Source organism: Prosopis cineraria, unplaced genomic scaffold (assembly GCF_029017545.1).
Source record: "Prosopis cineraria cultivar Desert tree isolate PC_DT_omini unplaced genomic scaffold, ASM2901754v1 PC2, whole genome shotgun sequence".
Lineage (NCBI taxonomy): Eukaryota > Viridiplantae > Streptophyta > Magnoliopsida > Fabales > Fabaceae > Prosopis > Prosopis cineraria.
In genome coordinates, this window is record NW_026555333.1 from 9,442,539 (window position 1) to 9,514,627 (window position 72,089).

The 72,089-nt window shown below is 32.0% G+C and overlaps 3 protein-coding genes and 1 pseudogene across 3 annotated transcripts; 1 reads left to right on the plus strand and 3 right to left on the minus strand.

Annotated features, from left to right (window-relative positions):
* Positions 1-425: 425 nt before the first annotated feature.
* Positions 426-3,178, minus strand: LOC129304210 (squalene monooxygenase SE1-like; annotated as a pseudogene).
* Positions 3,179-10,652: 7,474 nt separating this feature from the next.
* On the minus strand, positions 10,653-14,901 carry LOC129300227 (squalene monooxygenase SE1-like). Its single transcript, XM_054938776.1, has 8 exons — positions 14,526-14,901; positions 13,063-13,174; positions 12,736-12,910; positions 12,290-12,458; positions 11,873-12,091; positions 11,462-11,737; positions 11,034-11,312; positions 10,653-10,954 (listed from the first exon to the last, which is right to left on the minus strand). The coding sequence occupies exons 1-8, from the start codon at positions 14,769-14,771 to the stop codon at positions 10,844-10,846; spliced, it is 1,587 nt and encodes a 528-aa protein (XP_054794751.1). The 5' UTR covers positions 14,772-14,901; the 3' UTR covers positions 10,653-10,843.
* A 24,830-nt stretch (positions 14,902-39,731) lies between these two features.
* On the plus strand, positions 39,732-43,356 carry LOC129303507 (probable xyloglucan glycosyltransferase 12). The gene is made up of 5 exons (XM_054942868.1): positions 39,732-41,132; positions 41,215-41,523; positions 41,640-41,930; positions 42,023-42,136; positions 42,227-43,356. Exons 1-5 carry the CDS (start codon positions 40,359-40,361, stop codon positions 42,848-42,850), a joined length of 2,112 nt encoding a protein of 703 aa, XP_054798843.1. The 5' UTR covers positions 39,732-40,358; the 3' UTR covers positions 42,851-43,356.
* A 3,301-nt stretch (positions 43,357-46,657) lies between these two features.
* On the minus strand, positions 46,658-50,373 carry LOC129303881 (transcription factor bHLH74-like). The gene is made up of 8 exons (XM_054943438.1): positions 48,668-50,373; positions 48,320-48,556; positions 48,161-48,226; positions 48,002-48,070; positions 47,577-47,648; positions 47,351-47,485; positions 47,180-47,261; positions 46,658-47,088 (listed from the first exon to the last, which is right to left on the minus strand). The coding sequence occupies exons 1-8, from the start codon at positions 49,253-49,255 to the stop codon at positions 47,066-47,068; spliced, it is 1,272 nt and encodes a 423-aa protein (XP_054799413.1). The 5' UTR covers positions 49,256-50,373; the 3' UTR covers positions 46,658-47,065.
* Between the last annotated feature and the right edge of the window lie 21,716 nt (positions 50,374-72,089).

A 72,089-nucleotide genomic window follows, 5' to 3' on the forward strand; every position in this document is an offset into this window, starting at 1 on the left:
CGAGTGAACTAGATCGGAATGGAGCAGAAAGAAGGTGTGGAGCTCGGAGTTGAGGGAGAAGCAATCACACACCATCGCATTTGGGTCGAAGGGTCGAAGTAAGGGGGAGAAGCTTGAAGGGCAAAGATGGCACATGAAGAAGGAAGTGAGGGAGAAACCCAGTTCCATGGGTATACGGAAGGAACTGAGTTCCATCATTTTTTTTTTTTTTTAAGTGGCTTCCTAGACGCCGTAAAGCACCCGGTGGTTCATTCATAAAAAATGACAAGTCGTGAGCAAATAATCACCATAAAGATACTGTGAAATGGAGGGATGGACAAAATCCAGGAGTTAAATTTGTCGGAAAGGAGCGATGAGATGCGCATCAAATAGTGAAAAGTTGCATCTTGAGAGGATCTTGGCATGCAGATAAATTTCGCCTGTGTTCACTCCTGTTTAGACGGAGGTGTTCTGTAATAAGCTGGGACCATCGTAGGGAAGAACATCTGGCGAACTCCTTCCGCCTTGATTATGGGGAACATTATTCCTGAAGCACTCTGCAAGACTAAAAAAAATCAAATCCACAAAAAGCAATCGCTTTTCATTCATTCATTCAATTGAAATGATGTTCATAGGCTTACGAATATCAATCGTGCTCCGATCCAAACCCGATTGGACGAGGGAAATGGAATCAACAAACGGCCAACACCGAATATTGCAACAGCAAAGAAATGGAGAACCAAGCTCAAGGGACGGGGATTTTATCCAGAAAGTAACCAAAATTGGTCCTTCCGAGAATACACCTCCAAGACTTAAATAATCAAAGCATGCTTGGCGCATTTCACTCTTCGACTCATCAGGAGGTGCACTAAACTCCTTGAATACGGCTCCCGCCAGTGGATTTATAGTGGATGCCAAATGCTGCCATTTTAAATCATGAGGATACTTTAATCGCCTTTGCGACTTGTACTAGAATGCTTACAAAAGAGAAGGGGGTGAAATTTACCTACCACAAGGTATAAAAAGACTCGAGATATTTGCGAAGTGTGGATGCATCGTATAGGTCATGCAAAGACTTGAGAAGATTCCGAAGCAGAACTACATCAAACAATGCCACGGTCATTCCTCCCCCAGTTAGAGGATGGCGCACGTTGAATACATCTCCTATCAGAAGGGCTCCAGGAGTAGGACAAGGGCCTGCAGGCCGGCATGCTTCTGTTTGGCATTGTCCTCACATTGCCTTTCTCCACCGCAGCTATAAAGGCATCACGAAGCTTAAAGGGTATCTGCAAAAGTTTGCCACCCGATAAACGATATGCCGATGTCTGAATTTGAAGAAAAATTCTATTTTCATAACGGCATAAAGGAAACTGCATTGGCAAGGTCAAAAAACAAACTGAAAAACTACTAACATACTTCCTCTAGTCTTATTTATAAATTATTTTTATCAATCTCATCAATATCAATATAATAAAAATACAAAAAATAAAATTTAATAAAATTACAAACATAACTTTTAAAAAGTAAATAAAGTATATAATATTATTTTTTTTTATTTTTCTATCATTTTTTAAGGATAGTTTAGATATTTTATTTGAAACAAAATATACTATCAATTCAATGACTTATAAAGTGAATCACTTCATCCTTTTAGAAGGTGAGCAATAAAATGAACCAAAAATAGTATACCTAAAGAGCAACTATTGACATTGTTTTCAGATAGTTAGTCATTACACTGTTTGAAATTGAAGGAACCTTCTGACTAGGTACGTCAATCAAGTAGTAAATCTCTGTTGTACTTATAAGATAAAACAAAATTGGCAAAGGATTTGCTAGGATAACATGGCCATGGTTTGCATATGGAAGTTCACAGTTTTCCAAAATCAAACCAACAAAATAGGAGGGAACGCCTATCTAGATAAAAAGTACGATATAAACTTTAGTGATTTTATAATTATTAAAATAAAATTATTAAACATGGTAGCTGTCAAAAGAATACTGAAAGAAAGATAGCAACGGCTTAACTTAAAATTTAGATGTCATCGGAGAAAGATGTTGAACAATGTAGCTAGGTAAACTTGATCATGCATTTGAGCTGAAAGAGCATTCTAACCTTGGGATTACAAGGAGAACGGCGCAAGGTTGAAAAACATCCATCACAGACAATGGTAAGAGGAGCACAAGCTGAAAATTCTTAGCCATCTCTAGTCTTGTAATGCAAACCATTAATTGTCACATTCTCTTCAAGTAGGAAGTAACTGTTCCTTCCGCCAAATTGTACACTATGGATCAGAAGAAATATCACATATATTAATAACAAAAGTGAAACCTATTGGTTCAAAAGAACAAAATGATATTAGAAGATTTCAAATATCATATCAAAAATTGTATTGTAAGGCCCTACAGGCTGTTTGTATATATATACACTATAAGACATCAAAGAAATCAGTTTGAAACAAGTATATTTTTGAATCAAACTACCATGTCTGCCCAAATCGACATATACTTGGAGTTGGCTACAGCAAACAAGAATTGAAGTCATATATTGGTATTATCAGCAAGAAACTAAAATACATACTTGGGAAGGGAGGCAGCCTTCTCCCACATCCTCTGAATAAAACGCCCATTGTGAAAGCTTCTTCCAGAAACATCTGAGTGAAACTTCTCCAATGGATAAGGGAGTCGAGTATTTTTTTTTTTTTTCCATCCTTGTAAAGAGGATAATCAAACACTTGCTGAGCATTGATCAATTTCCTGCACACAACCTGAGCAAAGCACAAGGCATGATCAATTTGGTAAGGGAGCTTCTCTCTAACTAAGAAATGGCGCCGTTTTTCTTGTGTTTATTTCTAATACTTAGAATCAAGCACAATGGTGAATTCAAATTAATATTTTTTTACAAAATTAAGTGCTTGATACCTACAAGCCCTAGCTATATTGGTAAATAAATAAATACATTGCCAAGGGTGTGCGCCAGAGCAGAGCCAGCAACACCAGCTCCGACGATAATGACGTCAACCCAACTGCTGCTGTTAATGGCTCTGCATTCTCTGACAGTGGTGGTTACGCTATTCGTGCATTGAGGTGAGGCTGCAGAGGAAGCATTACGGCTTTTCCTGGCAAAAACCACATTGTAGAGAGCAACTAAGGCAAGTAAACCAAAGCAAAAGATCCAACGAAGAGTGTAGTGATCTGCCATGTTGGAATGCGGATCCGAGACACCTCCTGGAGACGATGAAGGAGGAGAACAGGAATGGCGGGACGTAAACCTTGGCTCTTGACAATAGCTTGGCAGGGCGATATAACTCAAATTTTTGTAGCTCGTTGTCATTAATTTTATTTATTATCTTGATTTAAAATCTATTTCTCTCCCCCTATATCTATCAAGATGGGTTGGGATGATGTGATGCCACACGGAGCTTTACACTCAGAAGATTATGTGACAGACAAGTTTAGTGACAAAGAAAATTATATCTTTTTTTTTTGCGCCAAAAAACAAAGAAAATAATATCTGAACACCCAATTTTTTCCTAATTTTATGAAACAATTATTTTCAAAGATTTAAGTTACTATAAAATCTTATTATACTGTTTATCAATTTTTTTTTAAAAATATCATCAGATTTAAAGAAAAATGAAGTATTGTAGTTTATATAACTTTCTTAAAATTTAATAGTATTTTTTAAGAAAAATATGATAATCTCATGATTTCATGGTAATTTGATTTTGAAAATGATTACCAACTTTAAAGCTTCCTATAACTACTACTTGGGTCCTCAGATATAAATTTTCCCTCAATACCAAGGCGAAGATCGCATTCATATTGACGCAATTGCAAGAGGAAGTATTAAAATAAAAAGAAATATTTAAGTTGAACTGGTACACCTTGTCATTTGATCCAATAAAAACATAACATTTATATAATATTAAACATAAATTAATTTTGATATTAATGATAGTATAGATAGAAAATGTTAGAAATCAAATATTCATTCTATTATAAAAATAAAATTAATTTTAAAAATGTCACACAAAATTTTATTTAGATTACTTAAAAAATATTAATTGAACAAATCATGAATGACATAATATTTCTAGTGTATCTAAATATTTATCAAATAATTAATGTCGCAAATCTGTCAAACTTATTGAGTCTTCATTTATTTTATGATTATGACAATTGATAAAGAGACATGCAGGACTTGTTTAAAATTATTTTTATTTTATTGTTATGAGAAAGAATGTTTTGTAGAATATGTTTTGAGAATAAAAAATAAAAATAAAAATAAGTATTTTTCATATTCTCCCTTATTTTTAAGAATAATAATCCTAAAATGTCTAAAAGATATTTTCATTTTTGTATTCTTCAAATAATATTTGGCTTTTTTTGGTTCTACAAGACACTTTTTGAAAACACATTCTTAAATAATTTTTTTAATTTTGAATAATAAAAAACTGTTTTCAAAATAGATTGTCAAATAAGTCCTAAGCACTCAAGGACTCTTGGATTCTATTAAGGCACACAAAGTTTTGTGTAAAAGTCTTGCAATGTTATGCCAATTAAGGACATTAAAAGAACATTAATGATAACTACATATTTTAAATTGTTGAAATTCAAATAAAAGACCATAATCCTTATTTGTAATTAAAAAAATAAAAATACTCGATTGAAAAATTTACTAACTATACTTTGGACTATTTATAATATCAATTGAGAATTTATGAAAATTAGTTGAGAATTTTAATTTTTTGCTATTAATATGTACAGATAGACTACAAGAGTGCTTTAAATTAGGATTTAAATCGTCACACTAACTGTGATTAATCAATGACTAATTCAAAAGGATTATCCTATAAGAAATTAACCTAAACAAGTCATTAGCATGTATTTTCATAAACTATTTAAAACAAAAGGATCCGAAGTTTTTAAATATTTCAAAAACTCATATAATTTAATTAAACTTATACGGAAGCATAAGATTAATTAAACATTAAGAAACACATTTTAAGATAGGAGACAAACGTTCCCTTATTTCATCTCTATGCCCTACTCCATATAATATATATATTTACCAATATAACACTGGCTTACTCAAACCCATCTATAACTGGCATCGGGGGGTCAAGGTCTCAATCGTTTATTATCACCTAGTTATCGTACTATATATATCATTTAATCATCAATAGCTCATCACATACATGAATTTTTCTTTGCATACATTTATAGTTGATATCAACTACTTGCGCTTGGGCATAAAAAACATAAGAGGAGACCATAACAATATTTAAGTTCTTAAATCATGCATATAATAACTATTTTTACTTACACAAATATTTTGACATATTAATATAAACATACTCACCAAACCACATTTTCAAGAGTCCAAAATACACTTTCACCTAACACAAAACTCATAATACAAGTCAATCAAAAATATATTGTTTTAGTTTGCAATATCATAAATTGAATACATATGTTAAAATAAAAAAAGGAGGGCCTACAAAAGTGATTATCATCACTTAACCTAATGTCCCTTTTCTCTGTTCTTTTTAAATGAGCTAACTCTTGTTACATGTTAAAAGAAAGAGGTAAGTTCAACTACCCAATAATCAAGATATATATAAATTATATAAATGCGTGATAATTAATTATAAATGTAAGTAGTTAATAAATTCATCAAAATACCCACATAAATAATCATATTAAAATCATGGTAATTACATTAACATATAACCCATGTGAATAATCTTGATAATAAAGTCAAATATGAACTTGGCACAATTGTTCACAAGTATTAAATGTTCGTACAAATTGGCATAAGTGCCCGCATATATATTTTTCACATATTTACTACATATTTTCATCTTTACAATTACAATTATAGTCTTAAACATAACCATTAATCACTCAAGTGGCATAACAATAATGAAATACATGATTAATCTCTTCCTCACTTCTCCCTTATTTCCTTTAACATAAAATCCGTGAGATAACAACTGAAAAGGATCATCCATATGATGAAATTACTTAAGGCCTTAATCATATCATAAGGGGCTACCAGGTCGGGGCTACCTTGCTCACTCATGAATATGGTTTTTTTTTCAAATCACACACTATGAGGTGTTATATCCAAAACTAGTTCTACCCAAAACTCCAGGTAAGCCAATTAGGTTAAGTTCCTTCATAGGAATAATGCTATAGTACCCTATAAGGTAAGTAGTGACTATAACCCCTATAATTAATGGTTAATAGCCAAGTATTATATGAATTTTGCATAACCGCTAGTTCATTTCTAAGGCAAACTCTCACCACACAATTATGCTCATGGGAAAATATATTTCAATAACTCTCATATACATAATTTATAATTATCCCACATATTCATAAATTTTCATGCTCAAGAAGCATCTGAAATCATCATGTCTTAGTCATGTCTCATACATTAATTTTTATATTACCATGTAAATCATATTAGCATCATAAAAAAACTCAACATGCTCCTATACAATTCATCACCGTGTATAATCTATAATTTATAATCAAGAGTATCTACATCATCATCAATTCTCAATCTCATTGTTCAAATCATGTCACATTATCCCATGAAAGCATAGATTAACATTAATATTCCACGTTACAAACAAGCTTTCATTATTCATTTATTTTTCTCCACATATGGCCATCATATTCAAATTCTTTACGTGTGCCACAATTAAATTATCATAAATTATAGAATCTCAACAACATCACATATGTTAACAACAATAATTTCAAGATTTGGTGATATATATATATATATATATATTTGTTTTACAAATATAAACAAATAATTAACATGCAAATGTATAAAATAATTTTTTTTTATTACCTCAACTTTTGAGAAGTCAAAAGTTACCTCACAAATCAAAACTTCTAAAGCTTTTTAAAGTTTAAATAGTGCCAAATGACAATTAATCTACAATTAATCATATCACAATATATCATTAATATTATTAACACAATTTTCACTCATATTTCAATATTTAAGTATTTTTATTTTATTTTTTTAAGACTTAATCTTAGCCTCTTAAATTTTAAAATTTAATTTCATATATTTGAACCTATCAACTTGGTTTAATAGCCTCCTTCGTAATAGTTTCATTGAAGTTTTGACTAAAATTATCCTTCAAACCATTTTCTATATCAAAATTTTTATTTTTATTCCATAAATTCACACCTAAAAATACTCAAAAATCACAAACTTAATTTCAAGTCTATAATTATTATTTTATAGCCATAATAATCTATTTCTCATTTCAAATAATCATCTAAACATCAACAATTCAACTTATATGATTTAACCAAAAATCTAACCATAAGAGTTTAGGATTTAATTCAAAAGCTTCAAATTCAAATTCCATCACCAAAATAATATTTTAAAATATTTATTATACTACCAACAAACTTAACAATCATATTTATTCATTATAAATCTATCTCTCTTTTAAATTTTAGATTTTTCATAACTTCAAAATCAGAAAATAAAAAAAATATAACTAAAAAAATATTCAAAACACTTATATAATCTTAAAATACTTAAAATTTTCTCTAAAATATTCCATTAGGAAGCCTGATGTTCAAAAGTAGCTCCTGCCGATGGACTTGCGCACGCTCTGTTTTCTTTTGTTTTGCTCTTCCCTGTCGCGCGCGAAGACAAATGGAAAAGGGAAGGGAAATGAAAAGGAAAGTTGACGTGTGTTGTTTTTCAAAAAAAAAGTGTGGGTCCCGACCCTTTCTTCCATCATCGGAATTGCATTTGGTGCTCATAGCCCTTTATTTTTTTTAAATGATATCTGCCGTTGGTTTAAAATTATTTTTAAAATATTTTTATATTAAATTTATCAAAATAAAAATTATAAAGAATTATAATATTTAATATGAACTGTTAATAATATATCAAGATGATCGATTAATTAAAATTATCAAATATTTAATATTAAATTAAAATTTTAAAATTATATCTGTACTATCCATAATACATCTGAATAATTAATTTATAAAATTATTTAAAAATAATATTAAATTGAATCATTCAGATTAAATTTGTACTAGTCAGATTGGTGATAAACAAATTTATTAAAGACTTTTATATTTTTTAAATATTTTTTATTTTAATAAATATAAAATAAATATAAAAAGCTTAAATTTAGATGATCTAGATCTTGTCGAGGTGATGAATACAGTAATATTTATACTTTAATAATATAAAAAACAGTCCCTATTTAATATTATAATTTTTTATCATTTTTATATATTTTATTTTTATAAATATAATATTAAAATGTTTAAAAAAAATTATATCAATGGCAAGGATCATTTGAAGAAAAATAAAAGGCCCAAATCATCAATTAAGGTGATGAACGTGTGGTGCTCATCAGGAGTAATGAGCACCAATGCGTTTACCTCTCATCTTCCTTCCCATCCTCTTCCTCTCCTTTTCTTAATTTTTAATCATTATATCAAGATTTTTGATAATCTAAATTTGGTCTCCTTCAATTTACTTGTATTGTAGTTTTAAATTGTTCTCATTAAATTTTAGTAGCTTGAATTTTTTATATTTTTATAGTTTAATATTTTAATAATAATTTTATAGGAAATTGAATCTAAATCATTTAAATTTTGATCTAATGGCTATAAAGAAAAAAAAATTGAAGAGGATAGGAACAAAGAGGAGAGAATTGGCATCCCCCCACTCTCTCAATATATATTCCCTTTTTTCTTCTCTCATAATAATAATTTCAAAAAAATCTTCACTAGAATTATATTTCAAATTAAATTTTATAATCATCTCCTAAATAATTTACTTATCTCTAAATATTTTTAATATTCTTATTAACCTAAATTAGCTATTAAAATTTAAATTGAGATGTTATATAAACCTCTTAAAAATATATTAAATACATTTAGGATTATTTATAACATCAATTGAGAATTTATGAAAATTTATTGTGAATTGCAAATCAATCATTTGTTATTTTTGGCTAACACTTAGAAAATTAATAAAAAATAGTTAAAAAATTTTGTAGCATTAATTGTAAATTTACTAAAGTCTATCAATCAATAAAAGATACTCTCTCCATTTAAAGATGTAAGGTATTCTTAATCAAATCTCACCCCCAATAAAATAATTAATTACTTTTTAAATTAATCCTATCTTTTCATATTTATCCTTATTAAATATCCTACAATAAATATAAAATTATTCATCAATAAGGGTACTTTTAAAAAAAGTTAATGATTACACATCAAAATATTAAAAATGTCTTACATTTTTTAACATCCAACTCCTCAAAAAATACCTTATATTTTTTAACTGAGAAAATAATTTATTACAAACAAAAATCATGATCTATTATTAAAATTTTAATAATTTAGAATTTGCAATTGTCATTAATATTCTTATAGATTGTTATCTTCCCATATAAATTTAGTGGGGCTAAAAAAATAGATAATAACAATAATTTTGCGTGGGACAATTTTCCCCTTTAATTAAATATTATAATATATTTTTTACATTTAAAATTATAAAATATTGTTAACTAATTTATTCTATTAATAATTTAATCATCAATGATATTAAAATTAAATACTTTTATATGTATATTCTTATTAAATAGAGTGTTTCAATTTAAAAAATATTATTAATTACTTTCCAATTAAAAGATTTTTTAAATCTTATTTATTATACTTTAAAAGACTTAAAATATTTTATATTTTTTAACATGATAAAGTATTTCAGAAAAAAAATATTTTAAAACTGAACAAAGAGTAATGAAATACATAAATTACAAAAAAAGTCTTAAAATCAATTATTGGGATCATATTTATTGAAAAATAGGAAAATGGAGTCAATCCATATAAAAGTTATATGATTTAAATTTAATTTAATTTACTGTTATGATTTTTTGTTGTTGTAGCAATCCATATTGGTATGATTTTACAACTTATTTCTGAAAAAAAGTAGCACGGGTGGGTCTAAGGCACAGTGGGAGGGTTAAAACAGTGCAAATTAAATGGGAAGCACCGCCTTATGAGTGGGTAAACTTGAACATGGGAATTTTTTCCAGGCTTGAAGCTGGATTTTGGTCTTGGAGCATATATTATGGTCTGAAAGTGATTTGCAAAGGGAATCTGCACAATGGCATCTGAGACATGATCTTAATTTTATCAGTAATCCTTCCATATTAAAATTGACCATGTATTAAGCATACTATTATGTGTGCCCACTCGCTTGCTCATCATACTATTGAGCAATACCAGAGATGCAAAATTATTATGAAGTCGCTTATGAGCTCTTAAGCCTGCTGTCTCAAGATGCTTCGGGAGATCCTCATTCTCGTTTCATTTCTAGTTTAATAATGTAGTTTGGGCTTTCTCCAATTTTCGACCAAAAAGACTAGATATTGAATTTAAAATAAAAGATATTACTTGTCTAATATTTTTTTAAAAATTATCGTTTAAAATTTTCTAAATCTGGACTGTAATTAGCGTTGCCTGACTTGGAGCACTAAATTGGACTGGGGGCAAAAATAAAAGGTGGTCTTGTTTCCAAATGATTCGCAAGTTTACTTTATTTATATAGTCGCCGTCAAGCGCCCGGTGGTTCATTCTTAAAATACAAAAATGACGCGTCGTGAGCTAGTAATCAGCATAGAGATAATATGAAATGGAGGATGCCCGGATGGACAAGATCCGAAGTTAAATTTGCCGGAAAGGAGCCATAAGATGCATCAAATACAGAAGGATTACTCAAGCCTGGAAGCATCAAATAGTGAAAAGACACGTTTTGAGAGAACCTTGACTTACAGATAAGTTTCGCCCATATTCACTCCTGTTTAGACGGAGGTGTTCTGTAATAAGCTGGGACAGTTGCAGGGAAGAACATCTGGCGAACTCCTTCAGCCTTGACTATGGGGAAGATTATTCCTGAAGCACTCTGCAAGACTCAAAAAAATCAGAGCCACAGAAGGCAATCGTATTTATTCATTCTATTGAAACGAGGTTCATGGGCTTACGGATATCAATCGTGCTCCGATCCAAACCCGATTGGGCGAGGGATATGGAATCAGCAAACGGCCAACACCGTATATTGCAACAGCGAAGAAATGGAGAACCAAGCTCAAGGGGCGGGGATTCAATCCAGAAAGTAACGAAATTGGTCCTTCCGAGAATACACCTCCAAGACTTAAATAGTCAAAGCATGCTTGGCGCATTTCACTCCTCGCCTCGTCAGGAGATGCACTAAATACCTTGTACAGGGCTCCCGCCAACGTATTTATAGTGGATGCCACTGGCTGCCATTTTAAATCATGAGGATACTTTTATCGCCTTTGCTACTTAGTACTTAATTTCATTTGCAAGAAGAGCACAAGGCTTGACAATTGCATCTCTGAGCAATGTGAAGGATTAGAATGCTTATAGAAGGAGGGGAGGTGAAAATTACCTTCCGCAATGTATAAAAGGACTCGAGATATTTGCAAAGCGTGGATGCATCGTTTAGGTCACGCAAAGGCTTGAGAAGATTCCGGAGCACAACTATATCAGACAATGCCACAGTCATTCCTCCCCCAGTTAGAGGATGGCGCATGTTGAATGCATCTCCCATCAGAAGGGCTCCAGGAGTAGGATAAGGGGCTGCCGGCATGCTTCTGTTTGGCATTGTCCTCACATTGCCTTTCTCCACCGCGGCTATAAAGGCATCATGAAGCTCAGATGGGATCTGCACCACACGATTGTGAAACAAGATACCAATCGCTGAATATGAAGAAAAATTCTATTATCAATGGAATTAAAGTAAATGCATTGGCAACTGGCAAGGTGAAAACACAAAGAAACTTCTATCATATAGAGCTACCTGTGGAGCTACCATTGTCTTCAAATACCTAGTCATTTCACCGTTCGAAATTGAAGGAACCTTCTGACCAGGTACATCAACGAGACAGCGAATCTCCGTTCTACTTATAGGATAAAACAAAATTGGCGAAGGATCTGCTAGGATAACATGGCCATGGTTTGCATATGGAAGTTCACAATTTTCCAAAATTAAACCAACAAAACAGGAGGGAACTTCTACCTGGAAAAAGAGTACGATATAACTTTTAGCGATTTTATAATTATTAAAATAAAATTGTTAAACATGGTAGCTGTCCAAAAGCACTGAAAGAAAGATAGCGACAGCTTAACTTAAAATTTAGATGTCATAGGAGAAAGACGTTGAACAATGCAGCTGGTTAAACTTGATCAAACATTTGAGCTAAAAGAGCATTCTCACCTTGGGATTACAAAGAGAACGACGCAAGTTTGAAAAACACCCATCACAAACAATGGTAAGAGGAGCATAAGCTGAAAATTCTTGGCCATCTTTAGTCTTGTAATGCACACCTCTAATTGTCCCATTCTCTTCAAGTAGGGAAGTAACTGTTCCTTCCGTCAATTGTACACTACAGATTAGAAGAAATATCACATCATGTTCACAACGAAGGGAAACCTATTGGTTTGAAAGAACAAAAATGATATTAAAAGACTTTGAATATCATATCAAAATTGTATTGTTGAGCCCTATAGGCTGTCTGAATATACTAAGAGACACCAAAGAAATCAGTTTTAACAAAGTATATTTTTAAATCAAACTTGGAGCTGGCTAGCAAGGACTGTCAATACACAAAAAAGAATGAGTCATATATTGGTATTATCTGCAAGAAACTGAACTATACGCACTTGGGAAGGGAGGCAGCCTTCTCCCTCATCCTCTGAATAAAACGCCCATTGTGAAAGCTTCTTCCAGAAACATTTGAGTGAAACTTCTCCAATGGATAAGGGAGTCGAGTATTTTTTCCATCCTTGTACAGAGCATAACCAAACACTTGCTGAGCATCAATTTCCTGCACACAATCTAAGCAAAGCACAAGGCATGATCATTTGGTAAGGGGGCTTCACTCTAACTCAGAAATGGCGCTGCTTTTCTTATGTTTATTTCTAATATTTAGGACCAAGCACAATGCTTAATACAAATTAATATTTTTTACAGAATTAAGTGCGTAATACCTTCAAGCCCCAGCTCAATTAGTTTGAGATAGCCCCCAGGTTGTAGCAACTCCCCAACAATTCGGTCGGGCTCACTCAAATCTCTTTCTATGACATGTACTTGCCGTCCATCCTCCAATTCATAATACATAATCAGTATATAGGAGTTTAAAACTGTGTGTGTTAAATCGCATGGGTTAACTACACAAAGAACAATAGCTATCAGACATAAACAGGATAAAAAAGAGGAAGACGTATAATTGCACAATCCAAGGCAAAAGTCAATTCCCTTGTGTGACCAAATTTGTAGGAAGTCCAAGATCAGTTTACAAGATTTACTCCTCCCTCCAAAAAAGGGTGATCATTATTTGTAAGCAGAGTAGCGAAACAATCATACCTTAAGGGTAAGAAAAAACAATGAAGAAAGAAGAAAAAATTTCTATTGCAAAATTCAAGGCAAAGGCCAGTTCTTTTATGCGATCAAATTTGCTGAAAGTCCAAGATCTGTTCACATGACTTCAACTTCAAGAACAAAAGAAGTGTGTTGCAAAGTTCAAGGCAAAGGTCAGTCAGTTCCCTTGTGTGATCAACTTTGCAGAAAATCCAATATCAGTTCACAAGACTTAGTCCTCTCTTAAAGAAAAAGGTGATCATCTTCTTCACCTGACAACTGTTTAACTCTTCAAGTGATTGGGATGTGTGTGAAAATACAAGTTCATTTTGCTACTGAAACTAGCTCCTGCTGCGAGAAGAATACACCTATTATCTAAAATTTTTGGGGAAAACAAAATGATCTTTAACTGCTATAGGAAGAGCGGTGGATGGCTAGTTTCTCTCGGTCTTGCTTCTTTAGCATTGAAAAACAATAGTACATAGTAAGCTGGTGTTACTTGTCCACGCACAGAAACACAACTACCGGAACCCATACCAAGGGGAAATAGTAATTTTAGTTCAGTAGAAATCACATAGTTGAGTGTGTTAGCGGAGACAGGCGTAAGATCTTTCATTTGGAAAACCATATCAACATAGTTTTACTGAAAATCAGTTCATCAATTGAGTAGTTCTAGTTCCTAATTAAAAATTCTTCAAGTTCACCGAAGAAAAAGGAAAATTATTTCCTAAATCCCTTCTGAATCTGCTGTATGACCATAGAAAAATCAAGGACAAGAATAGCAATAAGAAATTATTTTTTGATGCATGGTATGGCGTAAGTAAAATGGCAGCAACTTCTTATGGACACGGAAAGTATGCTTTGCTTTCGTTTGTTGATTACCGCCCAGTTTGCTCATTATTAAACATCGTAAATGAATCTTTATAGCATTACAACTTAATCTTCTTCGTTCAAAATCCACAAATTTAAAGCATATCCAGTAACATGAATTATACAATACATCCATCGCCAGTAAAATCAGTAACTAACAAGCCATTTCCTCGTCGCAAGTAAAATGGCGAAGAAAAGGGAAAAGACGGTAAATTAAAAATACCTTGCCAAGAGTGTGCGCCAGGGCAGAGCCAGCAACCCCAGCTCCGACGATAATGACGTCAATCTTACCGCTGCTTCTGTCAATCGATCTGCATTCTCCGGCAGCAGTGGTTATGCTAGCCATGCACTGAGGTGAAGCGACGGCAGAAACAATGCGGCTTTTCCTGGCAAAGACCAAATTGTAGAGGGCAACCAAGGCGAGCAAACCAGAGCAAAAGATCCAACCAAGAGTGTACTGATCTGCCATGTCGGAATGGGGATCCGAGACACCTCCAGGAACGACGACGACGGTCGAAGTAGGACAAGAACGGCGGCGAGGCCCTTGGCTCTTGCAAATTGCTTCGATGGCCGCTTTGTGCCTTTTTTGAAGTTTCGGTTACTCAACTTAGGGGCGTTCACGGACGGGATGGGACCGAGACACTCCCGTCCCACGTCCCGTCCCGAAAAAAAAAAAAAAAATTGAGATTGAATTTTTAATTCCGTATCTCGTTCCGTTCAAAAAGTCGTTCCGTCCTGTTAAGAGTCAAGACGGGATCGGAACAAGATCAGGACGTCTCACCGTCCGATAAATAAAATAATATTGAAAAAAAATCTGAATAATAATGTTCATTAAAATTTTAAATTATATAATTTATTAAGTTTAAAATCAAAATAACACAAGTACATAAATAATAATAATTTAAAATCAATTATTGAATTATATTAATCACAACTACATATTATAATAAAAAATATAAGTGATCTTTATGCTATAAGATTAACAACAACAGGCAAGTCAAACACAACATCAAATAATTGTTCTTCTACTTTAGTAAAGATGTACTAAGCTAATTACTCTTCTAAAAATAAGCAAGAAATATGTTATAAATAAAATTTATTAAATAAATAGATATAAAAATAAATTATATTAATATAATTAATATATTATAAAAAAGATATCGCCATATTTACTCCATGCCATTAAAATTATCAATATAAAAACACTTTAGTTTTAAATAAGAATTGTAAGTATTAAAATTATAATTGATATAATTAATATAAGTATAAATTATATTAATATAATTAATATATTTAAAATAAAAAATAATATATATAACATTTGGGACGGGACAGGACGTCCCGATGGTAATCCCGTGTCCCGTCCTATCCTGAACCTTTTCCTGTCCCGTCTCATAAAGTCCCGTCTTGATTATTTTCAGACCGGGACAAGACCCGTCTCGATATATTGGAACGATATCGGCCAATCAGGACGGGTTCAGATTGAACACCCCTAAGTCTCAACTGAGCAAAACCGGAAAACAAGGACGGGTCACGGGGCTGCATTTTATTTATACATGGCCTTGGTCGCACCGCTCAATCATGCTCATTTTGCGCTCATCATTACACAGGTCTCTCGTAGCTTCGCAGAGCGTCAAGATTCCCTCAATTGGAATCAACTTTTCCGGACTATAAAATTATATATAACTCCAATATTATTTATTCTAAAAAATTTATTTTAATTTTATTTATAAGATATGATATGTTTTTTTAAGTAATATTTAAAAAATATTTTTAAAATTATTCTTAATGAATGAAAAAAAATAACATAACATCACTTTTTAAATTTTTTATATAAGGATATATTTAAAATTTTATACAATTTTTTTTGTATTGATATTAATAGGTAGAAATTAATAATAAAGAAGGCGAGTACTTGCATGTACAAAAATGAATAAATACACTGAGAATCAACATAACTGAGGTTAATCAGTGGTATCCTGCGCAGTTCTTGCCAATTAGCGAATTAGAATTACTTGTGTTTGTGTGGGTGGTTGTGTAATCGTTGCTTTTAATTAAATACTTTCCCTCCGTCTTATATTTATATAACGAATTCAAATCACAATTCGACAATGATACAAGAGATCGACATCTTCTTCAGGGAGGGGGTGACAGGATGTGTTTGAAATATTTTTCATGAGTTCTAAAAATAATTATTATGCTGTTTTATTTGTTAAAAAATATCCCAACTTTTTAGCTATATTCTTATTAATTACAGGAAGATAATGAGTACTACCTTGTTATTCATGCAAATTCCTCCTCAAGTTAAAGAGTAAATCCTAGAAGATTATTTTTTTCTTTAACAACTTATAATTAAAACTTGTTTTTATTTTTTTAAAACACCTTATAAATTGGAGGAGAGTAATACAATTTTATTAATATTGAATTTGAATTTTCTGGAGTGTGTAATTATGTTGGACTTGGTCGCTCGAGTGCACAATAATGCCGGTAAAGTTAGAGTGGTCGTGAGCATTTTGTGTATATGATTTGATAATGTAGTATTGAATAGCAAATCATGGACAGAATTTAAAATTCTATGCATATCAGATTGGTTTGTTGGTTAGCTAATCACCGTATAGAAACCTAGCTGTCTCCGGTCAAACCATGGGTGCTAAATCAAGGGGCTTGTTCTCGCGGGTTGACTTAAATCATTTATTGAAATTTTGATTTGCCCATATTATATAATGTTTTCTTTGTGGTTTAAGATTGATGCTACGAGTTAATAACGATGTCCACAACGAAAATTCATGTTAGTGTGGGAGGTGATATAACACCTCAAATTTTTCACAAAACCAAGAGATGGAATTAAAAAATTGATATCATCATATTGAAGTGAATAAGCACAGGGTCCAGAGCAGGCGTGTGATCTATTTTATTTAATTTACAACGCGTGTGGACGAAACGGACCTAAATAAAAGGCTGCAGGTAAGCATAGATAATTAGATACCTCCGTCTGTGATCAAGACAAAACGTGAGAAACTGGTTTGGATTAATCTAGTGTCGAATCACTCATTTTTACACGACATTTTTTTACATTGTTTTTTTTAATACTTATTTTTTTAAATATTTTTTCATTTAATCTTATGGTTCTACAGTTTTCTAGATCTAGAAAATTAATTACTTTATGTTAATCAAATTTTAGTAGTATATGGAATATAAGGATATTCGATTAATACGGATGGAATTATATCTTATCTTTTGTTATAATTATTATAATGGGAATCATGCGGCATGACTTTTATTTTTATTTATAAAAAAAAAAGGTTTATGCTTTCACTTGTCTCTCAGGAGAGATATTCTTTCCTCTCTATAAAGCCTAATCCTTATACTTAAGAAAAAATAATTAATTTGACCTCTTGATATGGCTTTGTGATATTTGTATGTATATATATGAATAAACATTAAATATACAATTATCAATAGTATTTTTATTGATCAGATTCTTCAATTTAACATGATTAAGAGTGTAACTTTTATATAACTCAATATTACTCTTCCAATCCGGCAATCCCATTTAGATGGTACGTAGATAGAAAATATTTATTTTAATTTTATTTATAGGACATCTTTATAATTTTTGTATCTAGATAACATATCATTTTATCCTTATTGAATGATGAAATATTTTATTTTTAAAATATGTTTATTTAATAGGAATAGAGTCGAAGACTTGTTAAATTTTTAACCATAATTAATAAAGTTTAAGTTTTTTTTTAAATTGTAGTTAAATATTATAGAAGTGATGTATAAATAGAATTGATAGAAGAAGTACCACTTCATTAAATTTTAGCTAGCAAACATGTATTGAAAAAAGGGACACTACGGTCTATTTTGCATATAATTTGTTAAAATAGACTTCTTCTCAACATGTCTTGGTACATGTTATGGACATGGATGACGAATCTTTGCATTGCATGGTTATATATGAAGCAAGCAATGGGTACAAAACAGGGAGCACTTTGTTCCCGAAGCGTTAATTAATTAAGAACTCCGCACTACTTGTTCTCTGACATTAAACTTCACTCGTGAGTCCGAGTTATCTTCCATTCTTGAGGATAGCATATCATCAATCATGAAATCGTTATTCGATTCAGTAATGCAGGAGGGGGAAGTAAACGTGATATATTTTTGAGAATGCATGAGAATTATGTGATGTTTATTACTCGCCAAAAATAGATTATTCTATGTTTGACAATTTCATTTGGACCCAAATATTTGAGAACCGGGCAAGTTGAACAAAGCAGGCCGTCTGCATTTCTTGGGGAAGCCAGCAGGTACCACGCGGCATGCCTGGCGTGCCCTGCTTGCTTCTTCGCGTGACTCTTCTCCTGTTACCCTTTTTAATTTATATTTTTGAGAACAAGTAAATAAATTATTGATATTATCTAAAAAAATTAATTTATTTCCATTAAACATATTATCTTTTAAAATATTTTATCTCTCATGTAACTTTTTAATTTTTGTCACTAAAATTATAAAAGAATCAAATTAAAAAATAGTTAATAATCCTTCCTTTTCATTTAAAGACTTATAAAAATGATTGTGAATTGATTCTTTTTATAAAGTGACTTATATTACACTGATGTTCAAATGAATGTAACTGGTTGAAATTTATAAATTATATACTATTTATTGATGGTAGGGCCATGTAAGCTACTAAAGCCAATAAGGCCATCATTTTATGCCTCAAAAAATATTCACTTATATCTTATATAATTAATCATTATTTTTTTAAGCATAAATATTAATTACATGTTTTCGTTAAAAAATTATTGCCTACTTGTACTCTATGTAACCAATTATTATCTTTCTTTTTCTTTATTCTATTATTTGATGCCCTTAGCAATTAGAAAGTATTACAACCTCTCGTCTAAACTAATTCACCTCCATGGTAGTTGAGTCATTATCTTTTTATTAAATATTAATATTAATTATATTTTTTTCATTAAGAAATTATTGCTACCACTAAAAGAAGTTTTTTAAACCAATGGGAGTTAGATATAATGAAAAAGGCTAATCATTTATGATGTAATAAATCAAAGTTTGAATTCTCGTTAGGAGAAATATTCATATTTAGTATCCGACCATACCTTAAAGAAAGGATAACTATGAGTAATAAAAAAAAGTTTTTTAAAATTAAAATTACTTAAATTTTATTATGATCAATCATGTTATAAAATAGATTAAATTGTTTGCTATATTATTTATTGAAAGTGAAATGTTAGAATTATTTGATTATAAATTTTTAATATGTAATCTTGCTGTTCAAAAAATTAGATAAATGATAATACATTAGGCCTTTTAAATAATTTTCACTTTAGGCATCAAAATTTCTTCACACGGCCTGATTAATGGTTTATATTGATAATATTGGCAACAATCGATCTTATTAAAAGTTATCAAGTATCAAATGCTTCCATATTTTCACTGATTAAAAAATAGATATTTGGAAAATAGTGCATCATAAGTAATAACATATATATATATCAGCTTCCTAAATTTGTACTCCTTCACTTCTAAACATATATAGATAATTGATTTATATAAATTTAGAAAATTGGTTGAATTAAATGTTTGTAAAAAAATGCATGTTAATTTTCTTAAAATACTCCTTATTTCGATCATTTGTATTGATAATTACTCCTTTTAAATGATAGGTTGGAAAAAATAATAAATGCATGATATGAAAGAGATTGTATTATTGTATTTAAGATTAAGACAAGTTTTTCATCTAATTTTTACATTTTGTACTAAAAGGGTTGGTTTAACGTTTTAGACAAAGCAAATAAAAAAGAGGAGAAACTGTGAAAATAAACTAGAGGGATTAAAATAAAAATGTGATTAAAGCATGGGGAACTGGAGTGGTATTTCCCCTTTTAATTAATTGAGACATGCATGTTTACCAAAACCGACATAGCTCTGCGAAAGAGGATGGAATGGATACAGCTCTTGTGGAGGAATTAATAAAAGGGATAGCCACGAAGAATAAACTCATTGTTGACCTGCCTTCCTTTTGTTATAAATTATAAACTATTTTTAAATAAAATTTTACATGATAATAAATTTTATTAAATGCACATAACAACTTTATTTTTTAAAATAAAAATAAGGGGATAAAAATTAAATAAAGAGATAAAGAGTAATATTAAAATAAACCTATTTAATATTTTTAAAGTGTTTTATATTTTGAAATGTCAAGCCTTTTCTAGAAGTATATTATATTTTTGTACACATGCACCGCTGCTTGTTTTTCTCTATGCCGAGTGCCGTGGCATGCTGTACAAAATTTTGATAGTAAAGAGCTGTCATTTGACAGCACGTAAGGGCAACTTTTGTTGTGTTCAATTTCTCTATCTAATATCTGATCAAGATAATTTAAGTGTCTATAAAAAGTTTTTTTTTTATAAATTAGCTAATGACATAGGTTTTGCTCTCAAATAATTTCACACGATGAAATTGAACACTCAAACATATTTTCTCAACATTTATACTTTTCACAATATAAGGGTTCAAAATCAACATAAAATGCAACAAAAGCTGTAACTAACACTTAAATTGTCCTCCTTGGACGTAAGGACGTAAGCAACACACACACATGCTCATAATAACAACCAAATCTTATTTACAACCCTCAACCCCTTAATGTAAAAAACAATGAAAAAGGTTTACATGTGCACTTCATCAATATTCATGCAAAATGGACAATATGAATTATTCTTATACTTATACTGGTATTTTGGTTTTACTAGAAATAATCAAATTAACATACAAAAGTTTTAGAGCCCAAAATACAACAATCAATTATGAACATCCTTATAGTGCAAGTATATTCAAAATGTATATCTATTTGGCAATCTTATAACTACACAAAATAAATTAATGAATAGGAGGCTTTATAGTAGAAATAATATAATTCACAAGCCTTTAGAGCTTTTTTTTCTTATCCGAACCCAAGGTAGAGCCTGTAAAATATTAGGAGATAAGGGTGAATATATTTTTACTCAGTAATTAAAGTATGTCTATTTATGTAGTTGCATATCAATTGATATTAAACATATTTACATATAAAATACAATCACATAATCACATGCAACTTATTTCGTTTCACATATGTACATAATTATTATACATAACCCAATCACTAAATGGTGCTCATTGCCATAATTATGTGGTAATGGTAATTTAATAATTACGACTTGTTACAATCTTAATAATCACATGACACGTCAAATCATATGCATGATCAAACCACTTTATGGTCTCCCTTACTGATCCTTAATTAACTTCTAAATCAAGGCAATCAAGGGACTAACCCAAAATGATTGCCAAATTTAGAGATTTTGCAAAATAGGATCCTAAGTTTTTAAAACAGTCTAATTCACGTTTACATATCACAAGTCAAAGTAATTTAGTTTTATGGAAGCATGAAACATAGTTTTGTAACAAGGAATTTGCATTTCAATTGAGAAAACAACTTCACTCCATACTCAATCCTGGGGCTAAAATTATAACCTATAACACCCTTTAGCTTTATGTAATTACACACCACATTAATTTACTTAATTAACCTCCTTGACTTAGTTGATTAGGGGTTAAATTGTTCTAGAATGTTATAACTACCCTTATATCCTCCTTATACCTTCCAATAAGAACTATGGGTTATAATTCAAATAGGGCTCTGTCCGTATAATTATACTACCTAAAATTACCAATTGTAAATAGTGCCTTAGCCAAAAATCACTGCACTGTCTCTTAAGCCACAGCTTCCCCCATTTATTGAATCACTAAGGTGTCATAAAACCTTTAGCTAATCTCCTCGATGAATAGATAGAGATGGCTAGGTTCAAGACTCTCAATAAACAATGGAATAGTTCATCAACAAGCAGTACAACAAGTCTAGCCTTTGTTTTATAGGTTCAAAACTTGCTCTCAAGCCAAATAGGTGCACTGGCGATTAATCTACAATTAATCACGTCTAAACTCATCATTATTACCATTTACACAATTTAAACTCTTTATTTCAACACTTGAAATATCTCAAGGTTTTCATTTCTAGTATCTAAACTTATCCACTGAGTTTTAATTACTTCCATTAACCCCAAGTAACTACATTAACTCCTTTAAAGTCATTAATGCTACCTGACAACCTCCAAAACCTACCATTAATACTCAATTTTTGAACATAGACACCAACAACCAACATTAGTATGTAAAATCTTCAATCATTGGTTTAAACAATTCAACTATCTCTTATTAACTCTATTTAAGGAATGCATTTAGACCCATAGCCTCTATGGATTGAAAATCACTTCTAACAACAAACTCTAACCTCACAACTTTTGAAAAATGAGAGAGAGAGAGAGCGAGAGGAAGAAGGAAGCTTATGGGACTTGCCTTAGTTGTTTGCAAGCTTAAAGACACTCAATCCTTTGAAAATATTAACCCTAGCATAGCTTCTTAGGTGCTTTTCATTTCCTACTCTTTCCTCTTATATTTTCAAATTGATACGAGTCTTATGATCGTAAAATTCGAGCCATGTGCCACATCGCATGTCACACATGTTGCGACATATAGTACAAAGAAGGTCATTTATGGTTTTCTGGCTAAATGTGTCATAACACATGCTGCACACACCATTACATATGGCATGGAACCCCTTCCTCTTTTAATGCCCAGGTGAGCCAATTTCACTTCTGACATAAATCTATGGCCAAAAACCACAATTAAATACACTCATTAGGCCTCTCTGATCATATACCACGCTAATTTTACTACACTATCCCTTGATTTCTCTGATTAACAGAAAGTTAATTTTCAAGATGTTGTAGAACTCAAGGTGGAGAGATGGGAAATGGGAAGGAGTTGGGAAGTTGCATACAAACCAACGTCATTGAGGAAAGGAGGGTCAAAATAATAAAATACTTTAGTCAAATTTCATTCTAATGGTTAATATCTATCATATTTAATGATAGGGTAACATTACACTATTTTAAAAAATTTTAAAATGATATTATTTTAAAAAAAATATTTAGAATATCACGCGTTTTTGGAGGAAAAGTTCAAAAGCATTTTAGCTTTAAAAAAAAAATAGAGAAGGCTAATTGTAGTCTTAGGATGGATTTCCAAATCTCGCAACTTCTAGCATTGCTGCCAATGCACACTGCATTCGTGATATCGGCGGGTCTGATTCTTCTGGCAAAAACAATGGGGCAAATTAATCCAAAACTATGAGGAAGGGAAAGAAAACACACCGACGACCAACATTAATGGGCCCTGACCATAGACACTCCAAGGCTTTGTTCAATCGCTCTTGTTATACTGACCGCCGGTCCATTCGAGTCCGGGCTCAGGCCAAGGCCCACTGATCCTCCACGTATGGGCTACTTTTATTAAAGAATCCAAACACAGAAGACCCATCTTGATCACCACCGAACAAAAAGTTTCAGGTGCCCATCATACCGTTCCAGGCTCCCTATTTCCTTTTGTCGTTTATTTCTTTCTCTCTCCTGGTTGGTATGTTTTCTTTATTTGACGACTTCGTGTTTTGGAAAAACAAAAAAATAGAAAGTCACAGAACGTGCAGGAACCCCATTCGTCAGCAGACCTTGAAGGGATTAAAAACATTCAACGTGTTAGTCCCAGACCACTTGATCGTTCAAACTTCAAACGCGTGGTCTCCGCTAAAACGCTGAACTCTTACCTTTTCAACCTTTATTATTATTATTATTATTATTTTGGGTGGAGGGAGATAATTAAAGTGACCGGAAAACGCTCTGTAGCTAATGGTCAAACTATTTCCCTTAAGTAGCTGAATAGTACAACGGACGATTTTCACATGGTGTTTCACCCGCTGAAGTCTTGTCTTTAGCAAACCTGATATTTATGAGAGTCACAGAAGTGGCAAAGACCTTTTGCCAGGGAAGTTTTAGATAGTTCAGTTAACTTCGAAATAGATGGAAATTGGCTGCTAGCAAGAAATAACGGGCATCGAGAATGGCGGGGCGTGTTAAATTTGTTGGTATATTCTAGCCAAACTCTGCATACAAAGTAATTCATATTTAAGGCGATGTTGCAAGATATGTCCTGGTCGTGAAGCCAGTGTGCATGTGAAAATGTAATCTCCTCAACAACTCCCAAATCACTGCATTTTTATGGGTTTTTATAGCTGCATACTGTTACTCGATCTTCCCACCTTACAATGATTTTAATTTAATGTGCGAGACTTGCATTACATTCTTGATTTTCTTCCCTTTTCATTTTTTAGTCACTGTACCAAGGGTGCAGTTTTGGCGCCGGTAACTGGATCATCGAGTCTTTCTCGACAACTTTCGTGCTCTAATATAAAGTGTTAGGTGGTGCGCTAGACTTTGTCCATGAAAGTTTGAAGCGAGACAAAAATGTATCATCTTTCACCTCATGCATATTTACCAGATTCACTTCATAATTACTCAGCTCAGTTTGTGAGTTCAGCAGGTCAAATTTGATTTGATTGATTTAAAGGGGTTTCTTTCTCCTGTTCTGTAACCCAGGAAAGTCAAAACAAAACCCGTCAATTTCTGGAGACTCGAGAAGTCTCATAAATCTCCACCTACTGCGATTTGGGGTGGTCCTTCGCATAAAAGAGAAGGGGAAAAAAAATCTACAGCAGGGGCTTGGAGAAAGGTGTGTTATGGGATATGGCATGTGAATTCACCTAACATTAGCTTATGTCACGACCCAAGCTTGAGGCAGCTATTTAACACCGACAAATGGCAATTGGCAAAGCCAGAGATTTCCTCACATATTGGTTTGTCTTATCCAACACCGCTCAATCATAAATAACAAAAATATAATGCTGTTTATTCTAATTTTTTATTTCGATTTCAATCATTAACCTTTTCATCTTAGACTTCGATTTTCATTTTTAATCGTGTGTATTTTAATTTGTTATACGATTCAAGTTGCATCTCACTTTTGTTTTCTGCTTCATTTTGTTTAAATTTAGTTGTTCCAAAAAAAAAGGTGAGTGCAAAAGTAGAACCATGGCTTAGATTTTTTTTCTTTTTTTTTTTTTTAATTTACTGGACCAGCTGGCGTCTCTTGCTCTTGAGTTTTGGACTTTTGGTGAGAGACTGGCCGATCACGAGTGTCGAGTGCGCAGACCTTCATGGAGTTGGAGTGGCTGGCCTCTCATGCAAATGATGTAAGTCTGAGTTCCTAAACCTCATCGGACGGACCCCTAATGGAATCTGCAGGGACTTCAGCGAAGATACAGACCTCTGTCTGAATGGCCTGTTTTGTTTTTCTTCTCAAACACGTGCTTAACGAGGTGAAATTTACTAATATTGCTAAATCATCAAAGGGATTGACGGGAAACAAAATTAGGTTAAATTTGTCTGGTCAGAATGGGAAGAAAAAACGACTAAAGAATGCGAAAAATAAAAGGTTCAAAATCCAAGGCAAATAATATTTATAAGGTAGTAACATGGGATCGAATTTCATACAATATATTGGTGAATGACCGATAGTTTGGCAAGAATCAAGTGACATGTTAACAATTATGAGACCGTCCAGTCAGACTTTATTGTTTTAAAACTATACATGACACTGTATTTTTTTCAGTCGGGAATTTTTTTTGGAGTCAGTTTAAATTTTAATCTTTTGATGTAAAAAATATTCTCTGGAAGAGTATGATTCTTTGGGAATGATTGGGAGAATGAAATAGGAAGATTAACATAATCAAGAGCGCATCACATACAAAAAAATATAAGATACTAATATCGAGACGAGACTAAAGTTTCGATTGGATTAGAGTTGGAGAAATGGAATAACGAGTAAACTTGATTTTTAAAAATCGATTTTGATCAAAGGTAAGCCTAATTGATCTTAGTTTGTTGGTTATTTCAACAGAAATAATAATGTTTGACCCTGGAGATGCATTTATACATGACACTGTATTTTTTTCAGTCTGGAATTTTTTTGGAGTCAGTTTAAATTTTAATCTTTAATGTAAAAAATATTCTCTGGAAGAGTATGATTCTTCTTTGGGAATGATTGGGAGAATGAAATAGGAAGATTAACATAATCAAGAGCGCATCACATACAAAATAAAGATAAGATACTAATATCGAGAACGAGACAAAGTTTTCGATTAGATTAGAGTTGGAGAAATGGAATAACGAGTAAACTTGATTTTTAAAAATCGATTTTGATCAAAGGTAAGCCTAATTGATCTTAGTTTTGTTGGTTATTTCAACAGAAATAATAATGTTTGACCCTGGTGATGCATTTTCACCCTGTCCTAAGGCCAGATACACGCGTGCGTACATTTTTTTGGGGGGGGGGGTCATGCATACATTTTTTTTTTTAATGTTAAGACAAAGGATAAAAAATGTATGGTAAAGAGTTAGCTAAAGTATTACGATACAATCAAGGATAAACTAAATACAGAGAAAGATACACCCTCCTGAACAACTTGAAAAAAATTTTAAAAAAATGTGATATAAGGAAAAAAAATTAAAAGATTTGTACATCTTGCATACTTATCTTGCATGAGCAAATAAAAAAATGTGGCACGAGCGGGCCAGCTAGAACAGGAACCAGTATTTTTTAAAGTACAAAAGTACTTCTTCTAATTTCATTTATAATACACATTTTAAAAAATATAGTTGGTTTCATTTATAAATTATTCCGGTTTATTTCTTCCTGATTGATTCCCTTCTCTCCCCCTGCTTTATTGGGTAACTGTACCGGTATTTTTTTCTATATATAAAACTTGTGATAAGTTCTCCTGTTTACTTTAATATTCATCTAGTGCCAATCTTCAGAATCTTTAACATATTATATGCTGATGGATGATAGATGATTAATATATATATACATGTGTGTGTGTGTGTGTGTGTGTGTGTGTGACCGCTTTTGTCATTAAATATAAAAACAGGAATCGTATTATTATCCATACTTTCTTAAATAGCGAATTATATGAAGCACCAACAAATCATGTGTAGGTTAGCAATAAAATAATAATAATGCCAGTTTATTTTTAACTGCCCGGTTAATGGTGTCGATTCTGAGTCTCTTCCCATCACACTTTAACACATCTTATTTTTTAGTCAACCTGCGTTGGCAATCTATTATACTTACATTGATGATTCTAGGAGCACCAAAAGTTTTATCAACCCATTTAATCTCAAAACAGCTATGGATCATAAACCATGCCCCAAAGGAAAAAAAAAAAAAAAAAAAACTTTTTCTCCTCTCTTTTTTTTCCCTTCTCATAAATAAATAATTTTATTCTCCTTCCTTCCTCAACAGTGTTGTCCTCTTCTATTGGCACTGGCAGGTTGTCGTGCAGAAAAAGGGGTAACCCATCCTCTTTAAGCCTTTGCCAATCTTTATGCGCAAAAATAGCATAAAATTAATCAACAGACTGAAAAATCATAGACTCCCATAAATTGTATTGGAATTATACGCGATGCATTTAAAAACAAAATAAAATTTATCACCGATCAAAGAATCTTGACCCTTCATCGCCATCCATGAATCAAGATCAATCTATTTAGTATATACACGAATCTTTGCATGTTAACCTTAACAAGAGGTTCATATGGAATATCAGTATTGTGTGTATCCTATATCTAGACTCTAGAGTGATGTGGTCTTTCTAGGCTTGTGTATTCATACAGTAAAATAATAATAAGGTGTGTAGCAAAAGTATAGGGATGGATGCGTTGACTTGGTTGGCACATCAATTTTGCTCGAGATATTATAAGAAAAATTCTAAAAATAAATGATATTTCCCTTCATACTCCTTATATTATAAAAATATAGTCAATTCATACAATTTTAAAAATTTAATTAAGTATAATAACTACTTCTTATGTTCTAAAATATAATCATTTATCCTCAATTAGCTTTAATTTAAAATATAAAAAATATAGTAAATGCAAAAAAAAATCCATTTTATCATTTGTATTTATTATTAACCTAAATTTTATCTAAGTATATCCCTTACTCAACTCAGAGTGTCTTTGTAATTGAGATTAGAGGTAAAAACAAATAACATATATCTTATGAGAATTGGTAATTGAAATTAGGGATAAAAAGAAAAATAATATGTGTGTGTGTTATGGGAATGAGAATTTTATTAGTATTTCAATTTTTTCTAAAAAATTTATATTTTGAACCAAATGAAGTATATTTGAAATTAATATTTTCTGAATAAATTATCTCTCTAATTAATGAAATAAATTTATCTAATAAAAATAAATATTAATTTTATGAGAGATATTTTAAGATGTAAATGCTACTTGAAATTTATAGTTTTGCTTGTATTAAAAGAGAGACACGTGGTAATTTATTTTATATTAAAATGGAGAGAGTATTTATCATAAATCAATTGATGGAGTATTAATTATTATTTTTTCAATACTACTCATATTTAAAATTATTAATTATAAGAGAGAGTGTAATGTAAAATTTAAAAAACATTTAAATACATGTACAGTTGAATTTCCCACGTGGCAAGATTTGTTTAAGCAACTTATTTGAGCCACATGAACAGCCGTTTGTAACTAAATCAACCTCACCAAATAACTGGTATAGCTGAAAAATTAACATCAATTCAGCGTCTCTGTTTTTTTTTTTTTGGCCACCTTATTACTTATATCAAAGTGTATAGATAATATAAATATAAATGCAGGTTATATATATAAACACAGAGATAAAATAGCTAAATCAACCTCAGTAAAAGCTGAGAAGTAGTTTTAACAGCAAATTAAAGACAACATGAAAATGCAAAGAAGGATGGAGGGAGAGTCAAGGAACTAGTTCGCCACACTCACTTGTGAGACCGCGACATCACAAGACAATCATCTAATGATCACCATGCTCCTTTCATTTACGCAAGGTAAGGGCTTTTGTGATCAAGAACTGTCCTATTGTGAATGAAACTTTTTTTTAAAACAAAGAAATAAGAAGAAAATATTAGAGAAGAAGTCAGCACCAGGGAGAAAGGGACAAATGGTAAGTGATGTGGTGCTTAATAGTTAATAAAGCATGAGCGTGTTTAGCAAGCTGGATTGACTGAGTCATGACTGTTTCTTTGCAATCTTGTCCCAAATAGCAATTGAATACGAGTGTGTGTTTGAGAATGGAGCCCTTTTGTTGGCATCCCAAAACTAGGCTCCAACTGGCTCCACCTCATCAAAAAACCGGTCAATTTGTTTCATCATTCTCACCCCCCAATCAACCTTTCTTTTTCATTATTTTATTTTTCATTCTTTTGTCGTTTTCCGGATTTAAACGCGTTATATATAATATATTTCATGCTTCAAATCCTAACGATTTTAAATCTCTCTTCATACCTTAAAATACGTGATGCGCTGAAGATCTATGAATGTTCCAGTTCGCCATTAGTTTCATTTAGAATCCAGCAACAGCTGAGAAATTGGATTACGGGAAAAAGAAAAGATATTATTAAAAAATAATTAAAAGATTTTAAAATAGGAGAAATTGCACTAAGGGTCCTAAAAAACATGTTATTACACTTTGAGTCTAAAAAAGTCTGATATCACACTATAGGCCTTAGGACTCTTGTTGCAATTTTCTTAAACTAAAAATACAATTTTTCCCTTATTGAGAAAAATAAAAATAAATGAACACAAATTGGTAGGATTGATGACAAACACGGGAAGGCTTCTCAGCTAGAGGAGTTGAAGGTTTTTCAGCTCTAATAGTGAGGAGTAACTTTTAAGATATGTAGATTTTAAAATTCCTCCATCTTAAGTAGTGCTTCAGTTAAAAATTTATCTATTGAATTTGATTAAAGGTGTTGTCCACTGTTTTACATTAAAATAAGAAAGAGTTGACAGTTGGACGAAAGGACTTACTCCCTCCTGTCCCATTTATAAGTCCAATTTTAGAAGGTGTATTTAGTCCCATTTATAAGTCACGGTGCATCTTTTTAGGTAATATTTGAGAGGTATTTCCAAAATTACTCTTCATGAGAGAGAAAAAGTAACAGGACATTACTTTTTAGATTTATTATATAGGGGCATGTTTGGAATTTTACTTACTTTTATTCCTTGTACTTGTATTGTATTGGTATTGATGAGGTTGGTAGAAATGACTTATAAATAGGACCGGAGGGAGTACTAAGCTACATAACCTTTTGGCTTGCATAAGGTAAATGTAGTTGTTATAATTTAGGTGAGCTGAGAGTTTAGTTGGTGATTTAAATGGTGTCATTGCTGCATGTCAGTTGCTAGTGAAGTGGTGACGGAGATGGTCTTGACTCATTTAATACATAGTAGTTTCATTTAATAAAAGTATTCAATGAAAGTTTTACATGAGGTAATAGGGTGCATACGGGATAGATTTTTTATTGTACAAACTACACTGTGATGTTATTGAAATTAAAATTTTAGTTGTGATCTTACTACTAATATAAGCTATAGGTTGTTGAATCATTAAGTTGACTGTGAAAATTTTAGAGTAGTTTAATTATTGTACAATAATAATAGTTGACTTGTTTATATTAGACTTTGACATGTGAATTGAATAAAATATGACCAAATATGAAGAAAATTTGTCGTCAAAAATGTTGGAGTATTTGTTGTGCAAAATTAACTTTGAGTTGTTGTTGTTAAATGTTGAGTTATACATTTTGTCAAGCGCAACCTACTGATAAACTGGAATCACATGAACTTTCAATTGAAAATATATAAACCTTGTGTTATACATAGTGTATATTGTATTGTACATTATTTACCTAAATTGAGCACTTTATTAAGCCTAGCCTACTAATAAACTGAAATTGCATGGACTTTCAATTGAGAATATATAAACCTTGTGTTGTTTATAATGGATATTGTATTGTACATTGTTTGTCTAAATTGAGCATTTTATTAAGCCTAACCTATTAATAAATTGGAATTGCATATACTTTCAGATGAGAATATAACAACTTTGTGTCATGCATAGTGGATATTGTGTTGTATTTTGTTTGACTAACTTGAGCATTTTGTTAAGCCTACCGTACTGATAAATTAGAATCTTATGGACTTTTAGTTGAAAATATATGAATTTTGTGTTGTGCACAATGAATATTGTGTTGTACATTATTTGCTTACTTGTGCATTTTGTTAAGCCTGGCGCACAGATAGCAAAATTGACAAAGAACTTATCACAAACTTTATTGCAATAGCCTTTAACTAACCATCCTATTGGGAGGCCTCGAACAAGGAGAATAGAGTTTTAATTTCAAGATAAGAAGATTTATAATTATTTAAGATGTGGGGAGACTAGACACAATCACAAGACATGCAAGAATTATAACCTAGCATGAGAAGTAATCACATTATACTTTTTTAATATTTATGGGCAACTATAATTATGTATATGGAAGTATTCCTGATTAATATATTTTCAGTAATTGGGAATCATAGATATATATTTTTTGTATATAGAGAAGAAACTATTAGATATTTTAAATATAGTTGCTAACTTTTTATGTATACCAGGCATTACATATCATGTTAAATTTTATATGGGTACTTATTTTAGTAGTTAGGCCAATATCAACATGAAATTGTTCACATTTGATGTAATTGTTCTTCTTAATATTGGAAAAGCATGAATTTTGAGTTGAGTATATGTGATCATTATCTTGTGTACAGTGAATGTTGTGTTATACATGATCTGCCTAACTTGTCTATTTTGTTGAGCTTAGACTACTGAAATACTGAAAAGATATGGATTTTGAGTCAAGCATACACAAGCATTGTTTTGTGTATAGTGAATGTTGTATTGTGTATGGTTTGCCTTATCCATTTTATTAAGCTCAGGCTACTAAAATATTAAAAAAGCATGGACTTTTAATTTAGCATACGCAAGTATTGTCTGATGCATAGTAGATGTTATGTTGTGTATAGCTTCATGCAAGTTTTCTAAACTCAAATAAAATAAAGGGCAAAAATATACTTTTGATCTCAAGATAAATTGCAATAAGAGCCCTAAGATCTATAGTGTAATATTAAATTTTTTAGGCCCAAAAGGCAATTATGTGTGTTTTTAAGGCCCTTAGTGTGATTCTCTTTTGGAAATATTATTAGGAGGAGATTGATTTAAAAATAATTTTAGATGAAAAAAAGATTATAATATCCCTAGTCTAGGAAAAAAAAACTTGTCAAGCTAGTAATTTTTTATTAAACACGAATGTATATATTTGTTAATTAATGAATGACTAATTGTTAAAATATGATTTTTATTTATTCATTCTCACAACCAAGTTATATTAAATTTTTAAACTTGTTAATCAATAAATAATTTTTTATTAAATGATGATGAATATCTGTTAATTTATAAATAATTACTTATCAATTGAAAAAAATGATATTTTAATCTTTTTTCATCTACAATTATTTTTAAATCAGTCATCTGATCATGCAATGATATTTCAAAATTTGATCGTTCTTATATTAAATATCATCATTGGTTCTTGAATTATATGTATGAGCATGTCCGTGTCTGGGGAAAAAGAGAGAGAGAGAGGGAGAGGCCGAGGGCAGCTTTTAAAAAAAAAAAAAAAAAAGCCTTTCTAATGGCAATAGAGGCGCCTTTCATGTACGATGGCCTGTGAATGAGGAAAAATATTATTCAAGGAACATGAATGAAATTTAATATCAAATGAGGATAAAAATTTTTGAAACACCACTAAATGATCGGGCATTAATTCAAAAATAACTTCAAATAAAAAAATTATAATACCCTTGCCTTTCTTTATTATTTTTTAAACTTGTCAAGTAGATAATAATTTATTATTAAATGTGAATGATACTTGTTAATTAATAAATGATTATTTATTAAAATGTTTATACTTATCTTTTCTCACAAACAAATTTTTAAAAATTTTTAAATTTGTTAATTGGTGAATGATTTCTTGTTAAATATGAGTGGATGCTTTTTAATTAACGAATGATTATTTATATTAAAACATGATCTACATCTGTTTCTTTTCACAATCAAATTCTTTTAAATAATTAAACTTGTCAATTAGCGAATAGTTTATTATTAAATATAAATATATATTTGTTAACTAACAAATTATTATTTGTTGAGACATGATCTACATCTGTCCTCTTTCACAATCAAGTTTTTTCATGTCATTGAACCTTTCAATTAATAAATAGCTTCTTGTTAAATATAAATAGGTATTTGTTAATTAATGAATAATTACTTATCATTTAAAAAGAGAAAGGCAGGTCTGTTATTGTCTTTTTCCTGTATAAAAATACTTTTAAATCAGTCTACTGGTCCTACAGTAATCTTGTAGAATTGTTTGGCTCTTGATTGTCATTAATTATTTTAATTAATTCTCGAATGATATTTTTCCCATGAATAAATTCGACCGGACACCTGTGCTTTCTCGTAACAAATCCAACAGAACTCATAGTATTTTTCTCTAGATAAATACCTGCCGCCTTACTTATTTTTAAATTTAACTCTAGTCTCTGATTTTTTTTAATCATCAATCAATTTTATCCTTAAACTTTAATTTGAAACAATCTAGTTTCTATGGTTTATTTACGGGGGACAACTCAGTTCTTCTAATTCTTCTAATTTCTTCACCCGATACAATCATTATAATCATTTAATTCAATAAACTAGAAGGAATGAACACCAAGTCAAAATTCAAAAATTAAATTAACAATTGAGAGAAAAATTATAAATTAAAAACTTTATCAACCCTTTTTTTTATTATGATGTTCACTGGTTTAAGATTGACATCATTAAAAATTATCTACTCTTATCATGTCATGCATAGTCATAGGATAAATTATAAATAAATATAAAAATCTCATTATTTTCAAATGTTTATGAATGACATTTTTTTAAAAAAACCTCATTAATTATTCTTAAAAAACACTTAAATGAGTCATATTTCCAAAATGGTATATCTTGCAAAATGCCTTGTAATTTCACAAGGAGTGAGTAAAATATTCCAATGTTAGTTGATGCCTTTAACGTAAAAAAAAAAAAAAAAGAAAGAAAGAAAGAAAAGAAAAGAAACGCAACAAAAAACGAGTGTCGGCGCGGGGTGCCACCCACCACAGTGACTTGGAAGGGCCAATGGACAAAAATCTTCTTGGCATGGAAATGCAAGTGGTTGAATCGTAAATTACTCGTGTGCGTGTGGAATCATGAATCCTCCGGTTGGGCAGACCATCGTGGCCATTTTGAAGATATTAATTATTGTGATTATAAGTTTAACAGGTGCTCCCACTGTTAAAAGAGAGGTCTTAGACCCTTTTTATTTACACCTAACCCCCTTTTTAATTATATACAATAGCAACTCCCTAATCACATGGCCCTACCCTGCCTTGTCATGTTGTCCTCCTCCTGATTTCTTTCCTTCCTTTCTGTGGATTCTGTTCACCACTTTTATTTTCCCTCTTATTCGTCTCGCTAATTACAGGATTACACGAGAGATTTGTACACTTGTGAATTCTCCCTTATGTATTATTGGGCTCGGTGAAAATGAAGCTTTTTTAGAAAATAAAAGTAATCATTGGAAAGAGCTGTCATCCACGAACATCGAAAGCATGAATAAAATATGTGCTCCATTTTTCTATGTCCTCATTCCACGTACGTGTCGTCTCACTGTTGCCAATCCAGGTTTCATTGACTACCTTTTGGCCGTGAGCTGTGTGTGTTTTTTTTTAAAAAAAAAAAACCTTTTTTTTTAACTATTTATACTTATTGTTTTCAGATCAACGCTAATGGTAATACTGGTCAGTACCACGTAACAAAAAATTTGGTGGCTCTGGGCAGAGGATCATTAACAAAGCCTTTAAGTTACACCACCGACAAAATTCATTACGTGTATCATGTGTTATATGATTTATATGTCGTTGGGCTATTCGTTGGTTGCTACGTCTTATTCAGCGATCCCCGATTGCACACAGAGATATTCCTAGCTGTGGTCATCCAATCTCACCTCTACTACTAGTTATATTTCCTACCACGAAACACAACTTCATTTTTTCTTGTACTCGGTAGTTTCATTCTTCAGTCCCGTTTCATTTATTACTACGCACCTAATCAAACCACTCATTCTCTCGATGCAAATGGATAACACCTCCATAATGCCAATAACGCCAAGCCCTGTTTCTACACACTCACGGGAGGGAAGACAGAGTTCATGAATTAATTTCAAAAAATTGATAAACTAAATAAGCAGCAGACAGCTGTGGAAGGGAGAATAAAAGGCGGCTGATGTTGAAACAAAGGGGCGAAAACTTTTTGTTTAAAAATCAAAACAGCGCAATCATAGTGTTGTGAACGGAGAGGATCATTTTCCTACTGAATTGATGTAATGACCGGGACAAACAAATAATTAGTAGTGAATCGAGGAAACTCATCCATGTTATTTAATTATTAATGATTTAATGTGAATATTTCTACTGAACAAAAAAACACAGCGATACATGGACGCGACGGGTGCGTGGTGCGGTAATCGCGCGCAACCTGGACGGCCGCAGTGGCCTACCTGTTTCTTTATGTGTGACCTAGGACCACTTCCCTCACACGTGTCATCTCACACACATCAACTGATTTACACGTGCGACTCCTTCCCAACACGCTTCGTCCTTTTCTCTTCCTTACCAAGCACGCGGTTGCGAATAACATGGAGGGGCGCTTCATCAACGCTCTGTTGTTACTCCGTATTGAGGATAGGAACAGGTTAAGCTTTTAACAAAGATATAGTCTGACCAACTTTAAGTTTAATTTAATTTATTTATTAAATAAACATAGATCAGGTTTTTTATCAGGCCTATTTAAATAACTCATGCTTATTTTTTTAAGGCATAGCCTATGTATCTAACAGGCTAATCTATTTATACACATACATATATTATGTAAAATATCTTACAAATACATTAGTTTCATCATTTAATTTTTAATCAAATTATTTTTTTATTTCTAATTATATTTTCAATCATATTAGACTTATATATTAATTTTAATGTTATTATTCTATTATTATATTGTATTGTAGCTAATAAGTCATTTCAATTACTCCATTTATCCTAAATTATAAGATACTTTTAAATAAAATTTTATATATTAATAAATCTCATTAAATATACTTAACAATCTCATCTTTTAAAATAAAAATATAAACTTTTAAAAATACCTATTATTTAATATATTAAAAATAGAAGCGATAAAAATTAATTATAAATAAAAAAATAATATTTAAATTGATGCATTTAATGAAATCTTAATTTATCTAAAGTATTTTATATTTTAAGATTTTTTTAAAATATTTTATAATTTAAAACAGAGAGAGTATTATATATTATAATTAATAAATTAAATTATATATTATATATTATAATAATTTTAAAATATAAGCTTTGATCTATTTGGTTAAAATTTAATTTGACTTAACTTATTTTTCACTCCCAGATACCCCCCGTTTCTGCGAATTTGGATCGGTGTAATCTCCAGTTTGGCCCTGTGTTTGAATTTTGAAGCAGCGCCACACTTTTCTCACGTGACTATGACCCTGATTCAGTGCCAGCGGTGATCGGTTCCCATACGACTGATCCGCATGGACTTCCGTGCTCACTGGCTCTGGTCTCCACATCATCGATCCCTTTACTGATCATCAAGGCGGCGGTTTGTATTGGGTACACTCGCGCACACCGTAACACTTGGTGATCCGCCGCCACGCTGGCCTAACCTTCTGCATTTTTATCTTCCCAAATTGGCCCTCCAGCTATTTCCTCACCTTTTCGCGGTTAAAGGCTTAAAGCTGTCGGCGACATTATTGACCCAAAAAACAAAAATAGCTGTCGGTGGCATCAACTTGACAGCGAACCTTGAGTTCTTATATACTCATACTATTAAAAAATATAAAATATTTTTTTAAAAATTAAATATTTAAAAATTTAAAATTTTTAATCTTTTACGATATAATCATTATCTATTTTTAAAAATATCTTTATTAATAATAATTTTATATTTATTTTAAAATATTTAATAAAGATAAATATAAAAAGATATGATTAGTTGAAAAATAAATAATTATTTTATTAAAATATAAAATTTAATTAAAAATATTTTAAATTTTTTAATGAAGGAAGTAACTCATCTAATTTTTGTGATAGAATATTTTTTACTGTTTCACAATTTTTTAAAAAATTAATTTTTTAATATTATAAAATAAGATATATTTTTTTATTTTTATTTTTAAATCACAATATAATTATATTAAATTCTTATATGCTAATTAATAAATCATAAAATTGCAAAAATAATATAATTCTTATAAAATGTTATATATTTATGATTAAAAATTACTTTTAAAAAATATCCATCAAAAGGAATACATGTCTAAATTGTTCGTCGCCAATATATCCCAGCTTGGTATTGCAGCAGGACGCGAATATTGGGCGCGTGCATTTGTTGATGGCAAGGGAACATTTTAAAATTTTTCCAGACAATAAAATATTATTTTTAATTTTATTTATGAGTCACTGTTAATATTTTTATTTAAATTAAAAAAATAAATTTTTTTTAATTTTTTTAAAAATTTAACAAGTTTTTGATTTTATTCCTAATAGATATATATATATATTTTAAAATAAAATACTCTAATGTTTAGTGAGGTTCTTAACATTTGATAGAAATAACATGGTAGATGTGAATATAATAATTATTAAAATACCTTATAATAAATAGGAGTAAAATAAACACAATCTCTTTACCTTATAAATAAAATTATGACTAAATTATGATTTATAAGATAATTTAAGTTTTGACCAATGATGGATAATTTGGTTAATATGAAAGTTCTATACAATCAAAATTAATTACTGTAAAATTTATTAATTGAATTGAATTATATTGCTAATTAATTGTGTTATTAATATATTTTAATTTAATTATTAATAAATTTAATAATTAATTTTTTTGTGTGAAATTTTAAAAAATTCTCCCTTCTTCTTTTCTCTTCTCGCTTTGCTATTGAAAAATAAATTTTTTGGGAGATCGGGCGTACTATGCCCAGTTTCAACCTAGATGAGTTGAATCGGAGGGTGGAGTTAGTGGCACCACTTTTACTGTGAGAAGGACCGGTGAGTAGTGGCGGCCTTGGAACGGGTTATACCTTGCTTTTACAGCCCCTTTGTTATGATCAAGACGGCCTGAGGTTCAATTTTCTGGACCTTTTTTATTCCTATGAAGAATTAATTAATTGAAACATAGATATGCTCTAATTATATTGTGTGTGTGTGTGTGTGTGTGTGTGTTTGGCCAACTATAACTTGAAAATTAAAACCAATGACCGTTTTTTGGCGCTTTGCTGTTTATAGTAATAAATTTATAGGTTGTAGATTAAGAGATAGACAATAGATTACCAGCTGTTAATTATTAATTAATAATTTTATCCATCTATATTTATAGTAGTAATGTGATAATGTCTCACAGTTCGGTAAAAAAAAAATGTCTAAAAGTTTTGACAAGTTTATTATAAATTAAATTCTTTTTATCTTATTTATAAATTATTTTTACTATATTTTACCAGAACTAAGAACAATATTAAATTTTATTAAATTTCTTATCAAATTTAATAATTTTTCATTCCTACCCAATAATAAATATAAAAATAATTACTTTTAATAATTTTTTATAGTATTTAATAAAAGTAGAAAGATGAAAATAAATTTTGAAAATAATAATTGCCTTATAAATAAAATTAAAATTAATTTTTTAATCTTTTAAGTGGGGATAACTAGAATATTAGCTTTTTTAAGGCATTATTTAAAATTTAATAATTACGCCTTATTCAATTTTTCTCATTTTCCCTTGGTTGCGCACCCCACGGGGACATACCACAGAACTGGCAAGGCAGGATTGAAGCTGTTCTCCTTCGGTTTCCACCTTTCAGCGCGCGGAAAATCTTTATAATTACGATTTCTTACCATATACAACCCTCCTTTGCAGCATATTACATATTTTTAAGTATATTTTTTAAAATTATTGCATAAATAATATGTAAAAACACTTATACTGTGTAACAACCCCCCCCCCCAAAAAAACCAATATAATGAAACCAAGAAAGTAGAGCAGAAAAGTGGTTAATGATTTTAAAATTTAAAAAGAATTGGTGGAGAGCTAGGACTAGTTGGGAAAAAAGTTGTGTCGCTGGGTGCTTTTTTCTAATTTTATCAGTGGTGGTCTTTTATTACTGATGTATTCTATGATTGTTCTCTTTCCTTCCCAGAATAGATTGAGTTTTACCGGGAAATCTGTGAATTCTTTGGTCGCAACTCGTAATTACAATTACGAGAGATGTTGGTGAAGTCTGGACTTCTCGGAAGATCTTGACTCTTGAGAGCTGAACGTGCTACATGGGTAGTATTCGCGTGGAATTCTCGTTAGACTTTTTTTTAAATAAAAGAAAATGGGAATAGAATTTTTGGAATCAAAATCTAGACGTGTTGAGCTGTTACCCTCTGTTTTAAGTACCTTTCTCCTCCGTTGCTTATTCCTCCCAGTATCTCTTGTTCTTACGCCTCAGACCTCCTTCATTCATCGCGAGCTGTAATTGGATGGGAGCTGTGATGGCCTCGTCCAGCAGGTTGTAATGTTCTTCTTTAGTACTATTTCTCAAACTCTCTAGCCCCTCTTCTTCTCCGTGAAATAGTTCAATTTTAACCTGGCCTCGAATGTCACCGTCGCTCACTGACGCCTTGCCCTGCTGTCTCAACCACGCGTCTGTCACCGCTTCCATTTCCCGCGTTATTTCTCTTTTCTCACAATGAGATCAAAGTTATAGCCTTTTGCTTCACGTTTCTGGTTTTAGGTTCTCTTCCTTTTTTTTTTTGGTGGCATTAAAGCAGTTTACAAGGGGGAAAAATCCAGGAAAAAGTCGTGGGGGAAAGAGAGAGAGCTACTTGGAAACTGCAAATTAGTGCTGTATAAGTTTTTGTAATTTTGAGGTGGGATTCTTAGATCAAACGCAGCAATGGCGCCCTTATTTAATTGGTGGGGGAAAGAGGGCCATCGGGGAACCCCGGTGGTTGTGAAGATGGAGAACCCCAATTGGTCCATGGTTGAGCTCGCGGGTCCTTCAGAGGACGACTTCCTCATTTCCGACCACTTGGGTCGTGCAAGAGACAAAGGCAGAGGTAAAAACGCCAAGCAACTCACTTGGGTTCTTCTCCTCAAAGCTCACAGAGCCGCCGGTTGCTTGACCTCCATTGCCCCCGCATTGTTCGGTCTAGCGTCTGCTGTGAAGCGCCGCGTCGCCTCTGGAAGAACCGACGTCGATGCCGACCACGATGACGAAATCGGCGTTGGCAGGGAAAAGGAAAACCCCACTGTGAAGAGCAGGTTCTATTCTTGTATTAAGGTGTTCCTATGGTTATCTGTGCTTCTGCTACTTTTTGAGGTTACTGCCTACTTTAAGGGTTGGCATTTCGGCGCTCCGCATCTTCAACTGGACTATGCATGGTTGACCTCATTCGGGGTGAAAGATGTTTTCGATTGGCTCTATTCCCGGTGGGTTTTGATTCGTGTAGAGTACATAGCTCCGCCTCTGCAGTTCCTAGCCAATGCGTGCATTGTACTTTTCCTTATTCAGAGTTTGGATAGACTGATTCTTTGTTTGGGCTGCTTCTGGATTCGATTCAAGAAGATCAAACCTGTTCCTAAAGAAGTTGCTGTAGATCTAGAGTCTGGTGAGAAGGGCTTCTTTCCTTTGGTGCTAGTGCAGATCCCCATGTGCAATGAGAGAGAAGTAAGGCATAGTATAAACTCCTTTTAACTCTCGAGTTTCTCTTTTATATTGACCTGATTGGCGAGATTTCTTTTTTGCTCAGGTTTACCATCAGTCAATCGCTGCGGTTTGTAGTTTGGATTGGCCTAAATCCAAGTTACTAATTCAAGTTCTGGATGATTCTGATGACCCGACAACGCAAGTGTTGATCAAAGAGGAGGTCGAAAGATGGCAACAAGAGGGTGCAAACATAGTGTACCGACACCGAGTGCTTAGACAAGGGTACAAGGCCGGGAATCTCAAGTCTGCCATGAATTGTAGCTATGTAAAAGACTACGAGTTCGTTGCTATTTTTGACGCTGATTTTCAGCCCACCCCTGATTTTCTTAAAAGAACTGTTCCTCATTTCAAGGTAAGTAATCAGTTCAGTGTCGCATTACGAGATGACTCCCAAGAAAATTATCGTTTTCAAGTGGCCTAGAAAGATAGTTAGATGCATGTAAAATAATCTACTTGCTGCAACTGCAGGATAACGAGGAATTAGGACTCGTTCAAGCAAGATGGTCATTTGTGAACAAGGATGAAAATTTGCTTACAAGGTTGCAGAACATTAATCTGGCATTCCATTTTGAGGTTGAACAGCAAGTAAATGGTATTTTCATAAATTTCTTTGGGTTCAATGGAACGGCTGGAGTGTGGCGAATTAAGGCTTTGGAGGAAGCTGGTGGGTGGTTGGAGAGGACCACTGTTGAGGACATGGACATAGCTGTCCGAGCTCATCTTCATGGCTGGAAATTTATTTTCCTTAATGACGTGGAGGTGTGCCTCACATTAATTCATACCATCTATATCTTTTATTTTGCAGTGTTCATCAATTCTCAAAACTGATCATTACTCGTTAACGCGTGCAGTGTCAGTGTGAACTTCCAGAATCTTACGAAGCTTATAGGAAACAACAGCACAGATGGCATTCTGGGCCAATGCAACTATTTCGCCTTTGTTTGCCGGACATCATCCGGGCCAAGGTATGCACGTGTCAATTTTAGATAACTACTTTTCTGTAATTCAATTATGGTGCACGCATAGTAATTGTAGTCCCAAATTTATTTTCACAGATAAGCGGGGGGAAGAAATTCAATTTAATATTCCTCTTCTTTCTCCTAAGAAAATTGATATTGCCCTTCTATTCATTTACCCTTTTCTGTATAATTCTACCTATGACAATGTTTGTCCCAGAGGCTGAGCTTCCTGCTTGGGTAGTGTGTTACATCCCAGCAACCATGTCATTTCTCAACATCCTTCCTGCTCCAAAATCCTTCCCCTTTATCGTACCTTACCTTCTTTTTGAGAATACCATGTCGGTGACCAAATTCAATGCCATGATCTCTGGACTATTCCAGTTGGGCAGTGCATACGAGTGGGTTGTGACCAAGAAATCTGGTCGTTCCTCAGAGGGCGATCTTGTTTCACTGGTTCATAAAGAGTCAAAGCATCAGAAAGCAGCATCAGCGCCCGATCTTGAGGAAATACAAAGACAGGAGCAAAAGGCTGCTTCTAAGAAGACCAAGAAGAAGCACAACAGAATATACATGAAGGAGCTTGCCTTGGCTTTCCTGCTACTAACAGCTTCGGTGAGGAGTCTCTTATCTGCCCAGGGAGTCCATTTCTACTTCTTGTTATTCCAAGGGATATCCTTCCTGTTAGTAGGTCTTGACTTGATTGGCGAGCAGGTTGATTGAATCTAAATTGATAGGAAGAGCTTTGTAAAGAACTGTAGATCATTAATTATGAAACCAGTAAACAAAGCATGGACGCTGGACTCGTCCCAGCCGTATAAAAATCTTTCAAAGACAAGTTATTATGGGGAAAATACAGGCAGTGCTCAGGCATGGAGGACCATGCAAGATCCCAATCCCATTCCACTCAATTACGAGATGACATTGTTATACGGTCACAGGAGTGATGACTTCAATTCCATTCGGGAACCAACACACTAGAAGCTGGTGGAAACTCGTTGGTATGTAAGTTTCCTTTTTTTTTTTGCACATTTCTTCGTTGTGCCCCCACTTCGTAAGTTTCTGTCTATTCTTTAGTTAATTGTTGGGATCAATTCTTTTGTAAGAAATATCTGTGGTTCGAAACACGAATTGGGATTTTTGTTGAATTAGTTACAGTAGACGTTGGGAGCAAATTTATCCTGATGGTTCTGAAAATAATTATATAAATGCTTCATTCATTTTTGTCATGTCCAAACGGTAGAAGAGTGGGATCTCATCAGCCATCAGGCAACAAAACATTACCTTGAATGATCCGTGACATAATGTTTGTGATTCAAACGGTCACCAGTCACTTCGAATTTGAAAATTTGCCTTGCGCAGTTCTCCCCTAATCACCTATTTTCGGCGCAACAGGAAATAACCACTAACTAAATTCATAAAACAAATGCCAGAAAAATTAAAGAATGGAAGCTTCTTTCGCTCAGTTTGAAAGAGACTATCTTTAAGTTTAACTAAATCATGTCTGAAGAAAAGTGAAATACAAAAAATCACGAAGGAACTGAACCTGCTTGTATGTATGAGAACTGAAGTAAATGCTGAAGGCTTGGATAGTAGAGTGTTGGAGAATTGGATGGATGTGGGAATACCTGTGAGGGCATTGATGAGTGGGGGGTTTTTACAGCTGTGGCTATTATTGGGATGATAATGGTATGATACCTATGATGCTGATGAGGCAGGAAGCACAAGTGCATGTGGCAGTGTGGGGCCTATCTCCGGACGGCTGGTTGTTGTGTGGTTGCAGCCTGCAGGCCCCATAATCCACCACTATTCCATAATTGATGCTCATTCGCATTCTCACTCTTTTTATTATTGTGATGCTCATTTTTCTGCCTCATATATAATGTTTCCCACCAAAACATCAATTATAAAAATGTAAGGGGCTTAGCAATGGCATCAGCTTTAAATTTAAAGGAAGATATGACAGGTAAAGGGATCTACAATCGAGTGTGTTTGTCCAAAGTTTGATGCTGCTCTTTCTGCTATTTTGTTAATGGTGCAAGCAACAAAATAACTTTTTATATCCTTTTATTATGAAGGCGAGGAGGATGGATGGGGTCGGTCAATTATGGACGGCTCTCCTTAAATGAAAGGGCTAGAATAATAGACTGAGCACCAACCAAACATAACAAGCGAACTGTGCTTGAGGCCTTGAGCACTCTGCTTCTAATTCTATCATGTGCTTTTGTCTTCTATCACAGCACATGGCATTCGTTTTACATACCAGAATTTGGAGCACGCTTCTACGTCTAACACAAGCGATGTAAACACGAGTGAACTTTCAAAAAAAAAAAGAATTCACATTTAACTATAACACACACACACACACACCGCATTTTATAGGCATGTGAAAAAAAAAATTATGAAATGCCACCCGCGCAACTTTTCTTCACATCTCTCTATTCATTTTTCTTTTTATCTTCTCTTCCTTTCCCTTCCGTCTTTGCATAGATTGGGTTAGTTCAAGTATTATCAAGCTTAATTAGATGTAACTATTCTAAAGACATTTTATGCTTTTATACAGATTCAAGTTTGAGGTTTTATGCTTAAGTAGTTATGGCCCCTTTCATTAGGACTAACACTTGTTGGCTGAATGATTTGTATCTTATTTAAGTATTTTTTAAAAAAAATTTGTCATCTTAATCATATTTGATACTTGCAACATGACTTCTAGTTTTCATTCTACATTTATTTAAATAAAATGCTAACTTAAATTTAATATTAAATTCAAATAATTCCTTTTAGATTTTAGAGATTCACGTTTTTAAAAGTCAACCGGATACTTCCATATCCAATGATATTTTGTATAAGGGTGATTGGATTCAGTAATAAAAAATTCAATATCTTTGAAGCAAAATCTCGGGTTCAAGCATTGTAAATTGGGGGAAAAAAAAAACCCCCCTGTTGCGACTTTACTCGGGAGAGTTCCTTTTTTCTCATTTGGGACCTCTGGTTTTAATTTATACCAATCAATAATATATGGTACGAAATGGTTTTTTTTTTTCCCCAGAAAGAAGCAGCAGCTATTAGTTTATGCATGAACAGTGAAGTTATATGCATGAATTGATTACGATCCTTGATTTATTTATTAAGAAATATAAAGTGATTGAGTATTATCTTAACCAATTTTTATTTTAATTAGTGTTGAGTATTTTTCTTGTACGAACCTGAATGTATCTGTCTGAGACGGTATTGAGATATTTTTACAGCGATATATTGTTATTTATAGATATAATTCTAAAGTGTTGGTCAAAATTATGGGCAACGCAAACGTTTTGGAGTGTTTAAAGGGAAATATTGTATTACTTAATAGTTATAATATCCAGAGCTTTTGAGGAGATAATTCAAGGGCAAAAATACCCTTTGATTCAAATTTAATTTAAATGAAAAAAAATCTACTTTATCTTGGTAATGATGATAAAAAAAATGGTTGAGATTAGATTGGAAAAAGGTAACTTGATGATGTTATGTGTGACCATCGAATATTTAACTAATGATGTCAGCTTTAACTTAGTAGTGCGATTGATTTTTTAGTATTTTTTTCCGGTTATAAGGATGCATTATGAATCCCCTCCCTCCCAATTTTTCTTTTTTGTTTGAAGATTGGATACAATCCTAAGCTTGTTAATTTAGAGGCATTTCAATTACTCAGAATAAGAGTACGTTTTCCCTTTACTTTTTCCTTTTTTTTTTTAAAAAAATAGAATTCCCTTTATCTTTTCACTTGAAAAATCAGAATCTAGTATCACAATGTTTAAGTAACAGCTAATTTATCCATTTTCCATGAAAAAGGGAGAGTCTCACCCCCGCGCGCGCACTAACATATTAATATTATATTTGAATCTGAGACCAAAACAAGGGAGATACCACCGTCACTGAGATGGCCAGCTATTTTACCAAAAAATGTAATGAGGAGGAGGATCTAGTCCAATATTAAAACCTTGTTTTAGCAATGGGACTGATAGTGTCTGGAGTTCGATGAATAAGCCCTGCTTGGCAGTCTAATACATGAGCTCTTGGCCTGCTACTATTAGGGTCGTTAAACGCACTCCCATTAAACTTGCATTTTGAGAAAAAAAAATTTCTTTTGGTATAACAAACATTTTGATGGTTTTTTAGCTTTGTTTTAGCAATGGGACTGATAGTGTCTGGAGTTCGATGAACAAGCCCAGCTTGGCAGTCTAATACATGATCTCTTGGCCTGCTGCTATTAGGGTTGTTAAACGCACTCCCATTAAACTTGCATTTTGAGAAATTTTTTTTCTTTTGGTATAACAAACATTTTGATAGTTTTTTTTGTTTTTTGTTTTGATAACATACAATTTGAGAAAATTTTCAAAAACATCCGTCCATGACATGACTACTCCTATGGGTGGAATACCAATTCCGGCTAAGTTGAAATTTCATGAATCAAGTTGGTGCCATTGATGCTCACTGGAAAGTGGACACAACATCTTGCCCTTTTATATTTGTTGCAACATCCATGCAATATCTTCATTCATTACGCAATTTCATTTTTCTTTTCTTTCCAGAGAACAAAAAAAGAAAGGCCAGAAGCCCTTGCTTAAAAAAAAAAAAAAGGTTTCACGCATTTCTCTAATCTGCAACTCACTAGCTTAAAACAATCATGAATCACCTTCACCAATCAGAGCCTGGTCTTTCCTTCCCTCAATATACATAATAATGCATATGGATCTAACAAGTCATCTTCTGCTAAAAATTCGAAGAGCCAACAGTTAGGTATTAAAGATCCTATACAACTCCAACCCTTATTCCACATCCTTCCCTCTCTATTTCCCCACCTTTTCTTAGCTTCAGTTAAATTGCTTGAAAATTCAAAGTCCCCTGTGGGTAGTAGAAACAAAGCCCTTCTAATGAAATCCAAATATCTTGTACCCATTACAACTCTGTTTTCAACCTCCCTGTTCAACATAACAGGATCCATAAGAGAGCATTAAAACTTGAATTCATTAAGCATATGGGGAAATCGTAAAGAAGAATTGTGAGGATTACCGTTGGGTCCTGCGTTTTCAAGAGCTGCGCTGGAATCGTATCCCATTCCATACAAGCTTTGAAACTCATGCTCCAAAACACTCTGCATCAATAAAAATCACCACTTTCACATACAAGATAGTTCGGAGTTAATAAAGCCTTGACAGTAGCGCCCTTTACGATGATGTTTACCTGGGGCAAAGGAGGGAATGGTGATGTGTTGGGTATGCCTGGAAGAGTTCCCTGAAAACTTCCACTGGGGAATGAGTGAGAGGAGTTCATGCCATATCCACCAATTGTTCCATTCGCAATGCGCGACTGAAGAATCTGAGCAAAAGCAGATGAACCCCAGGATTCCTTGTGTGCAATAAAAGAGTGAATCAAATCACAAGATTAAATCCTGGTGATAGTAACTTACATCTTTGGATAGCACCCGCTCTACATCAAAATTCAGTTCTGGGTTCACGGTGGCAAGTTTCATTGACAAAAACTGCAAAATATTGTATTAATTAGTTCAGCAGCGCATGATCTTGTTAATGCAGTTGTCTTCATGGGTCTGCAGTGAATTAATTAATCAATTATCGACAACATTCATGTGCAATTAAATACTTATACTTGATCCTTTTATATTATTTCGGGAGATGATCAAACGATTCTAATCAACAGAAAATGAGGCATGTGCATAGTGGACATCACATCAACATTATTGTTTGCAGAAACAAAATATGCTTGTTTAAATTAGCGGCCCTAGATTCTAGGAATGCGTGATCAGATGTGTAATAATATTTTTTATTGCAATGCAGAAGGAAGGAGGCCTTTTCTTCCACGGCGAGAAGAGCATACCTCAACCTGTTGCTGCAGCGATTGCACATAGTTAATAATCTCATCCAGCATCACTGCTTTCCCAGTTATCTAAAACAAGTTTTTGACAACAGATATTTAATACCCGGTGCAAAAATGCTCCATGAGAAAATTACAGCTAGGGCAATCTGTCTGTCAAACCTTGTTGCATCCTGGAACAAGTTCTTGAAGCAGCCTCATTCGCTCACTAATCTTCTCTCTTCTTACCTACAAACAAAAAGTTACAAGACCTCTGGCCCTTTATAAGATGAAGTGGGTGTTCTTACAATAACACTTTGCTAGTAAGAAGTAAGAAGGTACCCTTTCGGCAAGGCTGTGACTGTTTGTGGCTTGACCTCTACGAGCCCTCACATGAATGAAATTTTCTTTAGGAGCTTCTCCACTTTGAGAGTTGTCTTTAGCTTGCTTTGATGATTGCTTACCACGCAAATCTGCACTAGTATTATCTTGCTCAACCTTTTGTTTCTTCTCATCGTGTTCTTTTACACCATCAGAGCTCTTCCCAGAAGAATCCCTCATCGGTTCACCTTCAGCGTTCTATTAAGAGGTTATAAAGACATTCATTCATAAATTCAACCATATGAAAAGAGCAATGAGTAATAACATTTTAAATGTCCTAACTGAGACATATTAGCATGCTTGATCTACCTTATTTGGACTGAACGTGGTATTGTGATCAAGTCCTCGCTTTCTTCTACTTCCATTTGGTGCAGATCCTGTGGCTCCTTCTTCAGGAGTTGGATCCTCAAGCTGAGATTGTGAAGCATTTAGCGGAACCCTTTTCATGGCTGCCTCTTCGTTTGGGTTATAACCTGGGCCATAACTCGTATTGGCTAAATCAGAACACCCAGGTGTGGGGAAAGAGCCAACCATTTCGGAAAAGCTTCCACTTGCATAGGAAGGAACAGCGAAATTAGTGTCGGACATATATTGAACTAGGTGAGAGGCGCTACTCAATCCCTGATTTTCCAACACGAGAGGGTAAGATGAACTGCCAAACTCGCTGTGAGAAACCATGGAAGAGCCTCCAAAAGTTTGAGTCTGATTCAAGGAAACAAGGGGATCCCAGGTGGAAGAAGACGACCCAAGAAAGGGATTAGTCACAACGGGAGGCTTGGCCATAGACACAGAGCTAATTGCGATTTCAGAAACATTGCTGCTCAAGCCCGATGACGTGCAATTCAGGATTGTCCCTTGCCCGTGTTGAAACCCCATAGCATTTTCATGGCCACCCATCTCCTGGATTGAACAGCTAAATTCCTACAAACTCACTAACCAATGACCAATATAATAATAGCTAAATCCTGACTCAACCGGCAGCAGATAGAAATAACTGTGAATAAGTAAACAAGATCATGATTAAAGGTTAAGCGAATTTTGACTAAGTTGGGAGGAGATATCTTGCAGGACTCAACAAGGAACAAAACAGGGCTGGCAGCTTTATAGGACTGAGAGGAAGTTAAAGTAAAAGAAACCCCCTCCCTCTCATTGTAGCATAGACACAAAGTAAAAGGAATATAATGTAGTCGTCACCAGCTAGTTACCTCGCTCACTTCAGGAACCCTAGGATCAAGACTACTATAATGCTCAAAAAAGGGCAAAATGCTCCCCCTCGCACAGGAAAGTGAACCTTTCAGAGCATAAAGCGGACGTAGACAAACAATGGGATTAGCTAACAGTTCATCCAACTACCACTAAAGCAGATTCCCTTTTCTCCTTTGCCCGCTAAACAACTACGATTTCCATTCTTTCCAACACCAGCGTGATTGATGTGAGCAATCTCGAGTCTTTTCGACCCGGTAAGAGATTCTCTTGTTAATGGAAATACGAACGAAGAAACAGCGAGTATATTTGGTTTTGATTTAAAGACAGGAGAGGAAAGAGAAGCTGCGGAAACACCGATATTAATAGTGGGATGGGAATCTAATAGAAGAAGGAAGGACCGGAGGCATCAAACTCTAATCAAATCAATGCTATATGACTGCGGACCCTATGGCATACTGTGCTATACTGGGCAGTCCGACCGTATCATCAGGGGCACCGATTAATTTCGACAAGAAAAAATTCCCAATTTCAACAAATCGATGGTAGGATAAACATCCGAGGGAGCACAAAAAGCCAACTTTGATAGATTGCAAACAAGACCAGGAGCTAATAAGCTAGACAGAGGAGGCGGAGAGACTGAGAGGCTTGGTTTGCTTACCTGCCCAGGCCAAGAGATGACATGAATGATTTTAAAAGAAAGACTCACTAACTACTGCCAACTGCTCCTGTTGGTGAATTATTGCGGAACCTAATCTCCTTTATCCTGTAAGCTTTACTCCATGTAAGTTGGTTTAATTAATAATTACTAGGCCTTTCTCTTTTTCTCAGAGCGTGTGCGTGCGTGCCTGTATTTCTTTTTGCTTCTCTCAAAAACGTAGATTGTATGCAAGAGGTTCTTCTCTTGAAAACCAAGCTTGCTTACTCTGTATTCATATTGGCATACTTGTTTTATTCATTTTAAAATCGTTGTACTGACACATATGCCAACTGTTCGTAAGTAACAGACGTCTCTCTCTTCGCTGTTGCACACTCACTCTTTCATTTCTTTTGAGGACCCTCACCAGTTTCGCACCTAACCTCCATCATCCTTCATCAAACCGACCCCACCAGATCGATGCTTCTGGATGGAGCCCACGGGACAAGTATAAGGCCATGATTGAGGCAGGCGAGGGTTTTACCGTGCGATGGGGGTGCAGGGTATAAAGATCCCGTGTGTCTGCCTTTAACAAAATACAAAAAAAGGACTATATATGAGAGAAAAGAGTAAAGTAATGATAGGGAAGGAAGAAAGGGATTTGGTATAAACTAAGGAAGGAGGGAGGAGGGAGAGGAACATCAGGAATAATGGAATCTAATGATGAATTTTACGTTCTTGTCCGGGTACGTTTTTCCAGCTGTAGGGTGACGCAGACAATACGGTCAAACTAAATTATCCGGTCAACCGGTAGCCTAGTTGTGATCTTGCTGGAAATCCTCCAAATACCAAAATTCCGACATTAACGCCTCATTTTCTCCTTCACATCATCATCATCATCATCCACTGTTGTAATATGACACCATTTTGAGTCACCTATTATCTAATTATATCATTAAATCCTCATCAGTCCAATCAAATCATCCCCTTTTTCTTTTGCCACTGGGACACTGCCGGGCATATGAATTATTTTTACAAAATAATTTCTATCTAGTAAAATAAGATGAAAAGTAAAAAAGAAAATGAGGATGATATTTCTTAAATTTTGTTTAATATTTCTCAATTGAAATAGAAGTATATGATGGTCGCCAATACTAACCCACAAAAACACCGGCTGACGACAAAATAACACACGGACAAGAAGAAAAACTTGTAACAATAGAAATCAAAAATATTGCTGGGCTATTGAAAGTTTGAAGGAAAAGCCTAAAATCTATATAAAAAACATGTTAAGGCTTGCTTAAAACTTTTGAACCTTTAAAAAACATACAATCAACCCTGCCTACACGCTTCGTGAAATTAATAGAGGCCTATAGTAGTCCTCTATTATAGGTGTAGGAGACAAGAGAAATTAAATAAACAATAAACTTCATTTGAAGGAGACTCGTATTAGCATGTTTATTTTTTAAAAAATACAACTTCTTCTGTAACTTAGGAAACAGATTCAAGCTTAAAGTTTCGACTCAGTTCATGAACAATTTCTACATTGGTGGTCTAAAAGAAAATGCCTGCCAAGTCAATGCTTGCAATTAATATTCCCACAAGGTGATGGCGACGTGCTTGAAATTAAAATATAAAAGAAATATAAATCCAAATACAAATATAAAGGCCCGTTCATCTTAAAAAATTATTCTTACCGTTGATCTTATAAATATATTATTGCGGACGATTTATCCATGAGCGTGCATAATTAGCAAAAGATTCTAATTTTAATGTTTTATTATCGCATGAACAAGTACACACAAACATGATTGTGCAAATTATAATTTTTTAAGTTATGGTTCATTTATACTTTTAAACTTTTTTCATAAAACACTAGACACTTTATTGATATGGGTCAATTTTTTCTCTCAACCATTTTTGTGAGGAGCAAAAAACTCCTTCCACTAGTCAAATATTAACTTTCCCCTTTTTGTTGACGAAACATATATGTAAGATTTATGTGTTATGACAAGTAAGATTTTAATCATGTCCTTTAATGTTAATTTATTCCTAAATTTTTTTTAGGAGTGCTGAATTAACTCCAAAATTGAGGCAATTACAGGACAAACTCAAAGGAATTATAAAATTTGTAAAATTTACATAAACAGGAGCCTAATTTTTTAAAATTTAAAATGCTATGAAATCATTTCATAAACCAAAATCAGAGCAAAACCTATGTGTGAAAATATGAAAATCATACAAGGTAAGATAACAAATTAAATTAGGGTTAAAAGAGTCAAAAATAATAATTTTGACACAATATGCAGCAGCATAAAATTTTACACTGTGGTGAAAAATGGAGAACCCATAAAAGCAACATGTTATCATGATAGATTTTTTGGCTAAACTTTTGACGTGCTCCATTTGTCTACCTAATATTTAATTGAAGTGATCTAAGTATTTACAGAAAGCTTTTTTCGAGCTCTAGCTAATGGCACTGATTTTACATCCAAATATTTCTCGATCAAAAGTTAGATACCAAAATACAAACTCACACATTTTTGCTTTCAAGGTATAATTATGGTGTCAAAACTCATTACTAGTGTTATAAGCTCACAACCACCCTTAGACTACACTCAATAAGGCCTGTGCAATACATCATAGCTATAATATCATGAAAAATTAATCCCTGACAATCAATTTAATCATGGGCAACTAAGTAAGATTTATGTTGTGTGTGGTCAAAGAGGATGAATAAGTGTTTTGGTTGTATTTTTAGCTATAAAGTTGGGCTTCAAGTGAAATTAAGTCACTTTGCAATCAAAAACAAGGAAAGGAGTCTCTATATCACATGTTGTGACGCATGTATGGTGTGTCGCGGTGCATAAAGCTATAAGAATGAGAATGAGCTTCTCTATACCAAATGCCATGGCACATAACTTATTTTCTACAGAAAACACTTTGCAAACAGACGTAAAAATAGAAAGAAGAAGTAAGAGAAAAATGAGAGAGGGAGAAGGAGAGAGATTGGGCTTTGCTAAGGCACAACATCGTGAAGGATTGGAGAGAGTTTAAAGCTCCTAATCACTAAGATAAATCTTTCCTATTCTTTCCCTTCTTCTCTACACCAGTTTTAAGCTAGAGTTTGTAAGTGGGAGATGATTTTCAGTTTATATAGGTTATAGGTCAAAATCCATTAATCTAAATAAAGTTAAGAGGAGTTATTTGAGTGATTAAAACCTTTAATGAAGAGTTTTATGCGTTAATAGTAGTGAGTGACTCTTAAAGCCTAAAAATGAAACATAAATGTAGGTCCTTGAGGTGGTTGGAAGCTATTAATGGTGAGTTAGGCATTTGATAAGGTTATTGGGAGCTAAAGAGAGTTAGAAAGCTTAAATGTGAGAAATAAGGGTTTTAGATATTTTGAAGATGAAAAATGAGAGTTAGAAGTATATATTTGGTAATGTTGATGAGTTTGGATTTAATTAATTATAAATTAATCATCAAGGCACCGTATTCAACTTGGAAAATAAGGTTAGAAGCAAGTTACTAAGGGGTAAACCTTTAACATTTCAAAAGTTTTAGGTAACCGAAAAAATGTATTATGTGTAGTTGTTCATTAATTGAATTATATTTTGAAAATGATTGATGTGATATAGGTAAATACTTTGTGAGATTTTTTACATGTGCCAAACATGTGATGTGTGAATATGATATATTTGAAAATACCTTGATTATATTTTGAAAGAAAATTTGAGTTTCGAATGTTGGTTTGATGATCATGTAATGTCAAGAATATGCATTAGAGTTTGAAATGAAAAATAATTGAGAAACTAATACAGACGTTCACACAGGTCAATTTATTAGTTTAACCTAATGTGTTAATTAAGTGGTGAATTTATGAAATAAGTGAGCATTATATATTGCATAATCATTGGCAGGAGTTCGCTTAAGGAGAAGAGTAGATAAAATTTATATAGTATTTATGGCTACCTTTTGGTTCACGATGTAAAATCTTCAAATTAGACAAGTAAGGTTATCCTTACAAGTCCTCCCTAATCTCTAAACATTATAATTATCAAATTTATCAAATAACATAAATGGCATTTTAAATTTTTAATATTTAAAACATTCTAAAAGATATTCACGAATCAAAAATCAAAGTTTGGTCATTATGTGGAAGCATGGGATCTCAAAAAAGAATCAAGGCATTTGCTGAAAAAATTAAAAATAGTGAATCCAACGCTCCGTGACTTGACAAGCATGCTCCACGGCTTGTGTGCCACGGCACATTGGTCGGTTTTGATAGTAATGTTGTTGTCAAATGATAGCAATTGAGGTAAACTTTTTGTTTCTCTATTTGACATCTGATTAAGGTGATTTAAATATTTAAAAAGAGCTTTTTTCAAGCTCTAGCTAATGGCTTTAATATCGCAATCAAATTACTTTTCAGTCAAAAGTTAGACATTCATTTCAAAATTTACTTTTTTTTATCATTTACATGTGACTTGGGTGCCTAAAACTCTCACCAAAAGCTAAAAAGCTACAAACACCACTTAGAACACACCCAATATACTTCAAATCATTTATAAATGGAAGTGGAAAGAATATCATTTTCAAATCATTCAACATGTCTAGGAACATAAATCACAATTCTCATTCATAAAAGCACATACTCATGAGATAATGATTTATTAATACAATTTTCATATGGAAATAAGACCAACCAAATGATTTATTCCACTAAGGTCACAGTATAAATAACATGTGCCCCTTTTATAATTATATACATGATCACATCTTCCTTAAATCTTCCTTATGCCTTTAACATGAAATTGCGGGCTATAACACATTGGGATCGTTTATAAACTGAGATTATTCTAGCCAAAACACGTGTGAGAGGTTACCCAGTCAAGATTGCCCAACTCATTTGTGGGTCATAGTTTCCCTTATTTCTCACACTATGGGGTGTCATTCTCCCTAAACTAGTTTCCTTGTTGAATATGTGGAAAAACTAGCTAGGTTTGAATCCTTCGTTAAACAACTAGGACGATAAAAATGATAAACTTAGGCAACCCATTGAGCTCTAATGAAAGCCTTACCACGTGAATTTAATTTTTTACTTCTCTCTTTAAGTGAATTCCTGCCTCTCATGATTATGCAGTGCATTGAAATGCAATTTCTCATGACAATGCAATTATTCCACACATTAACATGTCAACTCACTTTGTTGTACTTTACATTCTCTTAATTCACAATTAATCATAGAATTTCACATCTCACATAATTATTGAACTTCACAAACAACACATCATTAAATTTCACATCATAAACATTCATGAAACTCCTAAATTTCTCATATTCATCAAACTTCACAAACAATATCATTAGACTCTACTCAATCACACATGTCATGGCGTGTGTGCGGTGCTCTGTAGCACACAGGGCTATAAAACAAGAGTTGCTTTTTTTATACGACATGCCACGGTGTGTGGACATGCATCGAGGCACACGGTGTAAATTCTGTAGATATCAGTCTTGAAAATGAGACAAAAATAGAGAGGAAGAAAGGAGAAAATGGAAGAGACACACCAAGCTCTACTAAGGCACAATTTAGGGGAGGATTTGAGAAGGTTTGAAGCTTTAAATCATCTAAAGTAAGCTTTCTAAACCCATTTTCTCATTTCTTCTTCAATTTTTTCAAAGATTTGAGTTACGGTTTAAATGAGGATGATAATTTTGGTTCATATGGGTTATGGGTCTGAATTTATTAATTTAAATAGAGTTAATGAAAGTTGTTTAGAATATTTAAATCTAGTATTAATGACTTTGGCGGTTGTTGGTTAATGAGCTCTATTAATGTTTGAAAACAGGTATTAAATTTGTCATTATTATGGTTGTTGAGGTATTAGATGTGGGTATTCAATGAAGCTATACGGTGTTAAAAATAGTTGATAAACCTAATAGGTAGGCCCCAATGTAAGCAATGTGGGCATTGGGTAATCTAGAAAGGGAAAATTAGAGTTGAATATGTAAGACTAGCAATGTTAATGAAAGTTAACTTAGTAAATTGTAAATTGAGCTCTTAGTCACCCATTTAAATTGAAAATTTAAGCTTGAAAGCTATAACATTGAGAGATAAACCTTTAACCTTTCAACAGTTTGAAATAATTGGAGGAAATTCTACTTTAGGTAGTTATGTGTTAATTGTAATGTGGTGATAATTATATGTTTAATATGCAAACTTTAAATTGTGAATGTGTGCTTTATACAATGAAACTTTATATTTATCAAATCATTTTGTTATGTGTTTAACATGCTAAAGAAATTTTGAAATGAGTTTTTAAGTTGTAAAAACGATATTTGAGATGAGTGGCATGCTTACAATGTGTTGTAAATGAGTAGTAGGTAATGAATTTGATAAAGATAAGTAATTGTGATTGTAAAGGGTTTGTAAATGTGATATAAGTAAAAACCAAAAATTGATGCTCACTTGGGTAGCATTCAGTCATGAACCCAATGTGTTGACTTTGATAATAAGTAAATAAAAATGTAAAAAAGAGTGAGTATCGTTTATGGCATGATCAGTGGGCGAGAGTTCACTTAGGGATTGGGAGTAGAGAAAAATTCATATGGTATTCAGGCTATCCTTCGATGCACGGGGGTATAGTCTTGTCCCATAATTTGTTGAGGTACTGTCTCATAGTTTGTCGAGGGACTAAAGCCTAACTTTCTTCACTAATTCAATAAGGAGAATAGCCTATGGTATAAGACACCTCAAAGATTCGAGAATAGGGAAAGCTATGATTTAAGAATGAGTAATGTGATCTTTGGCTGGGTCACGCCTCATGATTGGTGAGCTCGGGTAGTTCAGTCACATAGACGGAGCCCAATTCAGTGTTATAGCATATGGTTTTGGTCTGAAGAAATAAAGAGAGTATAAGGTTAGTTGATCATTGCCTATGTAAACTTATGACGTGTCATATGTTTTGAATTATGGCAAGTCGTGTGATAAATCGGGTCATGATCACATGTGCGAGTGATTTTATGATTATGTACGTAGCATATATGAGATGAAAACATGTTAGTTGGATTAATAATTGATATGTGTTAAAGTATGTTTTATGTACTTGGTTTCATATACATGTATTTGGTTTATAATTGATATATAACTGCATAGGGTGGGTTTTACCTTAGTTATTGAGTGGCTATATTTGCGCTTTTCATTTAACACTTTTCAGGCTCTAGCTCTGGTGTAGACAGGAACAAGGCTCAAGAGGCTAGGAATTAGCACATTCCTATTATATTCCTTTAGCTTAGTTTTCTTTTGTGTAATATTATATGATTGCCAATTTTAGGTTGCATGTCATCATACTTATACTATTTTGTTGTTACAAATGTCTGATTTATATTATGGGCCGTGGGTAATTGTTTATAGTGAGATATATATGTTTATAGGGCTCAAACTTGTGTAAATGTAAAAATGATATTTTAAACATGTCATAATAATTTTTGATGCAATGCAATGGATATTTACCTCCCCTCTGTTTTTGGTAAAATGGGGTTGAGGAGTGAATTTATGTTATACTTGTGTTTTAGTACATGAGGCGTGTTGTACTGATAGTTCTAAATCTAATAGACATGGTTCAGGTGTTAGGAAAGGCTGGTGGCACTTATTGAGGGTTTTGGACTCCTTTTTATGTAAAAGTTGTGTAAAGTGATCAAAATATATTTGAGTGTCCAACTTTTTAGTGTAACTTATTTTGAAAGTGAAATCATGTCACTAGCTAGTTCATGTTAAGAGCTTTCCATAGACACCTAGATTATGTCATTCAAACGTTAGACGGAGAATTAAGACTCGTCGAAAGTTTTTGATTTTGCTGTCAAATGATAGCAAAATTGTTGATATTTTCGTGCAACATGCCATGGCGCATGGCACAAAGTTCAACACACCGTGACGTAATGTGCACGAGCTCGGCGCATTGCCTTTTCACATAGTGAAAGAGTTGTTTTTCACTTGTTTTCAATTTATTTCACTCATCTAAAATATTCTATGCTTCCGTAACTTGTATTTATTCTGATATAAGATATTATAATTGTTTTAAATCCATTTTAATTATGAAAACTTGGGATCCCTTAAATTTGAACTAAAATTTGATAAGCACCTTTTTGGTTTAAGTCTTTTATTATCATGAGTTTTATTGGTTAATTGTGGTTAGTAGAATGAGATTTTACAACTATCACATGATTGTCTATAATGTGGTAACGTGTCTCATGATGTGATTATGTGAAAAAATGTGATATTAAGTTAATTGTGTAATTGTAATGTATATGTGTTATGTATGGTTTTGTGAACTAAGTATTCAACTCCTATTTATATATTTTGGTCCATTGATGTACAACTGCATAGGATAGACGTACCTTAGTTATAAAGTAGTTGTACCTACCCTCTCTTTCGATATTTTATAAACTCTAACTCCAATGCAATAAAGAAAAAGGCTTGTGAGGCTTAAGAATCTATGACTCCTACTGTAAAATCTCTTTATTTATTTTGTGTAACAGATAGTATATTGTCAAGTAGGATGTATTTTTGTATGTATTTACACTACATTGTTGTTTACAAACTTAGGATGTATTTTGGGCTCTAGAGTGTTGTACGTGAATTGATTGAGTTTTTGATAAGGTCAAAATATTAATACAAGTGTAAGAAATATTATTATTTTGTTAATTTTGACATTTAATGATTTAAGCAATGCTAAAACCTTTTCCTTATGTCTTTGGTATGAAAGGGGCCGAGGAGTCAAAAATTGATATTATGGAGATATTGTGCATGTGTTTTGTTATACAAGTAGTCAAAAGTCTATTGAGTGTGTTTTAGATGTTAGTGGTGACTTTTGGCACATGTTTTAGGGTTTTAGATGCCCTTGAATTGTGAAAAGCATGTAAAATTGTAAAAATATGTTTGGGTATCTAATTTTTTTGTGTGATATAATTTGAAAGTAGTAAAACTTATGCTATTAGCTAATTTAAAAAAAGATTTTTGTAGATACCTAAATCATCTCAATTGGACGTCGAATAGAGAAATCAAGCACGTCAAAAGTTGTCTCGAGTTTTTATCATCTAATAGTAAAATGCTATTTAATATGTACAACATGTTGTGGCGCATTTGCACATGCTATAGAGCGTCACCTTATTTTTCACTTCTCAATATTTTTCAACTGATTTTGAGTCTTTTTACTTGCATGAGGTATCTCATGCTACTGAAATAATATTTTACTCTGATTAGAGGATTGTTAAAAGATGTTTAAGTAATTTGAATTATAAATAACTTGAAATCCCCTTTCTTCAAATTATAAACTTGATAATTTATTAGATTAGTCCAATTATTTCTTTAGGTTTTAATTAATTATGAATTAGTAAAAGGGACCTTACTACTTGATATTTGGAGGATTTTACAACAACATTCCAATAACATGTATAATATATTTTTCGTGCTTAACCCCTTAATCTCAAAAATAACAGGGGGTCTTAATTATGTAATTTCACACCTAATTCACTACCATTCACAAAATACACTCACCCCTTACTTGCACTAGTATTTTGACCCTGTTTATATTTTACATTTAATTTACATACAATCTAAGCCTAAAATACACAATTTACATTAAGAGTCAAATAGTGCAAGTAATAAAAACATACAATTTTCTAGTTGATATTATCAAGATAAATTATACACATAAACTCTTAAAATAAATTAGGCCTATAAATCTAGAATAGAGATCCTAAGTCTCTAACTATTTTCCTTAATCTTGTCCTGATAAGCTAGCACTTGTAGTATTGAAGAGAGAGGTGTGAGTAAAACTACTTAATAACTAGGGTCAATCTAAGCCTATACAAATGCATGTTAATTAATTATAATGATACAAATGGCATAATCAAATGAAACATATTCACATATTAAACCACCCAATTTGTATATTCACAAAACTAGTAATCATGAGGTGTCGTATCCCTAATTTAGCTTTCTCATAAATTGATAGAGATTAGTTAGGTTTGAGTTCCTTGATAAACAAGTGGGATAGTCCCTCAAAGAACAAGTAAGACAATAAAATAAAGAGGCAAGCCATCAAACTCTGAATGGTGGCCTTACCACATAGATTTCCAATATCTGCTCCTCTCCCTATAGGCGAAACCTCGCTGTAACACCTTAAATTTTAACACTTATTTTTTCACAAATTAATAGTTTGATAAACTATTTTAATAATTTTCAACTCTTATCATGGTAGAAAAAGAATCATAAAAATATTTTACAAATAGTATATCATGATAAAAAGGGTCATGATAGAAAGATTTTAACATAATAAATTTACTTTACCATAGTAATTAAGAAAAACAATCATTAAATACCTCAAGTGTACATCCTTATTATAATTCAAAGACATAGTCAATTGAGCAACATTTAACGAACCATGCTTTTACTATGAATACCCCAACTTGGGCCCCAAATTGTACTTTTTCAAACATTGGTAACCACCAAAAATTACCACACAGGGTATGCTTGATTGAAATTTTACTTCATAAATACTCAGGGTCATGAGAGATAGACAGAATTCTCTTAGCATAAAAAATACAATAATAAATAAGGTCCACACACACCCACACCTATACTCCTCTATTTTAGGTTGGTATAATATACATCATTAATGAAAATAAAGAGGCTAAAATAGAAAATGATGTCTCATACATTGAATTATGCCTTAGGTACTTCTCAAGTAGAACTTGCTCTTGAGGGAATGAGACTTAAAAGTTTCAATAATCAAATATTAATATGTAATAATGTATATCAGGTAGTTAATCATGCGATTGCTAAGTGAGCAAATGAAACAATAATCTAAACAATTATTTAATTAGCATGAATGTATCTTATACCCTCCTTATGCCATGCTCGGATGCCAAGTCACCCAGTCAAAGGTGAGGTCAACCAAGCTACAAGCTACACGTTTGTTCTAATGAGAGCTTACCACGTGGTAACTCAACGAAACCAAAAAAATTCCTATTGAACAATTTTCAATGTACTTCGACCAGTCATGCATTAATAATAATTGAACAAAATCATTTGGCACATTTTATATCAACCAAACAATTTATCTCATATTTTCAGCAGTGCCAGTATTCACAAAATATTTATAATATAAATTTAACCTACTCAGTAATTACTTTCAAACAAAAATATACATATATATTATTTCCCAACAAAAAATTAATATTTTTCAAGTAACAAAACAAACACACAATTAATCACACACACGCACACACTATTACATATTAATAATGGTTACCTTGTGTTTTGAATAATACATTCCCTTGCACCACAACTCTTTTATCACTCTCTTGGACAACACAATTTACACAGTCATTTAATAATACATGTATAATATTAATTTCATAATACTAAATATTAATTCTTTTATTGAAATTAATAAATAATTTTAATTTAAATAGTTAGAAAGTTTAGGCCTAATCTAGATATTAACACTAACTCAAAATTGCCTCATTTAATTTTCTAGACTACTTTCTAAACTTCTCATATCTCAATAAACTATAGCTAGGTTTTAAATCAATCATAATATTAAAATTTTATAAAATTATTTTCTAAAAATTCATCCAAAAATAAATTAAAAATTTAAAAATTATCCTCAAGTCTCAAATCACTATTTCATAGTCTCAGAAATATTTATTTATACTCAAATAAATATATAATAATTAGAGACATATCCTAACAACTCAGATCTAACATAAACTCAATCATATCAATCCAGAGTTTAACTAATAATTTTTAAATCTAAGTTTCAACCTCAAAAAAATATTCTATAATATTTATTATACCTCTAGCAATCTCAACATTTATTTTTGAATTATCATAACCTCATATTAATTATCCTATAAAAAAATTTTAATAAAATAATTTCTCTATACATCAAAATAATACTATTGTTAGATAATTTTAAATGAGTGAAAAATATTTATAAAGAGACCTTAAAATATGCAAGTCATTTTTTACGCCTAAATAATCTAAAAATTTAAAACCTCACCTAAATAAAATGAACAATACCGCACAAAAGTTGAAATAGAAACAAGAAAAAGAGGAAGAAAGCTGTGCAGAAAAAATGAAAAGGGAAAGAGGATATTTATAGTAGGACGTGGGTCTCATAATTATTTATTACTTAATATTTATTATTATATTATTAACAAAGTTTTTCAAACAAATGGGAGCAATTTCAACATAAGGGAGAAATTTCAAGCAAAGAAGGAAAAAAATTTCCAATCACTTTGGTGGCTTGACTTTCTTTATACATACATACATACATACATACATACACACATATATATATTAAGTATATTTAAGAAAACATCTCTTGTATGATTTTGAACCTAAATTGAATTCACATTTAAATGCCTAGTTATGTGATAACTCTAAATAAACTCAAATATAAATTTATTTATCCTAAACATAAAAACAATATGAATTTTTAAATTTGAATACTTAACAAAAACTTAAATTTCATACTTTATTTTTTATATAAAGATCAGGATGTTACATCTGCTTCATATGATCATGCAATGAAATCATAGTTAACATATAATACATGCAATTATTCATCAAGTTCTCTATATGGCATACATGTATCATATACTTCTCATACTTTTCTGCACAGCCATCACAATTTCATTTCTTTTCTAATCCATGTTTTCTTCAAATCATGCTTAAATAATACATAAGAAATAATTTCACACAATCAAATTCCTTTTGACAACAAAATCTTTAAATATTAACTCTATGCCACAATTTGTATTCTTCCATATATTCAAAAACATACTTATATTTTCTCTTCAATTACAAATGGTTACAACTAATTAACAAATAAAAGCACAAACTAAATTTTCCTTAACTACCTCAAGCTTTTGAGGGGTCCGAGGTTTATCCTTTAACAATAGTACTTCACAAGCTATACTAAAGCTTAAATGATGTATAAAATGATTAGTCTACAATTAATCATGTCAATTATCATTAATATCATCATAAACACTCTTCTAACTTTCACTTAACAACACTTTAATTACCCAAAATTCTAATATCTTGTAATTAAGCATAATCATTAAGTTTCTTAACTCTCATTAACTCCATTTATCTTCCATTAACTTAAATAATCATTAATATAATATCCAACAATTCAAAATCACATTTTAAAGGTCTAAGGTTCATTCAAATGAATGACCCAAGTTCACAATCTTGTAAAACCTTTTAAATTATGCTTAAAATACTTAAACAAACACTCATTAGTCCTATTTAGACCAATGAGTTTGGACCCAAAACCCTAAGTCTAAAAATCCTTAACTCTCAAGTTTAAATCTTACTTTTAAAATGTGTAGAGAGAAGAAGAGATAAGGAGGGTATGCCTAAGTGAAATCAAACTCTATTCACATCCAAAATGCCTAAAAGATGATGCCTTAATAGAGAAAATAATCTCCCTATCACCCCCTCTTTGTTTCTAGTTTCTTTCTCTCTATTTCGAACGTTTCTATGTTTTTTTTTTAAAATGCTTATTCCCAACATTACGCTGCAGCGTAATTGCATATTGGGCAAAATTTCAATTTCTTCTCTATAATTTGAGTCTAGATGGCCTAATTCACTTCTGAACTTAATCCAAAGGCTAAAGCCAAACCTAATAAACTCATTAACCATATCTAACTATCCACAAATCCAATAATATTTAAATTTACTTAATTATCCTTCATTAATTAGCTTAATAAATTAGGAAAAAAATTTCAAGATGTTGCACTATATGTTTCAAATGATCATTTTTGTTGGCATGTTGTTTTAGTCTGTCATATTTCTAATTTTATCCAAACATTGTAGAATACAAGAAGTATTAAATTTTTTAGAAAAACTATTAATTGATGAAAAAAATAGATAATAGTCTAAGAATTTAAGAAACTTAATCAACATTAAAAATATGGTCGATATGTAAAAAATTATAAGTCATATATAAATGTCTCAAAAAACTAATTTGAGATATTAATATTTAAACAATAATTTATAATTTTTGAATGAATATTTATAAATAATAATATTTAAATTATTAAGTATTTAATAATATTATTAAATATTTAATATTTAATATTTAATAATATTTATTAAATTTTATTTTAATAAAATTTTAAGATACCCAACGCTTATGAAAAAAGACTACGAGGCACCTAGTATTTCTGAAAAAAGATACTTCAAGAATAAATTAACACCAGAGTGTATAATGAACACACGAGTCACTTCAAGAAATTTTTAAAGGAAAACATTAAATTATTTGAAACGGTTAATTTCAAAGGGTAGTTTTTTAAAAGTAATTTTAAAAACTTGACAAAAAAGGTCGTATAAATCGAACGGCGTGCTGATGTCGAATGTTTCATATTCTTATTTGCCAACAATAATGATCATTTTCATGTCCGTGGAAAACAATAGGTCAATAGGGAAACCGATGGAATCTCTGCCGAGTCAAAGCAACGTTCCATTCGCCGATTCGGACTTAACAAACAGGATATACATGAAAATGAAAGAAAAATAAAAATGCATTCAGAGATTAATATAAAAAGATAAAAGAACAGAGACAGGAAACAGAATGTTATACAGCTAGCTTTGACAAATAAGGGTAAAGCTCTAATTACTAGCGCCTTATGATGCAATCACAAATGTTGCGAGGTCTTGTCTCACGACATAGAATATTAATTCAGTGGGCGAAAGGGACATCGACCCACCTACGTTGGTGAGCTAATAAGTGAGGCAAACACGCCATATAGATAGCACCAATATGACTCACTTGTTTTTGTCAGAATTAAGATTAAGTTAATGCTTAAAGAATCATCAAAAAGATAAGCTGCGATCACGCGTGCGAGCCAAAGAGCCTTGCGTTTCACCATAGGCTGTGTATAATTCATCTTCATTGGTCCACAAGTGTGTGTGGTCCTCCCTCATCAGCAATGATGGTTTGAAGCCCTAAGACAAGAATCTCTCCAGATATGTTCTTCTCGTATGGGATTGCGTTGCACTGTATTTTACCCCTTCATTATACATAATCAATATGAAAGGGAGGGTCTTTTTTGCTTTGCCAAGTTAACTTCTCCACATTATAAAATTTCTGCTTTTAAAGAAAGCTTTTTCTCTTCTTTTCTTTATATAAAGTTGCCAACTCCTCACTTTTTTCATGTAGAAAATGACTGGTCGTACATATAAAACCCAACAATCAGTCGCGGCATCATTGTTTATTACATTAAATAATGATGATAATCAGGGGTGATTAGAATCTGAGGAGAACACAGCACACTCGGCTAAAAGTGTATTAGGCGAAACGCAGAGTGAAGAAGCTTTTATGATATGAGAGAGGAAGAGTCCCAGAGGAAATAATGGGAGCATGCGCAGAGGAAAGGAAGGGATCAGGGAAGTAATGATAATCAGGTTCCTTTGAAATTGAAACTGGAAAGGCTGCTATATATTAAGGAAGCTCAACATGTTGATGCTTCCTCTCTGATGCAGCTCGCCAAACCCATGACGGCTCACGAAAGAGCAATCATTTGAAGACATCGATGCTTCCACTAAAAGAAGTTTCTTACACTTCACAAATATATATATATATATATATATATTATACGTGTACATGTGTGTGTTAGGGGGGGGGGGTTTACATTTTTGTTTATTTAATACTCGTGACAAGATATTTCAGGAGCAGAACTGGCAATCTGACTGACCCGGCAGGCCAATGGCTTGGTTCCTTCATAATCTGGGCAAGCAAAAAATAATCATTTTTGAAAGCGAGAGTGGCCAGGTTCAAGCAGGGCTCCTTCTTAGGATGGGCCTATTTGTTGACCTCAAGAATTATTTTGTCTGCATTTAAAAAGGATGGAGTGAGCCTGCAGCGCAGAATGATGCAGGGTGGGATCAGTGGCGTAATACGCAAAAATAACAGAATTATGGCTCTTTATGATCACGTGCTTTGGGAACGTTAAAATGATACCGTAAAACTAAAACTCTCGCGCAGCCGCGTTTTTGCACGGAGCCTGATGGCGTTATGCATGATGGTAACGCATTTACTTGAGTTAGGTGAAAGGCACATGATAAAAGACGCTCCTTTGCTTTTGTTGACGATAATGACAGTGAGTAATCTAGTACTGTTTATGCGGTCTCATGGCAACATCTTCCCACAGTGACCCCAATGTAGGATGAAATGAAACTGGCGCATTAGATTCGAATAGCAAGTTTTGAGAATGGATGGATGCACCAATCAGCATCACTGGAAACGCAGACCTTTGCCAAATGGAATCTGTGCGTGCCTGACTGTGTTGTCATGAATTTAAAGTAACGCTTTAAGATCTTTATCACATCCATTTTGCACATCTGGTTTGGATATATTCTCTTCAACGAAGAAACTATGGAAACCTTGTCAACATGGGATTGATAGCAGAATGGCCATGTTCTTTGACACTACTATCAAATAGTATTAAAATTAATAAAAATTAAATTTTGCAGTAAAGCACAACTTAGATCATCTCCCTAAAAATCAATAGAGTAACTATTTGAATTATAGTTATGAAAAGGTAAATGATGGGTTTTTTTTATAAAAAAATCTAAATTAAAATTAGATAAGTAAAGAAAATTTAACTGAGAAAATTATCAAAAACAAACAGCGCAATCAATCACAACCCAATTACCTAAATTTAATCTTCCTCGTCCATAAATTAAATTAATTTTATTTAACTTTATTGTTCTGGTTTTATTATATGTTTCTCAAATTATCATTCAAAAATTAAACAAAAAATTAAGTTATAAATTAATTGAGATCTCCTTTAATCCACAACCTAACAACTATTCCATGTTAGACACACCAAAAACAAAGCATGGATAATTCTCTAAGTTAGGCCAAATTACTCTTGCAATGCTATATCAATCGATTATAGCAAGTAAAACCTCAGATAAAATTTATAACCCAAAAATTATACAATAAAGCTATCCTAATCAGCAATAACAATTAAAGCATAAAATTTAAAGGTAGATAGAAGAGGAGCAAATTGAAATAAAACTTAAATAAAATCTTCCCTGATTATCAAAGACTCTGATTAAAATTTAAAATCATGATTTGTGATTGATCACATCAAATATTTAGCCCTTCATAAAACTAAAAACAAAACTACAGCATCGCGTCTGATTCTTTTCTCCTCTCCTGTCTTTGATATATATATATATATATATAAAGTGGTGCATCTCCTGCGTCTCTCTTTCTTTCTTTTCTAATAAAAACTAATAATTTATTAAAAAGATAAAACTATTTTAAATAACCCTAATTAAAAACTACACTAAATAACTCAAAATAAATTTAAACAAAATTTTAAAGATTTAATTCTTAATTTGATCTCAAAGTATGTCCATATTCTTTTTATCCAAAATATTCTTTATCAATATCTTTCAAATTGAATCTAAAAAATTTGCACAAATAAAATAAAATTAAATAGCACCCGCAAAAAATATTCAAGATATTATTTATATTTTAAATCATAGCAAAAAATATTCAAGATATTATTTATATTTTAAATCATAAATTTAGATAGTTGAAATCCCAAAACTGAATATTGGCTAATAAAATCAAATAATATCTAATTAAACTGAATTAGCTTCAAATAAATATTTAAAAATCTAAATTAAATAGATAAAAATATATAAAATTGTTATTTATTAATTTTCCCACACTTAGACTTTTGCACTCCTGGGCAAAACTTAAATCTTAAATTTCAAGAAAAGAAATGTGGAAGCAACAAAGAATAAAAAGCAATCGTAGCTCTTTAACACTTTAACACTCTAATCAATCTCTCTTATATTCAGAATAACAAGTATCATGATATTTTTATTTGGTAAGAATAAATTAAGCAATAGTCTCTCACAAGGGTCAAGTGTTAAACTCTCAACTCTCAAATTTATATAGGTAAGTGTTTCACTCAAGTTTCCCTATCCAAACCTCACTACCATAGGCTTGTTTATCATCTAGGCCTCCACTATCTATGTCATATGCAATGCAAGAATCAATAGGATTTTAGTTTAGGTTGTAATGGGGTTTAAGTAAAGGTATGGTATAAAAATAGAAAAATGAAGGCTAATAAACTTTAGGAGAATGAGAAGCATATTTGAAACGAAACCTATAGAATGAAAGAAACAAAATAAATTGATTTGGGTTTGTTTTTCTCTCTTTGCTTTGTTTTCATTTCCTTTGCTTCATGCACCTTTTTATTTATTTTTTTTTTGCTTTCTGCCTTTTATGCTCTTTCTTTTCTTTTCTTTTTTCTTCCTTCCTTCCTTCCTTTTTTTTTCTTTCTTTGCCTTTTGGCTCCCTCTCTCTCTTTTTTTTCAAAATAACCCAAATCTCTCTTTAAGCATATTATTTCATTTCAACAAATATTATGATACACTTTTCGTTATCTAAAGTGGGGTGAGAAAAATGAAGGGAAAATATTTTTATAGGTTTTGTTTTCAATTGACTAAAATTTTAAAGAAAAGGTCTAGGTTCAAAGGAGCTAACAAAGAATAAATTGCATGGGATGGCTATTTGGCTAAGTAAGCTAAAAAAAAAAAGAATGCTTAAATCATCTTCATGCAAAGCATATACAATTGTAGTCTCAACTAAGAATCAAGACAAGTTTTATAGTGAGAGTAGTAATAGGAGAATACACACAAGAAGAGAATAATATTATGCCCAAATCCTCACAAGCTAAAAACTATCACATTAATCCATTAAAACCAAATTCATTGCCACTTAACTTGAATTTCAAATACAAGATTAATTACTTATTATGCTCAAATGTATCTAAACTAAAATTACCTTAAATTCACAACTTCACACACACATAAAAAGAAAGACACTAAAAGTATTTTAAAAAAATGCAAGAAAACACCTAATAATTTAAAAAAAAAACTTTTCAAAATAAAGACAAGTCTCTTCCCCCACACTTAAATCTTACACTGTCCTCAATGCAATTCCATTTAGAATAATCCAGTTAATCTAAAAATAAAATATAAGATGCAAGGTAAAAGTGAAAGGAGAAGAGTTAACCAGATAATTTAAATCTTTATAAGCTCTTAAAGTTAAAATTTTTATCTTTGATGGAAAATAAATGCTTGTTTAAAACATTTTTCTCTTCAAGTTCATCAAAAGCTCCTTTAGGCAATGGCTTTCCTTTATCTGGTTGAAGGTTGCATGACAATATCTCCATTGAAGATGGCCTCATTGTAGTAGAAATAATTTTCTTAATCATAGGTGCCTACTCAACTCAATAGAAACAACAAAATCCTCCACCCAAGGACCATTAGAGTCAGAATGCATAACATAATTAATAATCCCATGACTCTTGATATTATCAATACCATCACAAAAACTTATGGGGATCACAAAATCAATGCTATTTAAACAACCAATCGACTGCATGGTCTCACAAATATAATCATAATTAGGAGGTTCAACACAAATAGATGGGCTAATAACCTCAGTAGAATCAATATAATCAAGTAGATCATCACGCTCAATAGAGTTAATGTAAATAAGAGGATCTAAAGAATCATCAGAGTTTATAAATTTATCTATTTCAATACAATTATGAAAGTAATCAGGTGTACAGTGCATAATGTTTTCATAATTCACCACATTAGGCAACTTAGCAGTCAAATTATCCCAAGGCTCATCACATGTATCATCAACTAACATATTAAGCAAGCTCACATTAATAACAGAATGATCCTCTATAGAATATTTCATATCCTCTAAGAGATTGCATTGAACAGCATGTCCTGCAAATTTCATAGAGAGAGTACTATCTTTAACATTGATGATTGTAACACACCAAATTTTTTTTTAATAATTTAACTCAACCATAGTTGGGTTACAGCCACCCAATACATTTTATATCAATAATTTCAATATAAAAATATTTTATAATTGGCTTCAACTTACACAATACAACATTTCAGCTAAATTTTTACCTCCCACATGCCATTAGGCTAAATCACATTTGTCCATCCTTATACTCCCAACAAGTAAACTAAATCACATTTGTCCATCCTTATACTCTCAACAAGTAAAATAACTAATTTAGTCAATTTTCAAAACAAGCCAATTATTTGGCCTCATAATCATGCCATTTTAACCAATCCAAAGTAAACCAAATATTAAAATTACAGTCATCTAAAGTGTACCAAAAATAAAAATAGTTTGTAAGGCATGATTACATTTATATATTCATATAATTGTCAATAAACAAAAAGCCCTAATATTGACAATATAAAACATTATAAATCATAAATGAAATACCCAAAAGAGATAGTGAATCTATACCACTAAGCCTCTAGGACTCCTCTACGTGTCACTCGTGGCTCTTCTCCTAAAATTGTTAACCACATAATGAGACTCAAAAGTTCCAGTAACCAAAGCCAATTTATGATGGTGTATACAAACAGTTAAGTGTGTGCTTACTAAGTGAGAACCAAAAATAATATAATTCCAACAAATATAAGAAATATTACAATATACACAAACAACCATCCTTATATCTCTTCATTAACCTCACGCCGTAGCTCTCACTCGGTGCTAAATTACCCGGCCAAAGATAGATTAGCCCGAGCCCTTACAAATCACCTATTGAACTCCAATAGGGGCATACCACGTGGCACATAAATACAATAACAATAGCAAGTCTCCCAATACCTACCACAATAATCAAACAAATTTATAATAATATTGCACAATATACAATATTAAAAAAATTCATAATTTTCTCAATAATCACCCAATCAACATGAAGTAACACTAATCATAAATTAAAAGCATGGTTACCTCGTAGCTTTTTTAATAAATTATTCCTTACAAATTTCTCTCCCAACACAATCTTTACCAATAATACAATCTACAAATAACATATTATTTATAAATATTAGTTTCAATTTTTGAAACTAATAAAATAATTCTAATAATAGAATTAAAAATATAACATAATTCCTAATCTCAATATTAATAAAAATCTAAAGTTAATACTATTAAGTAAAATTTTTAACTCCTCTTTTACTCATCAATAAACATTAAAAATCTAAAAATTAAATTTTAAACTAATTTCTATCATAAATTTTTTTTATTCATAAATTCGCACCTAAAATACTTAAAAATTAGAAATTGAGTCTCAAACTTAGAATCATAATCCTATAGCCATAATAATTCAATTCTCATCCCAAATAATCATCTAAACCTCAATAATTCAACATATATTTTCAAATTTAATAAAAATCTAGTCTAGAATTTGATCCTTAAGCCACAAATTCAAAGATCATCAATAAATTTATAGTCTAGAATATTTATTATACTACTAACAACATCAAAAATTATGTTTATTCAACATAAATTTATCCCTCTTCCAAATCTTAAATTTTCTACCACCACAAACTCAGAAACCAAAGAGGAAGGATGATAAGAAAATTTTTTAAAACACATACTTAATCTTAAAAAGCTTGAAATCACACCCTAAATATCCTATTAAAAACTCTTACCTTAAAAATTCAGATCTTTCGCACCGATGACTCACGCTCACAGACGCTCTCTCTGATCGTACATGAAAGAGGAAGGAAATGAAGGAAAATGAGAAGAGAACGATGGCTTTTAAAAAACGAATGTAGGTCCCACAATTTTTTTTTATTATTTTCCGTTTCTCTCTCTTCTTTCTTTTTTTATTATTTATATGTGTGATCATTGCATGCGGTGCCGAAAGTTTTCTTATTCTCTTTTTTTTCCATACCTTTTTTCTTTTTTTATAATAATAATAATAATTTAATAATAT

Bases quoted from the DNA above. Each gene is read 5' to 3' on its own strand.
- LOC129303507 (XM_054942868.1), top strand. From the start codon at position 40,359: ATGGCGCCCTTATTTAATTGGTGGGGGAAAGAGGGCCATCGGGGAACC. The intron at 41,931-42,022 runs GTGTGCCTCACA...TAACGCGTGCAG, and splicing joins TTTTCCTTAATGACGTGGAG to TGTCAGTGTGAACTTCCAGA. The intron at 42,137-42,226 runs GTATGCACGTGT...TTATTTTCACAG, and splicing joins CGGACATCATCCGGGCCAAG to ATAAGCGGGGGGAAGAAATT.
- LOC129300227 (XM_054938776.1), bottom strand. From the start codon at position 14,771: ATGGCAGATCAGTACACTCTTGGTTGGATCTTTTGCTCTGGTTTGCTC. The intron at 13,175-14,525 runs GTATTTTTAATT...TATGAATTGGAG, and splicing joins TGGCGCACACTCTTGGCAAG to GATGGACGGCAAGTACATGT. The intron at 12,911-13,062 runs GTATTACGCACT...TGCTTTGCTTAG, and splicing joins AATTGAGCTGGGGCTTGAAG to ATTGTGTGCAGGAAATTGAT.
- LOC129303881 (XM_054943438.1), bottom strand. From the start codon at position 49,255: ATGGGTGGCCATGAAAATGCTATGGGGTTTCAACACGGGCAAGGGACA. The intron at 47,486-47,576 runs GTAAGTTACTAT...GCTTTTGCTCAG, and splicing joins AGCGGGTGCTATCCAAAGAT to ATTCTTCAGTCGCGCATTGC. The intron at 47,262-47,350 runs GTAAACATCATC...TTATTGATGCAG, and splicing joins CATTCCCTCCTTTGCCCCAG to AGTGTTTTGGAGCATGAGTT.